This window comes from Zophobas morio, unplaced genomic scaffold, assembly GCF_036711695.1.
Source record: "Zophobas morio isolate AGI-343-1 ecotype UQ-CSIRO unplaced genomic scaffold, CSIRO_AGI_Zmor_V1 ptg000013l, whole genome shotgun sequence".
In the NCBI taxonomy this organism is placed as follows: Eukaryota; Metazoa; Arthropoda; class Insecta; order Coleoptera; family Tenebrionidae; genus Zophobas; species Zophobas morio.
Genome location: NW_026972118.1, coordinates 32285 through 95318, shown reverse-complemented (window position 1 = coordinate 95318; position 63034 = coordinate 32285). Strand labels below are relative to the sequence as shown.

General features: G+C 22.7%; 4 protein-coding genes and 1 long non-coding RNA gene across 5 annotated transcripts; 1 reads left to right on the top strand and 4 right to left on the bottom strand.

Moving 5' to 3' along the window:
- Window positions 1-10621: 10621 nt before the first annotated feature.
- Window positions 10622-15292, top strand: LOC135128532 (uncharacterized). The gene is made up of 8 exons (XM_064055390.1): window positions 10622-10707; window positions 10758-10784; window positions 10842-10957; window positions 11020-11179; window positions 14249-14373; window positions 14796-14858; window positions 15017-15118; window positions 15179-15292. Exons 1-8 carry the CDS (start codon window positions 10647-10649, stop codon window positions 15290-15292), a joined length of 768 nt encoding a protein of 255 aa, XP_063911460.1. The 5' UTR covers window positions 10622-10646.
- A 4042-nt stretch (window positions 15293-19334) lies between these two features.
- Window positions 19335-24065, bottom strand: LOC135128531 (uncharacterized). The gene is made up of 28 exons (XM_064055389.1): window positions 23973-24065; window positions 23809-23916; window positions 23626-23746; window positions 23501-23548; window positions 23366-23443; window positions 23177-23301; window positions 22902-23119; window positions 22640-22759; window positions 22428-22545; window positions 22261-22370; window positions 22071-22202; window positions 21810-21943; window positions 21675-21750; window positions 21557-21616; window positions 21428-21507; window positions 21294-21365; window positions 21060-21228; window positions 20916-21007; window positions 20809-20854; window positions 20679-20753; window positions 20554-20619; window positions 20315-20490; window positions 20039-20252; window positions 19909-19972; window positions 19788-19841; window positions 19667-19732; window positions 19504-19553; window positions 19335-19443 (listed from the first exon to the last, which is right to left on the bottom strand). The coding sequence occupies exons 1-28, from the start codon at window positions 24063-24065 to the stop codon at window positions 19335-19337; spliced, it is 2874 nt and encodes a 957-aa protein (XP_063911459.1).
- Window positions 24066-27921: 3856 nt separating this feature from the next.
- On the bottom strand, window positions 27922-44272 carry LOC135128519 (protein phosphatase 1 regulatory subunit 7-like). The gene is made up of 11 exons (XM_064055379.1): window positions 44184-44272; window positions 44021-44118; window positions 43700-43837; window positions 42171-42263; window positions 41237-41311; window positions 40410-40451; window positions 37417-37521; window positions 36707-36793; window positions 35314-35412; window positions 34894-34958; window positions 27922-28009 (listed from the first exon to the last, which is right to left on the bottom strand). Exons 1-11 carry the CDS (start codon window positions 44239-44241, stop codon window positions 27922-27924), a joined length of 948 nt encoding a protein of 315 aa, XP_063911449.1. The 5' UTR covers window positions 44242-44272.
- Window positions 44273-49506: 5234 nt separating this feature from the next.
- LOC135128518 (uncharacterized) lies at window positions 49507-50543 on the bottom strand. The gene is made up of 3 exons (XR_010280426.1): window positions 50460-50543; window positions 50267-50403; window positions 49507-49583 (listed from the first exon to the last, which is right to left on the bottom strand). It is a non-coding gene; the product is annotated as an uncharacterized LOC135128518 (long non-coding RNA).
- A 1171-nt stretch (window positions 50544-51714) lies between these two features.
- Window positions 51715-55406, bottom strand: LOC135128541 (homologous-pairing protein 2 homolog). Its single transcript, XM_064055400.1, has 9 exons — window positions 55299-55406; window positions 55151-55204; window positions 54950-55080; window positions 54642-54747; window positions 54515-54585; window positions 54091-54130; window positions 53946-54034; window positions 51849-51908; window positions 51715-51791 (listed from the first exon to the last, which is right to left on the bottom strand). The coding sequence occupies exons 1-9, from the start codon at window positions 55336-55338 to the stop codon at window positions 51732-51734; spliced, it is 651 nt and encodes a 216-aa protein (XP_063911470.1). The 5' UTR covers window positions 55339-55406; the 3' UTR covers window positions 51715-51731.
- Between the last annotated feature and the right edge of the window lie 7628 nt (window positions 55407-63034).

The following is a 63034-nucleotide window of genomic DNA, read 5'->3' as shown; positions in this document are numbered from 1 at the left end:
TATTAAAGCTTTTTCCCTTATAAATACTCTAAGTTCAAAGAAAATAGAGAAATACTTTTTATACAAAAAATAAATTATAGTATTAAAAGTTTCATAAATTATTGTATTAAAGCTAAAAAAACCAATTATGTAAGTTTTTTATTATTATTTAACTTATTCTAACAATGATTTAAAAAATATATTTTTGGCCATTTCATAATTTTTACTTTTTTTATTAATTTTTTCATCAAATTAAAAATATAATATATAATTGTATTTTTCAAATAAACTTTTTAAAATTCCTTTTTATTTAGATTTTCTTAACATAATTTGTCATAAATTTCATTTTTTTACTTTAAAGTATTTATAAATGAAAAAAAAATTATTTTTCTTCAATATTTTAAAAAGTAATTAAGTAATATTTATGATTGTATTTTTATTAATAACTTTTTATAATATTTCAAGCACATATTTATATTTCATATTTATTTCTTATTTTTAGTACAATTTATAAATCTTATAAATGAGCAAATAATATTTATGCGCACCTTCAAGTAAAATTTTTTTCATAGATCAGTTATTTAATATTTATTTATTAATTACATATTTTTTTGACTTTCAAGTTATTTTTAACAAATATTTCTTCTACATAAAAACTATTATATTATTATATTTCTTTATTACTTTCTTTACTATTATTTTAAAATAATATTTTTATGAAAGTTTTTTTGAATATCACAATTAAGTTTTATAATTTATTATCTAAATTTATCTTTTTATTTATATTTTTTACTTTTTGGCCAAACTTATGGTAACCTTTTACTTGTTTATAATAATATCTTTATAAAAGTTTTTAGATAATAATAATGAAGTTTTATATTTTATAAATCATTTTATATATCTGTTGCTTTTAATTATTACTGTTAATATATTATTTTTTTTCGTACTTTTTAACGAAACTTATCATAACTTTCTACTTTTTACTATTATTTTTATATAAAAATATTTTTATTTTAGAAGTAGCTTTTTACTTACTATTATTATCATAACTAAATCTATATTTGCTATAATTATTTTATTAATGTTACTTTCATGTTTAAAAAATTTTAAAGCTCTAAATAAAAAAAGTTATTCACTAAAAATATTGTTCTTACTCACAAAATTTGCGGTACTTTTTTACTATACTTTGAAAACTATTATATTTTTAATAATTTTTATGAATAATATTTTAAAAAACATCTTTAATACTTTATTTATTTATATTCTTTTTTTAAAATTATTTTATTGCTTTTATATTATTTTTAGTAAAAAATAAATATAAAAATTAATTTTAACTTGAATAATTTTAGTATAATTTTTTATTGGTTAACATTATTTCCATGCTCTAAACTTATTGACTGCTAAAATCATTAAAAAAAATATATATTTTTTTATTGGTCTTTAATTTTGCCTTTTTAGTTTTAATAAATTTTTTTTCAAAAGAATATCTTTAACTATTGGAAGGCGCACGTGTTCTTTGTTGGGGTTTCCTTCGCATAAAAAAAGTTGGTTTAGTTTTTATAAATCAATTTTTTTTCCATTATTATTATTTTTTATATTTATTTTTATATAAAATTTATCTTCTTTTTCCTGTTTTTATTATTTACATCAATAAAATTTTATATATAAAAAATTAATTTTTTTATTTAAATACCAATAATATTGTTTTCTTATATTTTACTTAAAAATATTTTTATAAATTTTTAATATTGTTTTGTAAATATAAATAAATTTAATTATTATTAATATTTATTTATATATTTATCTTTTAGTGTTATTATTTTGATATATTTGAACTACAGAAAAAAGAGTTTTCTTATTATATATAAATAATTTAATACTTTTAACTTTTCACTACCGTTATAAAGTTTTTTGACTTTTATAATATAAATTTAAATTTTTTGTGAATTCAACTTTTTATCATTTTTATAATTTATTAATAACAATAAACTTTTATAATTTATTTCTTCTTATGAGGTTTTTTCAAAAATATATTTTAAATATATATTATCTAAAGTTCTATGGTTTTATTATTTATTATTTATTATAACTTTTTATATATTTTTTTAACTTAATAAAAAAAATAGTTTTTGAATGATTATTTAATATAATAATCGTTTTTTAATATTTATTATATTTAATTATTTATTGTACTCTAATAATTTTTATATTATTAGAAATTTAATTTTTTTAATATTTTATTTTATATATATAAAAATTTATATATTTATTTTTATTCCTTATATTAATTGCTATAATTTTATAATAATTATATGTTTTTACCTTTTATATACTTAAGTTTTATTGGTTTAATAAATATTAATAAAAGTTTTTTAATTAATTATTATAAACTTTAAAAAATATATTTTGTGTTATTACATTATTTATATTTTTATATTTATTTATTTTATAACTTTTTAATTTAATATTTTGTTAGTTTATATTATAATTTTTTTATTTTTATTTAGTTTTAACTCTAGATAATAAAAAATTTTTTTAAACAATAATAAACTTAAAAAAACATGTTTCTTCTTTCTTATGCTAAATTTTTTCTTAAATTTTTTTATATATTTTAACTTTTTTTTATTTTTTATTTTTAATTTAAATATATAGTAATAAACTTTAAACTTTTTATATAAAAATATTGTCATTTATATTTCTATAGTAATAAATATTTATTTTTCATATCAATAGATTTTATTTATTTATTATATATTATAACTTGTCTATATTTTGTTTCAATTTTTTTTTATTTATAACATTTTTTTACTTTTTAAAAATTTTTTTTATTAAAAAGTTTTTTAAATAATTATTTAATATTAATATAATTTAAAAAAGTTTTATTTTTATTGATTTATATTTTTTTAATTATATTTATAATTTTAATTATATATTTCAACTTTATTTTTTATTTCTAATAGTAAATAATTATTTATATTTTTATATTTATTATATACATTTTCGTTTTTCTTTAGAATTTGTCGTATTCATATTATTAATTTAATATCTGGATTTTTTTATTTAACTTTATTATTGAATAAAAAAATATATTTTCTTTCTTTGAATATTTTTATACTTTTTTTTGTTATCATTATTATTTTTTATTTTTTTAAAAATATTCTTTTTTTTATTTAATATTTTCTAATGTATTCTTCTTTACTTTTTTAATTTTTGTATATTATGAAACTTCTAATTATAATTATTTTTTTATAATCATTAAAGGTAATTTTTAATTATAAATTATTTTAATATTTTTGGTTTTAGTTTTACTTATTACTATTTATTTTTCTAATAATACACTTTTTTATCATTAAATATATTTTTTAATTTACTTTTCTTCACTTTGTATTATTGTTTTATAAGATTAAACTTTTTTTATATTCATTTTTATATTAGTTTTGTAGAAATTTTTTTTTTGTATTTAATAATAAAACGCTTAATTTTATTTATTTTATTAATATTTTTAATAAATTTTATTTTTATTATTATATATTAATTTTTTTTAATAGTTAAAAACTTTTTGTTGCTTATTTTATATTATAAAATACTAAATATTTTTTTTATTATATTCCCTATTATTATTGTTTTTTGTAAATGAAATATTGCAACTATTTATTTATTATTTATTCTTTATAGTATTTATAATAGTAATATTTATTTATTTGCTTATGACTTTTTTTAAACTTTTCCATAATTCTATTTATATATAAATATATTTCATTTTTAATATAAATCTTTATAGTAATGAACTTTATTAGTAGTAATATTTTATTAACTTTAAATACTTTTTATAGCAAACCTTTTATTTTAAATATAATTTTTTACTTATTACTATTATAAATTTTTTATAGTAATGCACTTTATGTATATTATCGTTATTAACTTTTTAAGGTATTTCTTTTTATATAGCAAACTTTTTTCTTTCTAATATTTTTTTAAATAATTTATTAGTACTCATGTATTTTTTATATAATAATATTTATTTATATTGTTAATTTTTTATTTATATAAATAAACTTTTTATGCTTTTTTATGGTAATTGTAAACTTCTATATTTATTTAAAAAAATCTTGCTTACTATTATTTTAAATTAATTTTTTATATATAAATATAGGGAAGTATTAAATTTTATTAGATTTTTTTTACTATATTTTTTGTATTTTTTATATATTTACTTAATATTATGAGCTTTTTATAAATAAATATACTATAGTAATTAATTTGATTAATATTGTCTGTATATATTTCGTATTTCTATTACTTATAATTAAGAACTTCTTATAAGAATGTTTACTGTAGTAGTGAACTTTATTGTGTATATATAAACTTCTAATGCTAATTATTTTCTAGCACGCCTTTATTTATTTAATATTTATTTAACAACTTTTTTTTTACTTTTTTGATGAACTTTTAAAATATGAATTTATTATACTAAAGATATTTATATGTACTTACAGTTTTTTTTATTATTATTTTACGAACTTCTCAATATAAAGGTATCATAGTAGTTTGTATCAACTTTTTATATGCTTTTTTTTTCTTGTCAAAACTTTTTTCATTATATAACTTTATTTTGCTTATATTCTCTAAACATTTTATATATAAATTTATTTTAGTAATGAACTTTATTTATATATTTAATGACTTTTAACGCTTTTATTTTTATTATAACAAACTATTATATAAATATTTTTTTTGCTTATTACTTTTTATGAATTTATACTATTTCTCTTTACGTTCTTTTACAATTTTTTTGTAATTTTATTAACTTTTTTTTTAAACAAACTTTTATTTTGGTATAATTTTTATTTATAATTTTTATCATTTTAAAATATTATTACTTTTTTTTCTATGTACCTTTTATATCTATATTTATTATAGTAATGAACTTTTTCTAATATTTTTTAAATTTTAATATTTATATTAACTTCTTATGCTTTTTGAATAGTAAAACATTAACATTCATTTAAGTATTACTTTCAGGCTTATTATAATATTATTATAAACTTTTCTATGTATAAATTAGTTTTTTATACGGTTCTTATATTTTGCTTGTTATATTATTTTTATGATTTTTTAAATATAAATAATAGTGTAGTAAACTTTTATTATTTTTTTTATTTTTAATAATTATTTTGCTTTTCTATTCTTACTTTTATCAAAGTTCATTTTCGTCAAAAAAAAAGTATATTTTTTAAATAAGAAGACTTATTTTTTTTTATATTTCTTTTAAAATTTTTTTGTAGTTATTATATTTTTTATTGTTGTTTGAATAAAATTTAGTTCTTTTTAGTCTTAATAAACTTTACACATTTTTTCTTTTCTATTTTTATACAACTTTTTACGTACTACTTCGTTATTATAATTCTTTAATTTTATTATTTTATTAAAAAATATATTTTTTACCTAAACTTAGCTCTCTTTATAATTTAAATATTTCTGTACATTCACATATTATTATGATATTTATTAAGTTTTATTATTTTTATTTATAATAAAATAAATTTATAAGAAAACTTGTTTCTTTCCTACTTTTTGTTATACTTTTTGGATTTTGTTTATTTATATTATTATATTAACGTAAGGTTTTACTTATATGAACTATATAAAATTTTGATCATATATATTTTATAACAAATACTTTATTCTTTTCTTTTTTTTGTCATTTTTTTTATTTTCTTTATCATTTTTGTTATTTTTAAAATACTATTATTTAAATATATTTATTTTTATATAAATTCAAGCAGACTTTTGTGCGTTTTGTTCGTTTTATAACGAACTTTTCAAGTATATAAACTTTTTTCTTCGCGAAGCGGTGGACCCTCAAACTTTTAGATATTTATATAGTTTGTATATATCCTTTGTTATGCCGTGGAGGTTCACTTTATTATTGTTTATTATATTTTTTATATATTTATATTTCATTATTTTATTAATAGACTTTACTAAGTATAGATTATTATTATATTTTCTTAAGTATAATTATTATTATTGTACATACTTTTTCTTTACTTATGTATTTTAATACTTCTACTATACATGTTATTATTTTGTTTTTATATATTTAAGTATAAATATTTCTATTATTATTTATCAATAGATTTATAAATATTTTTTTTAAAGTTGTAATGTTTAAGTAATTTTTTTCATTTAATATACTAGTTATTATTTTTTATAATATTTATGAATAAAATATATTATTTAAAATCAAATTTTCGTATATTCAAGACTACAGGAATTACAGTTTACTTATTATTGTTCAAATATAATTTTTTTCCTTTACTTATTATTATATCTTTTTGCTTTTATTGTGACTTATTTTTCTTCTTATGAAATAGTAACAGACTTATATTTATATATATTATGAATTTTTCATGTTTAAGTATAGTTGTTTTTACTTTTATGTTTTTTTACTCATTATAGTTTAACTTTTATTTAACTTTTTATTATATTTATTATTATACATTTGTAATCAATTAATAATCTTTATATATATTTAATATTCTAAACTTTTTGAAAATAGAGTGGTTATAATTTTCTTTATTATATATTAATAGACTTATTTATTTATATTTTTTTGGTACATAAACTTTTTTTATATTCGGGGATACTTATTTTTTTTAATTATATTATTATTATATAATAGTTATTTTACTTTCATTTATTTATTAATTAACTCTTTTATAGTTAAGTATACTTGTTATTTCACTTTATTATTTTTTACTTGCTATAGTTTTTTACTTACGGCTAAACTTTTTTTATCTTTCACTATATTTTAAATGTATTAATATTTTTTATTTTTTATTATCATACTTATTTCATATCATTATTATTTTTTTATAATAGTTTGTTAACGAATTTATAAATATTATTGTTTGATTGTTTATATATACAATTATGTATTTTTTGCTTTATTATCATTTTTGTAAACATTTAGGATTTTATTTTACTTAATATTACTTTTATATTAATTTATTAATAAACTGGTTTTAATTTATATCCTATATATATCTTTAAACCTTTTTTATATTTAGGTATATATAACGTCATTTTACTTATTATTATAAATCATCTATTTTTACTTTTAATATACTAGTTATAGTTCCGTCTACCATTATTTTTATATATACTTTTTTTATTCATTTTTTTCAGTAGACTATAAACTTTGGTATTTATAATTGTTATTATTGATATTTACAAACCTTTATTATTTATTATTATTGTTAAAGTAATATCATACTTAATATGTTTATAATAATTATTGTTATATTTATAATAATATTATTATTGTTTTTTAAAAGCGATATTTTTCCATTAATATTGTATTTTTTTGTATTTTCTTTTTAGTTATTAATACATTTTTTAATAATTGTAATATTATACTTATTTTTTTAATAGTTTTGTTTATTTTATTATAATTTTTATTGTTAATAGTATCTATTTTTAAGCAAAAGTTATTATTATTATTATTATTGTAATTTTAAACATATAAACAAATTTACTTTTTCATATAAAACATGTTATTATTTTACTTTTCTTTATATTTTTCTAATAAATATAATATTTCATTATATTTTCTTACTATAATAATTTATATTATATTAAATACTTTTTATAAAAAAATTTATATAAACTTCATCATTATAACTTTTATTATTTTTACATTTTCATTGATATGACAGCTTAATAGAACTTTTTTTTATTAATTATTTTATTATCCTTATTAATTTCTTGATGCACATTAGGACAAAATTTTTATCAGACAATGGAGTTGTCAAGGAAGACACTTTTATTTATTTAAAAGGTTTTTACTATAATTATTTTTATGGGCTAACAGAAAAATACATTAAAGGTTTTTATCAAAACTTATAGCCATTTTTGATCGGTTTATTAGAAACTTTAAGGGAAGAAATTATTTGTATCATTAAAAATTTGTAGAAACACGTAAAATTATTTTTATTGCTTTTTTAAAATATTATTGATAGAATATATTTATTAATAAAATTAGTGTTGGTTAGTTTTTTTATATTCATTATTATATAATACCTTCTACTTGCTTATTAAGGAATGTGCAGGGAAAAGTATATATGTATTATTATCCTAATTGGGTTATATTTTAGAAAAATAATAATTACTTATATTAGTCTGTTAATTTTCACTTGTTTGCTTAATAGAAGTTTTTATTGGATGATCAATTGATTTTATTTAATTTCCACTAATAATTTTTATTACTTTGCTTTCTATTTTATAGGTTTACTAGTAATTTTTATTCAGTATTTATTTATTTATTTGTATTTTTAGCGAATATAAAATTACTTTATAATTAGATTTAAACTTTTTATTAATTTTTTTTTTATATTAAATATATTTATAGAAAAAGATTTATTATATTTTTGTCTATTTATTTTTTTATTTCTGTTAACAATTTTGTTTTTAACTTTTATTACAAAATTAATTTTTTTTCTGATCTTAATGTTAAAATAGTATTTAAAATTTTGTGAGGCATGTTTATTATTTCGGTTAAAAATGTCTTTTTTAGTATTTCATTTTCCATTGTTTTTTGTTCTTATCATTCATAATTATTATATAAACTTGAAAGTTTTATTCAAAATTTTCTTTCTATTTCATTATATTTTATTATTAATTAATAAATTTTTATTAATAAAAAAATTATTTGGTTTAACTTCTTAAAATTTCTCTTTGGATTTTATTCTTATTTTTATTAGTTTATTAGATATTTATTTTTTTACAGCTATTATTGGTTAATATTTTTTTACGCTCAAAAAGAAGATTCATTATTTTTGATGGATTGGAATATCGAATTAGCGGAGAATATTTTTCGCGCTACTTTCACTGTTGATTTTCTGCCGGGCTACTCCTATTTGCTCCAAAAGTTTTTAGTAAAAAATTATTGGTTCGTGTTACTTAATGAAATATTTTCTCCCAATAAACCTAATAAATATAAATGCTTTTTAATATTTTTATAAAGTAAATAAAAGTTTTTATGTATTCAAAGACGATTTGTTTGAAATTGTTATAAATAATATTAAAAATATAATAATAATTATAAATATATTCGATATAAATTGGGAAAAAAATTTGTTTTATTAAAAGTTTTTTTTATTTATATTTAAATTGTAGAAATAATAATAAATGCATATACCAATCTTAGAAATATTATTATAAAAGTTTATAAGCTTGTAATTATAATAATAGTACCAGTGACAATGGTGATGTATATAAATTTTTTTTAAAAAAAATATTTAATATTTTTATGTAATATCTATAAAACTGTTACATTTTTTAATTTTTAAAATATTAAATTTTTATAAAATAATATTTTATATTAAATGTTTATGGTTAAAATTTATTTTTCAATAATATAAAAAAAAATATTAAAAAGAAAAAGTAGATAACTTTTAATAAAATTGTATACTATTATGAAATAATAATAATTGACTATTGTTAAATATATATTTAAATATTATTATAAATATTATTATTTTTATTAGTAATATTTTATATTTATAAAGTATTACTGTTTTGTTTAAGATTTATTATTATATATAATATAATTTAGTTTCAACTTCTATTAAGCGTTTTCTATTATAGTAAATATTTCTTTAACTTCTATTATTAAACTTGCGAATTTGATTTTTTATTTATTATTAATTAATTACTTATTTATAAAACGTTGTAAAAAATATTACCGAACTATTTATTATTATTTTAAATACGTTTAGAGTTTTTGAGTGCATTATTTATTTATCGTATACAATTATTTTATTATTTTCTTTGAATTCATCTTAATTTTTTAATTTCTTTAACTTTTATGAAGTATTTTTTTTCTTATTTTTGAATACTTAAAAAGTTTATTACTTTTTTTTAGAAATTATCATTCACTTATTATTTTTATAGTTTAAAAGTTTAATGTATCTATTATTAACATTTATTATACAAGTATATATTTTGTTTATTATCACTTTTATTAGTCATTATAACATTTATTTTTTCTATTTAGGTGAAGTTATATATTGTTTTTTTATTATTACCGTTTTTCTTTTTTAAAGAAATTATGAAGGGAACTGTTGAAGAAATTATTTAAATAAAAAAGTTTTATATTTTTATATTATATATTTTTTCTATATATTCTTTTTATACTGATAACGTTATTTAATAATACGTTTTTACTAAAGTATATCTACTTAAGAAATATAATTATTATTTATTATAATTTTTTCAACTTGAAAAAGTTTTAAAGTAAAACTTTATTTTTATTTTTAATTTCTATTGGTTAGAAGTTTTATCTTGAATATTTTTATAGAAAAATGAAATTTTAAATTCTATACAGTTTATAGTAAAATTTTTATTTTTAATATATATATTGACTATTTTTCGTAGAAAATAATTTATAAGTTTATAGTAAAACTTTTGTATCTTACTCTAATATTTAATTGGTTAATTATCTTTTATATTAACATTTTTAAGAGTAAAATTATTTTTATTATAAATTTTATTCTTTTAATAACAAAAAACTTTTATAATTTTAATTGGTTAATTATTTATGAATTTTTTATATAAAAAAAGTTTTGTTAAGGGACTATAATTTTTCGTCGTTGGGATTCGCCATGCTTGCAGATATTATACTGCTTTTTAAAGAAAAGTCTTATTATATTTTACTCGAAAAAGGTTCTCGAATGTTATTATTATTTTATCCATGTAATTTATAACCGCTTTAGTGGAAAGCCAACTCTTTCAGGAAAATGGTTTGTTATATACCTATTTTTAAATATATATATTATCATTAATTTATTAATTGTTAGGGCTAATAAAACCGGAGTTCTTTCAAAACTATCGAAGTAGATTTGGTTTGAGTCAAGACTTTTCACCATTTTATACGGGTAGTAGAGCACCTGACGTCATTGAAGAGATTATTGAGGTATTAATAATGATAACAAATAGTATAATAAACTTTTATTTTTATATCTATACGTATTAAAGACTCTGCAACTTTTTTGCGAGAGTGAACGCGTAAATCATATATTTTCAAGTTCGTTAAAATCTCGCTCACGTGACTTTTGCCACCTGTCGGAGGAAGTTTTTAATGAGGAGAACGACCACGTGCGGTTGTGGAAAGTTACAACCGATGCATGGCACTTTGGTAAGTCCCGTTTTTTTTCATTAATTGTATTTATTTTTATTTTTCTTTATATTTTTTACTTTTCTATTATTGTTTTCAGATTTATACTATTTTTTTCTTGTTTACTATTTGTAAATTTCTTATATCTTAAACATATTATAATTTTCAAATTCATTCCTTTTAGTTTTTTACTATATTTTTATTGTTCTTCTTTTCGTTTATTGGTCTATAAACTTTTTTTTATTAATATATTATATTTGTAGTAAACTTTTATCAGTTTTATGGTTTACTTTTTATTGTTTACTATATATATTTTTTATAAATATATTTTTACTTTTTTGGTTTTATTAATCGTTCCAGTTTTATATATTTTTTTGCTAGTTATTATTTTTTACTTTTTACCAATTATTAGGTTTTTTATTTTTTGTTATAATTTTTACTTTTTTATTTTATAATTTTTTTTTGTTTATCGTTTATTCAACTTTTATATTACTATCATATTTTTTTATATTCTTTATTTTTTATCTTTTCAACTTTTTCGTTTTTATTATTATTAATAACTAGCAGTTTGATAATTTTTTTTTCTTGTAGAATACTATTATATATACATTTGTTTTAACTTTTAAATGATTTTTTTTCAACATTTTTTATTTTCATTATAAAATTGCTTTCAGTTTTTAAATATTTTTCTTTTTATTGTTTTACTTTTTGTTTTTTTTTAACTTTTATATTATAGCAAATATATTTTTACTTTTCTTTATAAACTCTGTTTTAGTTTTCTTTATATTTTTTGCTTTTTTTCTAAATTATTATTTTAAAGTTTTTTTGTACTGTTTTTATATTTAATGTTTCATTTAAATTTTAAGAAATAAGGTTTTACTATAAAATCTTAATTTTATATTTATAATATACTATGAAAAAAAACTTTTAATAGAAATATATCGTACGCTTTTTATTATTATTTTTTTAATAATCATATTTTTTTATATTTTTTATAATATTTATTTACTTTCTTGCTTTTGTTTTTTTTATTTTTATTTATTAGTAGTAATTTTGTTATATGAACTTTTGAAATTTATTACTATTTATTTTTTCATATATCAATATTTTCTATTTATATTTTAATGTGTATATTATAATTTTTCTATACATTTTATTTATTTTTACTGCATTTTCTTTTTATTTTATATTTTTTTTTAATATATATAATTATTTTATTGTATTTTTTAATTTTTATTCCATTTTTATTTAAATTATAAATTTAGTTTTACTAATTTTTTAATTTTAGTGTTATTAACTTTTATTATTATTATTTTTAAATAAATTTTCTTTCAATTACTTTTTTATTATTATTTTTCCTAAACTTGTTAGTTTTAATTAATTAATAAATTATTTTAAAAATTATTATTTTTTTAATAAATATATTCCATATATTTTATGTTTTCCTTTCTAACTTTTTATTACTTTTTAGATATTTATTATAAATTGACTCTTAATAATATTTATATTTCGTTTATTTTTTTTGTAATTATTTATTTTCTAACTAAATTTTATTATATTTATTTTTATTTTTATTTTTTATTTTTTTTTTAATTTATTTTATTATTATTTATATAATTATAATTTCTATTTATTTTTGGTTTTTTTGTTAATGATTTTTATTTTTATTTTATTTTTATTTCATTTTATTTTATTATTTATAGTAATCTTATTATTATTAGGTTTCATTATCTTTCTTTTCATTTAATGCTTTATATTTGTATTATTTTTAAAATAAAATTGAAGAATATTATATAAATTATAAATCTTTTTCCGAAATACTTTATACTTACATACTTTTTTTTTATTTTTTTATATACTTCTTATTATAATTTTATTATTAAAAAAATTTATATTTTACTTATTTTACCTTTTTATTATTTTATATACTTTTTTATGATAATTTTTTTATTACTATCTAAATTCAGTTTTCTTTAAGTATTTAGTTTTTTTATTGTTTTTAAAAAAATTAATTTATATTATTAAACAAAATTGAACTCATTATATTTATTATTTTTATAAATAAAAGTTTTTCTATAAATTTTTATTATTATTTACTTTTAAATATGTAGTTTTTATGAATTGTAAGTTATTAATATTTTATATAATTTTTTTATAATTATTCTTTTCATATATTTCAACTCTTGTTTAATAATATTTTTCCTATAGTATTTATTTTTTATATATTATTCATGTCTTATACTATTTTTATACATTTATTAAATATTATGAAAGTTTTATATTATAATATTTTTTACTATATAAATTTAAAAGTAAAAATATAATTTAACTTAATTTTTTATTAAACGGATTTATATATTATTATTATAAAAATTAATATAAACTTTTGCTATGAAAACTTTTTTTTTCCATATTACTATTAATATTACAAAAGAAAACTTTCTAAATATTGATAAATTTATTATATTAAAAATAAAAAGGGAAAAGTTTTTTTATAAATTGTTTTTCCGTTTTTTATTATATTATTAATTTTACTATATTATTATTAACTTTTTATAATTATTATATTATACCTTCGAAAATTTTTTAATATTAACTTTTCTTACATTTTTGTTTATACTTATAAAACTTTTTTAAATTAACTTTTATTATTTTATTATTTTTTAAAATTTTCTTTATAATATTTTCATATTTTAACTTGTAATTAATTTTTTTTAACTAGAAGAGTTTTTTTATAGCAAACCTTTAAGTTATTTGATAATTTTTATAAGTTTTTTTTATAAAATTTTATAAATTACTTTAGCTTTCATTATTTTTTGCTATAGAATTTGTACGGGAAACTTTAAGTTTTGTTTTGAATAATTTTAAAGTATATTTACATACATATTATTATAATATTTTTATACAAAATTTTTTTTTTTTCACTTTTTTATGCTTTTTAGAGAGTTTTACTATAAAATACATTTTTTACTACTTTTTTATTTATTATTGTTAATAATAATTATATTTTTACTATTTATTTTTTTATTACATATATATTGTATTCAATACTTTTAAACGTTATATTTGCTTTATAACCTCTATAAAAAGTTTATTCGCTGAAAACTTTTACGTACTTGAAAAAGTTTATTGATGGCTGGAACGCTCGAATTTCGCTTGCGAGACGCAAAAAAGTTATTACGGAAGTTGTGGAGTTCTTGGTTTCTCTTTTCAAAGTAAAGAAAAGTTTGTTGTTTTTGTTTAATAATATAAAGGTTTTACTTATTTTTTTTCTTATTTGTAATTTTTTAAATTATCCTTACGAAAATAGTAAATGTACTTGTAAATTTAGTAAAAAAAGTTTTGTAATAGTAAAAGTCCTTGAAAAGATTTTTGAAAAAAAGTTTATATTATTAAGTTATTATCAAGCTTTTTTAAAGTAAAAGTACTTAAAAGTTTTATTTATGTATTATCAACAAAATTTTATTATTACTAAAATAGTAAATGTTCTCCAAAAGTTTATTCTAAAAAGTTTTTTATTATTTGTAAGGATAAAAAGTTTTATTTTTCTTTTTATTAAAGTTTATATATATATTTTTTTTAATAATTTAATTCTTAATAGAAAAATATCTTTTTTATTTAATAATCTTTTGTTAAGAAATGTAACGAATCGCAAACCTACCAATCCACGGCGTACGAACCGCCGACCCAAAAGTGCAAGGTAAGTTTACTATTATTATTATTATTATTATTATTATTATAATTATTATTATTATTATTATTATTATTATTATTATTATTATTATTATTATTATTATTATTATTATTATTATTATTATTATTATTATTATTACTATTATTACTATTATTATTATTCAGCTTATAAACTCTTCGCGAATCATAAAACAACAAGAACTTTTGAATAATAAAAATAACGAACCTTTTGTAAGAACAATCAACGCCTCTAAAAAGTTTGTAATGGTTTTTACTTTCGATATACATCCAATATATTTTTATTTATATATATTTTTCACGTTACAGAAATCGCAAAGAAAATATTATTATATCAAGAAAACTTATGAAAATACTTTTTTAGTACGGCTGCTCTACAGTTTTTCCAAGTATTTTGATAAAAAAGTAAAACGTTTACAATAAAAATATTGCTAACTTTATTATTATTTTATTGGCTAAAAAACCCTTAAAATTATCCTATTAGCCAATTATATTTTTTAATAACATTTAAAAACTTTTTTATATTATTTATTAATTTTGATTATTTTCTATTATTATTATGTTATAAGCATTATTATAAATATATATAGTTTTCTTTTTTTATAAATTATTTATATTTTATTATTTTTTTATTATATTTACTTTATAATAATTTATTATATTGTATATTTTTTTATTCTAAATATATATATATAATTTCTTTATTATCGTATATATAATTAAATATATTATAACTTTTTCGTATGTATTATTTATTAATGATTGTTATTATTTTATTTTAGCTTATATTTTAATTTTTTAATATTATTATATAGAATTATTGTTTAAATAGTTTTTTAGATATAATATTAATCTTATAAATATTATTATAGTTGCATTTATAATTTGTTAAAGTTATTATTATTATTTATGTTTATTATTAAAATTATATAGTCTGATCACTATTATTATATAAAAGCTCATAACTTTTTCTTTACGCATATATTTTTTTTATTAATTTATATTACTTCTTTGAAAATTTAGATTATTTATTCTAATAATACTTTATAATTAATATTATCTTAAGTTTTTTTTATTAAAAATTATTTATTTTATAATAATAATATTTATAATTTTTTCTTTTTTAAAATTCCTGTATTTAATATATTTTCTTCTAAATTTTTTTTTATAATTAAACTACTTAATATACTTTTATTTTCTTTTTTATAATACAATTATTTATAGTATTATTTAATTATAATTATTTTGTAATTACAATTATATAATATTAATTTTATTTTGCTGATACTTTTTTATATCTTTTTACTATCAAATTTATTATATAAAAAACAGTTATTTATATTTTTATTATTATTTTATAACTATATTAATAATAGTAACATTATATGCACTTGTTATAATATTTATTTATATTTTAATAATAATAGTTTATTTTATATTTATATACATAATATATTTTTTTATTTTTTTAATATTTTGTTCAAGAAAATATTAATAATTATAATTTTATAATAATTATTGTATTATTATTCTTAATGCTTTTATTTTAGTACTATTATTACTTATTGTTTCATTTTTTTAACGATAATAATACTTTATTATATTTTATTTTTTATTATTTTTATTATTTATAATAATTATACTATTTTTAATTAAATATATTATAATTTCTTTGTTTTCTATTCCTCTATAGAATAATATTCTCATTTATTTCATTTTTTATAAAATAATATTTATTTTTATTTTTGACAATTATGTTATAAGTATTTGTTCTCTCTTCAAATTGTTTATTGTTTTATTTACTATAAATTTTTAAATTTGTCTTATATTTTTTACTATTAAAAAAGATAATATCGTTTTCTAGTTATTATCAATTGTTATAAAAGTATATATTATTTTTATTTTATTATTGTTTGTCTATCCAGATTTTTTTTTAAAAATGTTATTTTCCCATTTTTATATAAAATCATATGTATAAATATATACTTTTAAGTAATTTTTTTCATAATTATTTTATGATTCCTTTATTTTTTTTAAAAAAAAATTGTTTTTATAATAAAAATTCTTTATTATTATTAATAATAAATATATATTTACTACCTTAAAAAAAGGTTCTCAAAAAGTTCGGATCTGAAAGTTCGAATAATATTAAATCTTTTAGCTTTTTCCGGATTTTTGCCATCAATTATGTTTGGACTCTTTTGTTTTTATTGTGCGTTTATATATAATCGTATTATAATAATAACTTTTTAATTTTTTGGTATAAACTCTTTATATAAGCTGAATAGGATTTATTATTATTACTTATCCAAATAGAATAAAAAATATCTATTATATTTCTTATTTTAGACTGCTTATAGAGTAAATAAAACTCTAAAAAACTTTTTATATAATAGTTTATATAAACAAAACTAAAAAAGTTATACTATGGTAATATAAAAATGCATCTCCATAAATAAAATTCATCGCTTTTAGAATTTTAAAATAAAGGTTTTATAGTATTCTTCATTACTGTTTTGGTTATCAATAAAAAACATAATATAAAAAACAATAACTGGTTATAACAGTTTAAGAAAAATTATAATTGGTTAAATATAGGATATTAAAAGGTTTAAAAAAATCCGTGTTTCTTATACACGTGTTTTTGCAAGATGCACTACGATTCGCTAGTATCTATTTTGCTCTATTTGTTTCTCAATAATTTCATTTGTAAATACTGCAGGTTTATTGGCTTATTTTTTATTTCCGTCAAATTTGAGGTACTTCATGCCTCCACTTTAATTTTTGGACATCTCACGAATATTTTATTAATTATAATGCTTCTGATTGGCATGTTATGCTTAAGCTTCATTTTTTCCTATATCAAGTAACCAATAAAGTTTAAAACCCTTTTTACATTTATCTTTCTCTCATTTTCACAAATTTGAATGCACCCAAGGTTTTTATATTATAAACAGTAACGAATAATTATGAAAGTTTAAAAAGTTTAAAAAAAAAAAAAACAATTTTTTTTAAGGTTCATATTTTTTCCAATAAACATAGATAAGTAACATAGGGAAAAGAAAATAAGTTAAAAAGTAGATGATTAGGAAGAGGTATACAAAATTTTATTGTGCGCATTTTTTTAAAACCCCTTTAGCCCATATTAAAGATTTTTAAATTTTATATATTATTGTTATATTCTTACATAATTAGCTAAAAGTTTTCTTTTTATAAGAAAGCTAACACGCTACTAACTAGTTGCAGTAGGCAAAGACTGTCGCTCGTATGTATCTTATTTTTTATTGAACTTTTGCCAGACAACTTCCAGGTTTTAAGCTAGAAAAAGGCAACTTTTTATCTAACCTTTATAAACAAAATAAGTCTTTAAATTCTATGAAGTTCTTCACTTCAATTATTAAAGTATTAGTGCATAAACATATTTTATGGGTAGCTTTAGGCGTGCTTCTCTACCCGAATGCGCTTTTCTCTTAAAGTAAAAAAAAAAAAGATTTCCAATTAAATTATTTCACATATTAAACAGAATTAGAAAGTTTAACAAATAACTAAATGAACAGTCGCATTGGATTAAAAAAAAATTATAACAAAACTTTCAATCGCTTAACAAACTATGTAATTATTCACTTTGAGTTTTTATTTATAGTGTTATTTGGTCACAAGGCGATCGAAACCCTTTTTATTAAGTTTAAATATTTATATAATAAATATTATTTTAACTTCTTTCAAATTCAGTTATAATTATTCTAATATTTATAAAATAAATATTAATAGTATTTTACACTTTTTCTATATTATAAACTTAATTACAAACTTAACAAACTTTTAGAAATATATATAGTTAGTATTAGTAATATATTTTTACTTAAGCCAAAAAGAAGCATAATCAGGTTTAGGAACTAAACTTAATTTTTTTTCAAAAATTACTAAGTATAAACCTGTGCGCCCTTGGTATTCGCAATAGTTCAGTAAATAACCTTTTTAAAATTAAATAGTTAAGGGTAAACCTTAATTTTTTTTTCTGAAAGGATAATGCTTTTTAAAGTGTTTCAAACAACTTTAGAAAGTTTTTTTTACCAGAAAACTTCTTTATATCGTTCAATTGTAAAAAGATTAACAGAGTTCATCATTTTTTGTCCTAAATCTAAAACCTAAAAATACAAGGCTTATATTAGTGTGCCGTATAGCCGATAGCAACACCTGCTTCAAGCGTACTGGTTAAACTGATACGCTTAAGGGTGACAGGTATCGCTAGTTGTAATGGTGGCCTTATTTACTACGGATCTCTCAAAAGTTCTCGTTAAAAATTGACAGGAAATGACCATTAGAGGCTTTTGAAATGCAATTAACAAATTCTATGACATACTACCGTTTTATCAAAATTAGTTTCATTCTGACCAAAAAAGAGCACTATGTTTTATTTAAAGCTCACTTTAGTAACAAAATAATAGATTTTCAATAAAAATTATTAAATATTCAATTTTTCCAGTGCTTTTTGCGTAAAGCGAAGTTTTCTCAAGTTCATTTCAATAAGCAAATCATTCTGATCAATAAGTCTGCTAACTTTTTCCTTTTGTCTTACAAAATATAATGATAATAGCACATAAATTGAATTAAACGAGAAATAAATAACGCACTGAGAATCCAAAAGTGAATTCTTCATGAAGCCCTTTAAAATGTTTCCTTTCTGGTAAATGTAAGATGATGAGTAACTCAGATGTGCAGAAAAAACAAGGGAAGCCACGAAACCAAAATATATATATAAAAAAGGAAACAAAAGAAGTAAGGCCACGTGCTTACCTGTAAAGTCTGCAATCCGAATTTTAGATCCTTCTCTCCGTCGTGTTTAAGTAACTCACCTTTATACTAATAATACTTGTTCTAGTAGAAAAAAAAGAATAGCGTTGAAAAGCGCATAGACTTTTTTTTTAAGAAGGCTCTGAAGCTGCGTGGCTCCCTGCTGGCAGGCGCTGATCTGCTTCGACATTCAGGCGATAAAGGTAAAAAGTGGTAGGCAACCGGTAACAGAAAGAAATACTAACTTTTATTTGAAATTTATTAAACATTTCTTCCAGTTCCTGCACTTTAGCGGCGCAGGTGTTGCGTCTTAAGCATAATAATAAAAAGGCAGAATTAATTTAAGCCGTAAAGAAGATAAGCGGGAGTGAGAACAGCTCTTGAACTTCAAGTGAAAAGTTAAGAATCAAGGAAGACGCAGAATTTATAAGCGTCATCAAACGGAGTAGGTAGTCGTAAAAGTCCAATGGCTTATGATCAGGTGCTCTTGGGAGACCGCGTGACCAATATAATTTCTGTCTAGGGAAAATGTTGTGCACAAATCCCTTTCGGCTCTCCGCAGAAACGTACGGAAATACACAAAACTCTCCTTGTTTTAATTTAAGTAGAGCAAGATTCGATGATTTTCATCTATATAAAAAAAAGCGGCACCCCCTGAAGTCAAGGCCAAGACCAGCAAACAACGCCGAACATTAAGATCCGAACTTTGGATCAGACGAAAAAATGCGACTCCTAACAAAAAAACATCGCCGATGTCGTTACTGTTGAGTACAGAAAGCAATTTCGTCGCAATTAACGGTTCAGCATTAACCAAATTCTGCCGGTAACTGCTTTCGCAAAAAATGAAAACCAGCATAATTTAAATTAACTGTATTAATCGAAATGCCTACTCGTCGTAGTCTATAGAAAGTGGTAACTCGACCACGTAAATGGATTCCGCACGGATAATAAGAAACCTTTAAGGCATTATTAGTATTGCAGAAAATGTTGAATTTGCTATAAGTTTAAAAGTTACGCTTGAGTATTCGCGTCACTAACAGGAATAACATCAAAAAATTCTAAACTTTTCGAATGCTCTCCACCAACATCCCTAAGATCTAATCAGATCGATCCTGAAAAAATATTCACCAAAAATTCGTGAATACCACTCAGAGGGATCTTTTAAAAGAGGCGAAATTTTAAGATTATTTTCTAAAAAAATATTAAGCACGTGTGAATTGGCAAAGCTATAAAAAAAATTGAAACTTGCAACCTTCTTGTGAAAAATTAAGCTTTTCACCCTGAATTTCCCTGTACATAAAAACTAGAGGACATGCGAGACTGGTGTAGTACGAAGAAGAGGCCCTTTAGTAACATTTTTTAAAAGATTATTAAAAACAACAGCAGAGCAAAAGACCTCCATTTCGGCAGTAGCGGCGGCCCCAGAGCGTTACAGTAAAGAACTACACCGTTTTTAAAGGCGAGGATTACAGCATCTGGTTGCGTATTTACGCAGCGCAAGAGGACGGGCCGAGTAGCAATATTAAATCGGTCGCTCAAAGAAAGGGAACAGTTCTGACTATATTCTACAGGCGCAAAAAGGGATTTTAAAGAATTTAAAGTTTAAGCAAAATTGAAAACTGTTATGTACGAGTTGGCTTGACTAAGTGAAGAGGTCCTTGAAGAACAGGTTTGTAGCTTTCAAACCATCTTTTCTTCAAGGCTGATAGTAAGAATAGTACAGCTATAAATAAACGTATATGCAGATATAAAAATATTAACAACTATCTTCTTGACCCCCCAAAGGGCCAATAATTTCCAGCAATGAGTTTAACCATTTGCGTATAACTAAGGAATCTAAACCACTATATAAAAAATTTTAGCAAATTTTCAGAGTTGCATTAAAGACAATACTTCTCTTGCTGGAGTTTTACCTCCTCTGCTATAGAATCCCAGCCGCTTTTTGTAAGAGCACTTCCATTAAAAATCTCAGCTTAGGGTAAAGGAAACAAATATTAATAAGGGCAAATACGAGAAAGGGACGACCGGGCACAAGACGTAAACGCGACCCTCCAGAGTCAATACGTACACGGCCAGCCTGCTCCACCCTACCATATGCTCTTTAGCTAGGAGGATTGTAAAGGGTTTATTGAGGCGCAACGCCCACCTTTTCCTTCTGGAGGGATATCAAAGGAAACTACTCGATTTCGAGAGAGAGTGGGTGTAGATTCTAGGCTTAAAGAGATTTCTGATTCCATATAAAGTTCGTCACCGCCGTTGAAATATTCAGAGTTGTATATACTTTTTGCAGGTAAAAAGTGTTTTAGAAAATTAGATATGGACGACGTACTCGTGTATTGTGCTTGTTAATGAAACACATAAAGCACTTTAAAGGATGTAATAAAAATTTTGTAGGAGGGTGTCTAACCGAAGGTAGTTATCACTCCACAAAATTAATAAATGAGTTAGAAAGAGGGTTGATGGATGCCACTTATAATCCACAGGGGCAGCACTGTTGCAAGTCGCTTCCCTTTGGAGAGTAACTGTGGTGACTTGGTTCCTTTATAGTATGTAGCACTTCTCAGTCGGACGCAAAAGTCACAAAAAAAACACTTCACTTCAGAGGCGGAACGTCCATCACACTTACAGAACTGCGATTAACAAGAGCAAGCTTCGTCCCACTTTTATTCAAAAGCGCAACTTGAACTTCCCTCTTGGACTCTAAAAACTTTTACGAGAGATACCATGAACTAATCAACCCAAAAAAGTAAATTAATTATAGAACCTCGTAAATATGTTTTCCCATTAGTAGCATTTTTAAATCGAAGAATAGAAATTGCGATGGGCCGTACTGAATGCACGCAATATTTTCACTAACTATAAATCTACTGGACGTTGATGGACTAGCAAATTATTGAAAAATTACAATTGCTACATTAGCTTCTGCTACGAAAATGCAAGGAAGCATAATTAAACTGTTAAGTGCCAAAAGAATACCGCAAAAGGCAGGACAGTTTAGTTTGGAAATTAATTGCAGAAAAAAGTGATCCGACGCCGTACTGGAGTTTTATAAACTCGCTATCAAAATTGCTCAGTTTTTTTTCAAAGCTGGATACCCTTTAACCGGAAATATTAACAGTCAACAGGCAATTATTTAATTTGTTTCCAAAATTTAGTCGCGTGTAATACAAACATTGCACATAATTTTGAGAGCTTTATACTTAAAACTCCCTAAATACGCAAAGGAGCAAGTAAAAACCAAGATGGGAGCGACTCAAATACATCTAAGCGGAGTGGAAATTCAGTATCTGCTGGCCTCTCTTGAGAATTTTTACTAAAAGGTGTCTCTGCTGCACCGACGCTGCTTTTCGTTAAGGTTCTTAAAGGTGTGTGCTCTACAGGTTTTGAGATGCTTTTAGTGATCCATTGCTCAGTAGGACGTATAGTGAGAGGCAATTTTTGTATATATTTCGTCACCTAAGCCACACTAATTAGTAAATTTAGTGAAGATGAAAAGTAACAGATGACTCCAACATTTTGTTTTTGAGCAGAAACTGGTAAAAATCCGAAAGTATCGGGTAGAGGTACGGTGATTCTAAACTCTTTAAAGAAGGGCAGCTTTAAATTTTCTATAAGCACTGAAGTATTTTTATTTTGTTCTTCAATGGCCGCATTGAGATGTTAAAAAAAAATTGAACAAAAAAATTTTTTTTATAAAACTACCCTGTAAATCGGGAGAGACTTTTAAGTTAATATTAGCTAAATTTTTCTTATCTTGTTTTTCGCAGAGAGAAGAAAATTCTTTCCAAGAATATTAGGAGAAAGAAGAAGTAAAACATCAAAAAAAATGTCAATAACCTTTTGGAGCTATATTATCTCGAAGGACAGAAGGAAGATTTCCAGACTCTAAACAAAAAAAAATTCTTTTAAAATATTCTATAGCCAAAAGTAAAGCATAAGGATGTAATAATATATGTATAAACCCTGACAAAGTTTCTCAAAATTCTCTTTAAAACAAGAACTGTCAACTATATTTTTAAATCTAAAGGCAACTGTAACTTTTTTATTTGTTATATGATCGTGTTCTACAGAATAGATCCAACTCTACATTAAAATTGAAAGGAAGTATAAAAATTAATTTATAAAATTAAGAACAGAAAACATACAGTAGAGGAAGACGGATGATTTTTAAGTTTGATGAAAGGGAATAACTCATGCTTCAAAGCTACCTCTTCCTTTGATTTGATAAAGCTCAACCAATTTTTATTACTATCCTACAATAATAATTATTAGTCAAGTGAAAAAAAAAAATTCTTAGTAATCAAATTACCTGAAATAAACATAAGTCGCCAGCTCCTATTTTTTCAAATTCATTAGCATTAAATATATACATAATAGCCCGGAAAGTAATGCTATCCTTCATTTACAATTACAAGCAGGTCATAGAGATTGAATATAGCTCCATGCCTTATCATCCCTCAAGCATCATGCCCAAAGGCCAGGAGGTCTGAATAAGGATCCCACGTTGAAAATTTAGCCCATATTACGCTAACTTTGTAATTTAAAAATATCATTTTTACACAAGTTTGCCGATATCTGGCGGGTAGGTACTTTATTTGAAGTTTAGAAAGCAGTAAAGTTATTAATGTTTTATAAAAAAGTTTTTTGTAACTCTACCACAAGATGTTAAAAGCCCTAAATACAAAGATACTTCAAAGATCCCCTCACCCATATAACGCCTTAAAAGGATTTTTACAGACATTTGGGTTTTCTGCTGCGTCATAGAGTTGTCCCCCAAGTGGTTGTACTAGCATCTGCGCTTTAATAGTTACGACGTCCGCTCAACGCAGAATTTTACATGCGTCCTCACTGTGTACATGACTCAACTCCCCTGCGAACCAACATACGCACATCACACTTTACGCAGACGAGACAGCAGTGTACTACGTTAAAAAACCTAAAGCTAATAAGGCAAAATCTACGGCACTATAACAACAATCGCTATAAATTCGATGTAATGAGTAGTAGGGGGCCCATCCTTCTATTTTCGAGGGGAGTAAAGCACTTTTGAAAACCCATGGGAAAACAGGCTAAGACCATCACTGAGAACAAACAAGGCACAGAGCTTGGGGCGAAGAAGACTCAGGCAGCGACGCAAGCCCATTGAGCAGTACTATTTACACTAGGATCCCAGGAAAGGCTTTAGCCTCTGGGACGACTTGAGCGTAGTAGTCATCTGGTATTTCGTTTCACCAGGTTACTAGTGAGGACAAGTAGTAAGTCATCCACTTTGTTTTCGTTCAACTTTGGTAGAACATTTAACTAGCTAACATGTCTAGACTGTTAGTTAGTTACGTTAGTCTTGATTATAATTGATAAACCTTCTAATCTAGACTCTGTTACATAAGTAATCTAGTGCTAATTTTGTAGCATGAAGGGTTACTCAAGCGTAATAACAAACACGTGCTAAACTCTATGCTTAAATTTTGCAATTTTTAGTTAAATAAGCTAGCTAACGTCAACGAAAAATTAGCCAAAGCTAGCTTAATTTGACAAAAGTTAGCTGAAATAATATCAACAAAAATTAGCTAAAACTAGATAAAGTTAACAATTTATTTTAATGGAAACTTATTTAAGCTAAAGTTGACAATTTAATGTCAATTTAGTTAAGCTACATTATAATTAACACATCTCTAGTACCTTAGTATCTTAAATTTGGATAATATAACTTAAATTAAAATCTTAAAATAAATTTATATTTTAATATCTTAAATAATTTACTTCTTAAATTAAAATAATTTGTTATATTTGAGTGCTTCTCCCTAGACTAAACTCAACTAACTTAAGATTATGTATACTTATTTTACTGGGTAGAAAGCACTTAAGAAACCTAAAATCGGTCATTTCTCTTACTCTTAAGAGGTTAAAAACCTCGTATAAGAGATAGGAAACTATCTCGTTGTTTGTCGCTGGTCCTGTGCGGTCATTTAACTTACACATTTTATCTAACTTTAACATCTTAGCGCGAGACGTGAGAAGCTCGACCCAGAGGCTATAGCCTTTCCTGGGAACACTAGAATTAGAAAAGTGGAAATCTTTAACTTTACTTTTTTTTTTTGTTCTACTTTAGTAGAACTTGCTTAAGTGGTTTAGTGGTAAAATTTTGCTGACAGTAACGTCAATGGTTCGATTCCATTCTTAAGCGTAGCTGCCTAAAGGAAACTAACTTAACCTTTACTTATCCCTTTGGTGGCTAATTTACTTAGCAGCTAAGGTCTCTAAGTTAAGCTTTCTATCTCATTCTAAGCTAATACGCCGAAGCTCTCAGTTTTAAACAAGCCTTGGTAAGCAATATTTCTCTAACCTTATCTTGGTTCCCTGTGTTAGGGTTGAGACACCAAGGTGAAGCAACCTGCTTCACAAATTTAACTCAAAGAGAAGAGGTGGAACCTAGTTAGCATCTTTACCGCTAGGTAGTAATCTTGGTTTTAGTATTTTAACCATAGTTAACATCTAGACTGCAACCGTACGAAGCTAACGTGTAGCAATCTAGTGCTTATTTTTTAGCATTGACGATTGGTTGAGAGATCTGTTAGAGGTAATGAATTAACTTTATATCTTAATATTTTTATAACTAATTATTTAACTTCATATCTAACTATAATTACCTCTAACAATCCCTTTTAGTTTGCATCAAGGTTATCTTCCCAAGCCTTGTTCTTAAGGATGAAACTAACTTAGCTTCCTTTCTCTTAATTAGTGTACTTAGCAAGGATCATGAGCTAACTACACTGATTTTTGCATTTTACATTTTTGCAAAAAACGAGTTTTGTCAAAAGAGTGCCTTTATATAGAGTATTTAAGGAGCTTTTTGACTCGTCCTAAGAGAGCGTGCTGATTAAGTCGTGATCGATCGATACTTTCAATCGTGTGCTTAACTTCATCTCGAACAAGTAAAGATCTGTTGCTTTGCTGCGACACCAGCAGGTCAGTCTTATGTTATTCAATCAATAGATGACTAAAGCAAACTGGTTAGGTCTTTGTCTGAGTCGCGGAGACATAAGGAGTAGTACTCGAATTCCTTGAACTGTTTGCAATATCTTGATGCATTCGCAAAGTAATATACACACTTTAACATGGCTTAAATATTGTGTTATCGTATCACGTACGAAAAAGGTCGTACCCATTCCTACACGACTGATGCGCATGTTATTCTCGATATCTTCCGGTACCTGAGGAAACAGAGAATTTTGACTACGATGGCATTCATGGAAGGATTGTCGCGTCGTGTGTAGACTATATAAAAGCCTGTAGTGTTTAGTAACCCTCTATGAAGACTGGGTCTTGTAAGCTAAAGCGAAGACCGTAGTAATCGAACCTTGCAGGAATGCTCACCAACAATTGTCATGAATATGGTTGCCCTGCCCAATCGAGTCGTGTTGAGGCACGCGTGATACTGTGGAGAGACGAAGGTTTATTGTTAAGTGTGGAAATACATGCTCTTAAGAATGGTAAAAACTGCGTATCAGATAGGTACATTTAAGCAGGTTCTCTCTTATCTGTAGCGAAAGGATTATTACTATTATCTCGAGCCTAATGTAACAGTTAGGTACTACCATCGACGGTATAAGTTTATCCTAATATTGCTGGTTCGTTGACCTATGGAACAAAAGTAGCTTACCTTCTCTCGTGAGGTATACTAGTGGTTGCCCTCCGGACGCTAATCCTCAGTGAAAGGCAAGGGACGGGTTGATGACACTTGAACCAATTTACTATTGGAGACTAGTCCGGTTAACTACTAAGTTGAATGCATGCTCCTGCTTGCAGCGTCACTAACCGCTTGCAAAGACCTTTGTTCAGAAAGGTGTATGCATTGAGTAACCATGAGGCACTAGCTCTAACCACGGAGCCGCGGGACTTAAACAAAAGTTTGTACTTTGTTGGTAGCGTAGTCCCTAGTTCGTAAGAGTCCCACTGAGTGTTATTAGCATATATTAACTAGTACTTGATGCAAGGAAATTGGTTGAGTTGAGGCTCGATCCAAGAGTACTTGTTACTATAGGATATAGACTAGCATATAGCTAGGAGTACTGAAATAAGATAGTGTCTTTAGCTAGTATATAATAGGAATGCCCGCGGCAAGTCCAACCTTTACTTGGCTGTGACTGCAGCAGGTAAGACCTTAGTTGTTTGATAGTTTAACACTTTGGCAACTGCATAGGTTGGCGATCTTAGTGGAATCGTTAGGCGCATTTCCTTTGATTGTTGGGTCTAACCTTTTAATCCTTCTCCTTGTTCTGTACACTCTTTATATCAGTAAGGAGTAGCCGCCAACTGCTGTCCCCAGGTGCTTGTTCGTAAAAGCGGCTGAAAAAGATCAGTCCTATATATAAAATTCGCGCAAGCGATCTGACTTAGTCCTCAAGGGCTACGGATGATTTAGATCTACGTCGCCCGTAAGGTTGTCTTCCTCAGATGGATGGCTTTTTTCGATGTAGATTCATCTTGACTTAGGTCATGTCGCCTTCTACTATCCGATGCTGTTATCAATGACTATCCCTCAAGCCCTCTGCTTAGGCGGATAATGTACATTAACCTAAGACCAACATGGCTAGCTCCCGATTCGAGACTTGGACTTATTGTTTAACTATTTACCAACCTAGAATCGTGATTATGGTACCCTCCTTAGCTAAGCTCTGGATTTAGGGTGAACTAGCACTGAGGAGAGGCGCAGGTTGCTATAGCTAACTAGCTGGGGTTTCAGTTATATTAGAGAAGCACGTGTCGAAAGACACTCTTAAAATTGACAAAAAGCCAGACGTTTGTAAAGTATAAAGGCAGGTGAAATCTTCCCTGTATTCGCGAACGCAAATTTTAGCTAACGTAAGGTTACAGAGAAGTTCGTAGCGAGCGGATGGCTTTATAGTAAAAACATAACAATAACACACAAACTATTTACTTGTTATTACTTCGCCTTGAGTATTAGGGTTGCCTTCCAGAGACGCACCTTATGTGAAAATCGGTGGAAAAGCTGCTATTAGTTACTGTACTATATAAACAGTTAATGAGCACAGCTAAGTTAATAGACTAAGATTCTGTGCTGTTAATACCAAAGACGAACACACACAGGATAACTAGAATATTAATGAGTGATACTTTACTATAGCTTATTCCTTTGTATCCGAAGGATGCATGTTTAATCTTACCTTATTGGTTAAGCGTATAGCATATTACTTATACTGGTATGATATTATCTTACTTGTCTGGCGGCCCTGGTATAGCGTACTGCTTTGTCTTGGCTACGATACATGCTATTGATACTATTGTATTAGTACTACGTAGAAGCTATAGTACTATATATAATAACCCTGCCGCTTCCAATCAAATTTTAATTAATAAAATAAAATAAAATAAATAAAATTATATAGGTAATAACACTAAATAAAAATAAATTATTAAAAAATTGACTTTTTCAAAATAGTGTGTTTACGATATATATTTAAGCACGCGATTGACGCGTATATAGAAGAGAAGGAGCTGTTAATTTCCTCTTTAGTGCGAGCTTGTGTCGCACCCTTTCTAGTGTTGTAATCACAGAAAGTAAGTCCTTTGTGGCTGTATAGTCAGACACATTGGCTGCTGTGTAGGTCGGCTACTTAGCGGGTAGACTAGGTCGGACGATTTGTTCTGCCTCTGGCTATGGGCTCTAACCTTTTGACCCTTCGTACTAGATTGTACGCTCTTTGCCGGAGCAGGGGTTGCTTTCTGTCCCTAGACTGTCATCGTATAGCGACCAAAAAAGATTGATCCTATCTATGCGCGGTTGCTGCGTTTGTTATTCCCGGCGTCTCATGGTACGTGTTTGACATAGAATTAAAACAATGGGGTGCCATCCAAAGATGGATTAGTATGAGGGTGTACACTTAATAAGATATTTGTGGTGTCTAGCAACCCTCTATGATGGTTGGGTCCTGTAAGCTTAGACGAAAAGATAGTACTCGGACCTTGCAGGAATGCTCATCAAACAATCTTTACGAATATGGTTGCCTTGCTTTGTTGATACAGGTAGAGGTCTGCATACTACTTTAGAGGGACGTAGGCTTATTACTACGTGTGGAAACACATGCTCTTAAAATTGGTAAAAACAACGTAGCAAATAGGTTCATTTAGGCAGGTTCTAGCTTACCTGTAGCAGATAAACTATTACTATTACCTCTAACTTGTTTATACTTAATTAGTTTTGGTTAGTTAACCAGATCAAGTACTAGCTTCGACTTATGAGTTTAGCATAATATAGCAAGGCTGCTAACCTATTGGGTGAAAATACTTTATTATCCAACGCGATGTATACTACGGTTGCCGTCCGGAGATAATCCTTTGTGAAAGTCGATGGATACGAGCTGTGGAAACCTCTAGGTTTATTATAAAACCTTTTGACGGAAACAGCTAAGTGACATCCGTGCTACTACTTATAAGTCACTAACTGCGGGCGAAGGCTTTTGTTTAGAAAGGCGTATGTAATGAGTAACACAATAGCACTAGCCCTCATCCAAAGGCTGCGGTCTGGTCAAATGATTAACTTGTTTGACTATAGATTAGATTTTAGAGCTTTTTCATACTTTGATGATCTTCAGATTGTCTCTTGTATAGTATTGGCACTTATTTTAGTCTTGGCTCGCTTCGGGCTGGGAGTACTCTCTGCTTGGGTTACTCTTCGGTTGCGTCTAGCTCCGCCGCTTTTTGATAGTGCTAGTAACTATAGTAGACTCGTTCTATTATGGTACTGGCACTGTTATTAAATAGTACTATCACCTAATATATACATTAGGTATAGTGCGGCGAGCCCGTCATGAGAGTTGTAGTAGGAAGGCCACTGATATCACGATCAATGCGTTTTTTCTAATATTTAGAGGAAAGAAGCGTCTTCCATCGGGCATAAATAAAGAAACTCATCAAAATTTTTGCAATCTTAAATAGCCTTCTCTGGTAACGGTCATGTGTTCATTAATATTTATTAATTGTAAAAAAACTTTTTTCACCTAAAATTATCTTTTAATGCTGTTTAAGGCACTGAACCTTCGTTTACGAAAAACCATCGTATTTATGCTTTCTTCAAATAGCTACCTATATTTTTCTATCAAACAAACCTCTTATTCAAGCCTTGAAGGTTTGCCGACTCTTATTAAACTTAACATTTCTTGAAAAGGGGCGCCCTTCTTCGCGATGAAGACCGAGCTTCTCTACAGAGACTGGCATATGATTGGAACAAAGTTAGAAACGATTTACAAATAGTGCGTTGTTCCGCTTTTTCCAATTTTTTCAAACAAATGTCACAATCTTAACAAAATAACATTGATCTAACATATTTTGAAGGAGCACTTCATTTCAGGCAACTTTTTATAGAACTTTCTCTATTAAGAAAAAAGTCTTTTTCCGATTGTACCTTACCTAAGAGAAAAGTTTAAAGCAAACATTACCCCCTTTCGGGCTTCTCAGTAGGTTACAACCTTTTCACATTGAGGGCTTCGTCTAGAAATGTTACGAAAAAATATTTTTTTGGGTGCAAATATACTTACTCAAATTCCGAAAAAAAGAAAGCAGTAGTAGTTTCTTAACATTGACTTCATCGGAGGACCTTCTCTTGACGCAACTAAATATTTTTCTTCCCGGAGACATTATATCCCCTTTAGCAACATTTGGTTCCTCTTTAGAAAAATTAAAATTTTATAGACGCACATTTTATCTCGATGTTTGCATTTCTTTCTTTGCTAGCTCACTTAAAGAGTGCGGTTAGAACCTCAGGTTTATGCTAAATTTATTATAGTGGATTATAATTTAAACTAGAAGTTACCATAATGAAATTATACCTCCAAAGATTGGATACATTTGTTTATTTACTAAAAATAATTCATTAAAAATTATAACATTTTTTAATTAGAAAATGTTCAATGGTTGACGGAAAAGTATTACATTATGAACAAGTCTATAAAAATGAGAAACATGCAATTGTAGAAAACAACTATACCAAAAACAATTTAAATACTGGACTACAGGTCATATTTTTTTTGGTGAGTCAACCTAATAGAAGATAGTGAACAAGCAATAGTAAATCTCAATATATGTTCAGCTTGTTTTCCCTTTCTGTTCCCTCGCGTATGTTATTTTATTAAAATCCTTGGTAACACTTTTTTAAAATCCTCTGATTTCTGCAATTTATCCTTAACTAACCTATATACAGTGCACGCTTGGATGGTTACGAGTATTAAAAGGAAAACATGAACGCAATAACGCAATATATAGCAGATGCTGAAACACGATATAATGACCTTTAAGGTTTCTTGGGAACGAGACGCTTATTGGAGGCTTGCAGGAAGTAAGTCGTTCGTTGTTTTATATATACCAAATCAGATATATTGAAGAATAAAATATCTCACCACTTTAAATAATGAAACATTCGTAGTGAGTATGGCAAGATGGTTTTAAAAAGAAAATTATAGTGTACCGTAAAAATAGAGCAAGTCATACTATCTAAAGGCATGCGAAATATTTAATGAGCAAAAGACGGTCACAAAGAAATAAATTTTAATGCGATGTTGAGGCACGTTCAGAGCCTGCTACAAAATTAGATTTTTCTACAAAAGTTTTTGTGTGACTTGTTACCAACACAGCAAGTCTGATAAAGTGTATCAGTCGCCACACATCTACAGATGTTACATCTAAAAGATGTTTTTTTTTTAAAATAATTTTTTTTTAACTTATTAATCAAATACTAGATGTAAAAGTATTTTTTTTTTGGTTATCTCATATGCCATTCCAAATGTTTTTATTTTTTAATACAATAAAAAAACTTAACCAGGAAGAGCTAAGGAAGCTTTTACAAAATATACAAAAAAACTATTATTTACGAGCTAATGAATTGCATAACCACCCGTTCTCTTATTATTAAAGTTTTTAAAACCCTATTTCTAAAATATTGCGTTGTCTAGTCTTTTAACCACCCGTTCGTTTACATTTTAAACTAAGCCTCATGGACTGTATGCGTTAGTACACTTCTAAGCTTGAAGTTGTTTTGTTGTATAAGGGACATAGTTCCGATTTCTAGATTTCTACCATTCATAGATGTGTTAGTATTAATTTTAAAGGCTGAAAACATATACACTATAGCATATTTTTGAGTAGAGGCAGAGGAGAGGATGAAAGTAATACTAAACTTCCATATAAAAAATCCTAACTGCTTAGCCCCCAGTTTGCGCCACTTTTATTTTTGCGTATTTATTGATTGTTTGGTGTGGAACATGATTTTATGCGCAAGCTAAATTGCTATGGGTATTTATACTGTAATAAAGTTAGTTAAATAACTTTACAAAAAGCATTACTTTATAGCTAATTTTATCTTATCAATTTCAGTACATAATCAAGTCTCCATACTTTTAGCTCAGCAGTTTATAAAAAGAGTCTTTTAGGAGACTTCCGCTAGAACCATGAGTGCTTACAAGGTACTGTCCTGTATTTTAAAGGGGCTTGTTCTCAGCTACGTTAGCGGCCCCTTTATTTTTCTTATTTATGTAAACTAAAAATTTCTATACTCAATTTGATATAAAAGCATCCTAATAGATTTTTAATACAAGAGAAAGTTTACATGGGTCAATTTTTGGGTGGGCCTAAGTAGTTTGGGAGTTACCCGCCCGAGTGCACGTTAATTCCCTATACTAAAATAGCTCCTACTCCATGCTTTTTTTACATTTCCTGTTAGGCTTTTTACTGCAGTGCCATCAAGTTTTTCAAAACTCTTTACTGTAAACAATAGTTTTACTTAATCAACTAATGATCGGTCATGTAAATCTATACATTGAGAAATCGGTTGACGCATAATTCAAAGTGGAGGTCAAGACTTAGGTGAGAAGGAGGCTTTTACTTTAACCTTGGACTGGTAAAGAACTAAGAATCCAAATTTTTTAAATAAGGCACGTAGTCTAACAGACTGAAAAATCCACGCTGCTGTTGTATGTACCTACTCATCTACCCATAATATTCGTCTCATCTCTATTTTACTTGATATACATAATGATTACGAAAACCTGAAATGAACTACAAATAACCAAATTTTTTAGCAAAACTTAAGCAGCTCTAATTTTACAGGGCATCTGCACAAATTATTATTACTAATAATGACAAATAACAAACTTTACTGCTCCTCCTTTCAAGATATTAAGATATTCGTTTGACATTAAAGATGCTTTATCAACTAGCATAATCCGGATGTTATAAATAATTACGAACTTTTCTTTTGCTGTAGCGAAGAATAAGAGGGAGATGGCAAGTTATCAGGGTTAACTCGTAACAAGGGCGTGATCAAGAATTTTCGTTTTAATCACATAATTCAAATGAACTTTAGTTCGTAAGTTGATAATTTCTGCAATTGAATGACCATCTTAGATTTCATGTTTGTTATATACTCCATCGCTTTTTTGAACTTCAAATAAATATTTATAAGTACTAACAACAATATATATTTTACCGCTTGATTACTATTTGTTCTCTATAATACCGATTAGGTAAGTGTTATGATCATCCTCACAAGTGATAGTGATAACACAATAAAACGTGAAATAACTTTATTACAGGCGGGACAGCGGTTCACCCGCTAACCCTGAAGAAGAAAGAAATCAAGGAAGTCGTTTTCCTTAAGAAAAACGTATATATAATTTTAGTTATCAATGTCATAATTTAGTAGTGTGCATGCGACTTATTGGTAGCAATTACTATATAATTTGACAAAATATATTAACTCGACACAAAACAAACCAAATTAAGAAATGGCTGATTTAGATAAGAACGGTAAGCAAAACTATTGGTCGAGTAATGTAAATTTTATCAACCCAACAATTTTAGAGCTCATTGGTCAGCTAAAAATGGGTGAACCTCCCTACCCTTCAAAGCCACAGTTTACTATTTACCTTTTATCACGATATAAAATAAGAAATTAAAAATGTACGTCAGGCATTTCTAAAAGTTGCAATAAACTACTTTTAGAAGCACTAATACTTTTATAAAAATAAATTAGTTCCGATTCGTGAATTCTTATATCTATTACGGTATAAAAAAATGTTTCCTAAAATTTATTAAAAAGTTCACAAAAAATTTTTTCTTTTAATATTTATATTACTCTTTTATAGAAACTAAACAAATAAAGAATAAAAATTTACTTTAAATAATTTTATTATGCAATAATATTGAGATTCGTGACGCACAAGGTAGCGTCGATTTGCGTCAAAGATGGAACGTACCTTCGCAGACGTGGCCTATACTGCACATCCTTTTTAGAAATTGTGTATAATAAGAAATATGAATAGAAGTATTACAAAAAAAAATAGTAAGCTAATAGTATATATATATAATTAAAAAAAACGATATACAAAACAATATTAATGTAAATCTTTATTATACAAATAAAAAAGTTAATAAGTATATTATATTATAATAACGATAATTATTTTTAAGGAAAAGATTAATTTGGTTTTCTAATAAACTAAAAAGTAGATATTATAAACTTTTTATCCATAATTCAAACAAGAAACACCGAACAGTATAATAATAATACAAAGACATAAGAATATTATAATAGTAATAATTACAATAATAATAATAATAAATATTAATAATAATAAAACATTCGCAAGCGGATTTCTCTCTAAATAAATTGTCTTTAAACAATTGCAATTTTTAAACTCTTCCAGGTCGTCCCATTGGCTAACATAATTGTCGTTACACTAAATTAATAAGTAATGTAAATTAAAAATTAATCACAACTTTTAATGAATATGAGAAGCAAGAGTTAAACAATAAAAAGGTACAAAAAACAACCAAAAAAGAACAAATTTGAGTCACAGAAATATCCAAAAAAAGTTTATTAGTCAATTTAGAAAATTAATAAAAGTTTACAAAAACTTTTTGTTTATTGGCAAACTTCTGCACTATAATAATTGAAAAAAAGAATTTTATCACTGCTAATAAATAGTGTTTGTGAATAATAAATATTGGTAGGGGTAGTAGTAATTGCGTTATGACTGGAGAAAGACACTGTGAAAGATCGGAAATTTTAATGAAAATTCAAAAACTTTTATTAAAATAATATTATTACTAATAAATTTTCTATATTTATTGAAAAAATAAATTCCACATTTTTATTGAAACGCCTAAAAATTTAACTTTTTTATAAAAAAATATTTTTTAAAAACAAATAAGTTTTAAGACCAAAAAAAATTTTCATTAATAGTAAAACTTCATTAATATTTTAAAGCAATGAAAAATTTATAAATAAACTTTTTTTAGTTTCAAGTTGCTTATCAGAATTATCAAAAATAGTATCAAGAAATCTAATGAAGGTCAAAACTACTATATATTGACTTTATGGAATTTTAAAAAAAAGCAATATTCATTAATTATAATAAAATAATTATCAAACCTTTAACAAGTTTACTTTTATAAGAAACTTTTTTTAAAAAATTTAAGAAATATAAAAGTAATTTTTTAATGGAAGTTTTTAGAATATATTTCTTTAGCTACAAGTTGCTTAAAACAAAACTGTCATGCACTTATTAATATTATTTTTTAAGACGGAAATAGTATTAAGAGAAAGAATGAAAGTCGCACATATAAACTTAAAAACTTTAAAAAAAGGTGGTAAGCAAAAATTTTAGTGAAAAATAAACCTTTTTGTTGCCTTCAGAAAAAATTTAATTTTTACAATTTTAGGCGTTAACTAGCATTTTAATAAAAAATTATAATACTTTTATAATAAACTTTTCGTAGACAGTTTGTATCCTCCACAATGGGCTTTATAAAATTTAATAAATTTAGCATAATGAAATATCTAAAAAGGATTTAGTTGCTTATGCATTGCTGGGGCCGTTCAATAGATAATCAACTCTTTTAATGACAAAATTTTAAACCCAACATATTTTAATAATAATAATAAAGTTTTTGAAAGACTTTAATATCTAATAAAACTTTTATTATTATAAAAATATATAAACAATAATAAAATATTCACAAAAAAGTTACCCAAAACTCTTCTAAATATATAAGATGATGCAAATTTTCAAGGCGGGAAATCTTATTATTGGCTACGTCAAGTACCTTCAAATCCTCCTATTGATTATTATTATTATTCCGTTTGTTTAAATATTTTCTTTCATTAACTATTAATTTTTTCAATAAAACTTTTTCACCTTATATATGAAACTTACAATATAATTTTGCTTTCATTATTATTATTATCATTATTCCGTTTGTTTTTTTAAAGTTCCCTTTATTAATTATTATTTATTTTTTTCAGTAAAACTTTAATATAGTGTTAAGTTCGATATTATAATTATTATTTCTTTTTTTTACTTACTATTATTATTTTAAATAAAACTATTAACTTTTACTTTATTAAAAAAACATACTATAACGTTATACTTAAAAAGCTTATAAGTTTTAATAGTACTTTTAATATTATTATTTCTTTAGTTATTTAATTATATAAAACTTTTAAAGTACTTTTATATTTATAATAATATTTTAATATATTTTTAGTAAAAAAAAAAAATTCCTCAAACGTACAAAGTTTATTATAAATTTTGAATTTATAATAAACTTATTATTATCGTTCATATATTTTTTAAAAAATCTTATATTTATTATTATTTTTATATTTTTCATTATTATTTATAATTAGTGGTAATTTATTTACTTATTACTATTGTTTATATATTTTTTTATTATAGTACGTTAGCCGAAAGGTTCTTAATTTTTTCAATTCTGTTATGGCTTATATAAAGTTCTTCAAGTTCTTTTAAGTTTTCCAAACCTTCAATGTTTGTAATGCGGTTACTCTGAAAATTATATAAAAGAAATAATAAATGTAATAATATGAAATAATAAATATTTTTTTAATATTTGAACAAAAATAAAAACATTAAATAATAATTTTATAAAATTTTAAATTTTTTATTAACAATTTAAAAGTTTTTTAAAAAAAAGTTATTATTAATAGTTAATAAAGCAAATAAATAATTTTACTTTGGAATTCTTTATACATTTTTATAAAATTTATTCTTTTTTATAAATTTTTAAAATATATAAAAATTTATAATAAAAGCCAAAAAATTATTTTATATAAATTAAATTGTTCAAACGTTAAATAAATAATTTTACAAATTTAATATTTTTAAAAAATTTTTATAATTATTAAATATAGCAATTAAATAATTTAAATAAATTTTTTTATACACATTTTAAAAAAAATTAAAATTTATAATAATAAAAGCAAAAAAAAAATTATTATATTTAATTTTATGTTAAAGTTAAATTATTAGATATAAAAACTTTATAAAATTAAATTTTTTATTAATACATTTTTTCTATTAATATTTTTTTCATAAAAAATTGATTTTTAATTTAATAAATAATTATATTTTAGTTTATAAAATTTTCTAAAAACTTTTTTTAAGAATTTACAAATTTAATAAATATTATTAAATATTGAATAAATAATTTAATAAACTCAAATTTTTTTTAATAATTTGAATACTTTTTTAAAAATTATATATTAAAAGTATTATAAAATAAGTAAAATACTATATTTTTTTATTGTTTATTTTTTAAAGCAATAGAAATGATTCTGTTATTGTAAAAATTTATAAAATTTTTATAAAAGATTTTGATAACATAAAAAATAATAAATTTTGAGATAAAATTAAAAACTTTAATAGAAAAAATTTATATAAAATTAATTCTTGTTTAAAAATTTTTTCAAAACACTAAAAATTATTAAATATTGGATAAATAAATTTATAAATTTTTATTATAATAAATAAACTTAGTAAGTTTAATAATTCTTTTTTTTTTTAATGTTTAAAAGGCCTATTAACAATAAAAATAAATATTTATTTAACAAAAAAAATAAAAATTTTATAAAACACTTAAAATTATAAACTTCAAGAGAAAATATTAATATTTATTTCTGTATAATTTAAAATTAGTAAACATTTTGTTAATAAATATAAAAGGTTACAATGAATTTTTTTTAAAAAATTTAAAAACTTTATCGATATAATTAATTTGTAAAGAAAAATTTTTTTATTAAGTACTTAAAAATTATAAACTTTAATATTGAAAAATATATTTTGTTAATTCTTGTAGAAAATTTTTCTATAATAAAAAGTCTTACAAATATATATTTATTTACAGAAGAAAACGGATATTTATTAATACTATTAATAATATCCTATTTGCTACATAATCCTAAGTTGCCTATAAGGCACAAATATATATAAAATTGACTGTTTGCGAAATTTGAAAATAGTTAGATATAAAAATAGTGAAGCAAAAAGCACTGATTTAAGTAATTTTCATTAAATTTTTAGTTTAAATGAAGCGCCGTCAAGGAATTTCTGTATAAGAAAAGGATTCAAAAAAATTAGGTACAAAACTGCATGTTACGCCTAAACGATTTGTTGAGAGTGAATTTACTAAAGTAATAACTTTTTTATAATAAATTTTTGATAAAATAACTTGATTAATATTTAATTTTTATTTTTAACTGAAAAAGTAAAAAAAAGAAATTAATTTTTTTATTTAAGAAATCATAAAAAGTTAGTATATAAAAATATAAATACTAAAAAAATAAGTAATAAAAAAATAAAAATAAAAAATAAAAAACAAAATATAAATAATTAATAAATATACTATGAGCAATTAATGAGCTCTAATAAAAAGTTACAGATAAATGCGCACCCAATCAAAAGTTTAATTTTAAAATTACGTACATTTAACGTGCGAAAGCCAATTTAACAATAATTTGGTAGCTTTTCCAAATGAAGAAGCACAAGCGCAAACAGAACTTCTTGTAGTTTAACCAAAAAAAGAAACCAAAAATTAGACAACCCCATTGGGCGAAAAATTCAAACTGATAGGCACGGATTAATTCCAAATTATCCAGGATATTACTATATAAGGAAAAACGCTGTTTATTAGAGCGTGGTTTTAATTTGCTACAAATTAATAAAGTTTAAGATGGTTTTGTTCAGATTTTGGTACAAGTAAATTAATATTCAGCATATTAATATGCATGCATGTGAGCAGCACACAACCTAAAACTACGCGCTCGCTCGAGAGATAATCTGTTGAATCGACATTTTTTCCTTTTTTAGTAATAACTCAGGCGTTATAGTGAAACCCAAAAAAACTACGCGATAAGAATATTTTGAACTAATAAATAATAAAAATTATTAAACATAAATTTATAACAATTAAAAAATGTTATGATTAAAAGTTTAAAAGTTGTTGTTTTTAATTTTCTTTTTATTACTTTTTTAATAAATAAATTTATTAAATTAAAAATTTTTTATATTTAAAGTTTAAATTTTTTAAAGTTATTAACTTTTTTGATTATATTATTTTTATTATACTATTTTTAGTTATATTTTATCATTTTTATTTATAATAGATATTATTATACTTTACATATTACAAAGATTTTAATTATTACTAAAAATGTAATACAAATAAAAAATTACTAAAAAAAGTAAAATTAAAAAAAAAATTAATTTTTTATAAATCCGAAAGCAAAAAAGTAGTTTCTTTTGTAAAAATTTATATAAATTTAAGCATTTCTTATAATAAATATATATATATATATTTAAAATAAAAATAGTTTTAAAAAATTATATAATTTTTTATTTAGAAATAATAAATGATAATAGTAAAGTGAAAAAAAAACCTGCAAGCTCAAAACTTTCAACTTTTTAAGAGACGAAAGTCCCTAAAAAATGTTGTAATAATAATAATTGCAATAAAAAATGTAGAGAAAGAAAAATAAATATATAAAAAATATCAAAAAATAATAGTAAGTAAAACTTTTTATAATAAAAATAAAAATATATAAAATCCAGTAATAATAAAAGTTATAGAAAGTAAACTTTTCATACCAAAAAAAAAAATTAATCAATAATAATAGAAATAATAAGTAAACTTTTATTAAAAATAAAAAAATATATATTTCAGTAATAATAAAAAAGTAACAAGTAAACTTTTATATCAAAAATAAAAATTTATAATTTTAAAAATAATAATCTAATAAGTAAATTATTTTTATTAATAACAAAAATATATAAAATTCTTCACTAAATAATAATAAGTATTTCATTATAGTAAGAATAATTATAATAATAATAACATGTAAGTTTTCATATTAAAAAATAAATAAAATTCAATAAATAATAAAAATAATAGGTAAACTTTTAATATTAAAAACAAAGTATATAAAAATCAATGAGTAATAATAATGATAAGTAAACTTTTTATATTAAAACAAAAGTATATAAAAGTCAGTAATAATATAAATTATTGATAAATAAACCTTTCATAAATAATAATAACAAGCAAACTTTTTTAGATTCAGAATAAAAAATATATATAGTAATATAAATATTAAGTAAACTTGATATATTTAACATTAAAAAAAATATATAATAATAGTATTAAGTAAACTATATATTTTCAATAAAACATAAAAAAGCAAAAATTAATAATAATAGTAAAATTTACTTCAATTTTGGATATTTTATTTTTTCCGAGAAACAAACTCGTTAAATTTTCAAGACTTTCCAGATTTTCAATTTTCTTATAAAAAAATAATAATAAAATATTATCTTCAAAATATTTATTAATAATAACATAATAACAATATTTTTACATATATAAATTTCTAAATCTTTTATTAAAAATTATAAAAAAAACATAAAAAATCTTCAAAAGTCTTTTTTGGAATAAGAAATAATATTAATAAAACATTCAAAACTTTTATTATAATAAAATTTATAAAAAAAAAAAAAGTAAATAAAATTTTTTCTATAAAATAGGAAACTTCTCATAAAAAATAAAATATTTTTAAAATAATAACTTTTTATAATAAATATTTCAAATATTTATTTCGTTTATGTTAATAATATTATTAATAAAATAATATTTTATATTATTTTTTTAAATAAAAAAGGCAAAATATGTATATATAATAAAATTTATAAAAATATTTTTTATAAACTTCATACAATAAAAAATAGATTTTAAAATAATTTAATATATTATTATTATAACAAAAAACTTTCATTATTATTTTATAACCAACAAATATTTTTTTATAAACAATTTTTAATATAAAAATTTAAAAATAATAGTTTTATTATAAAAAAATATTATTTCGTAAAAAAAATTTCTTTTTATAAAAAAATTTTTAATATAAAAATTATTAAAATAATAATTTTATTATAGATAAAAACAAAACTTTTATTATTATTTTATACTAAAAAATTAATTTTTCATATAAAAATTTTAGATATAAAAAAAATTTTAATTTTTTTTTTGTAATTTTGTTATTTAGTAAAAATATAAATAAATGAAACTTAACGTAAAACAATTAGTTGAATCCCAATTTTAACTTTACTATTTTGAAAAAAAAAAATTAAAATATTATAACGAAAACTTTAATTTTATTCGAGCCGAGTTCAAGAACTTTTAAATTTGTTAGCTTTTCAAGATTTTCAATCTTCGAAATTTTATTGCTTACTAAATAGAGCTGAAGGAGAAATAAATTATTAAAAAAGCAATAATTTATTTATTATTAGAAAAAGTTAAATTTTTTTTATATATAAAAATAATTTATAACAAAGAAATATTAAAAAAAAATAAATCTAAAAGTTTTTTGGTTTTAAATAAAACTTAAGTAAAAATTACATTAATTATTATTAATTTTGAAGATATAAAAAAAATTTAAAACAAACTTTTAGTTGAAAAAACTTTTATAATTAATAATATATACAATTAAAAATAAATAAAAATATAAATTTGTCTGAAATTTTTAAAATAAAAGAAACTTTAATAAAAGTTAATAAACTTAATAATCAGTTAATATAAAATTATTACAATTTTATAAGATAAAAATTTTAAACCAAAAATAAAAAATAATGAATTTAAGAATTTAACTTAAATAATTCAAAAAACTAACAAAATTTAATACTTAATAAAAATTCTTATATAAATAAAATTAAATAACAAATAACAAGTTTTGGTTAATAAATTTAAAACAATAAAATTAAAAAAAAATTACTTAAAAAAATTTATAAAATAATTTTAAAAAAGGGTCCAAATGTTTTGATTAAAAAAAGTTCAAAAATTTATGAAATTTCATAACATAAAAAAAAATTAAAAAATAAATGAGAAAACTTATATAAAAATTTAATTTCAGTTAAAATAATTAAAGTAAAATCAAATAGTTTTTTAAAAAGAAAAAATAAAAGACAACGAAATAATAAATTAAGAAAAATTTTATAAGAAAAATTTTATAATATTTACTTAATACATAATAAAACTTAATTACAATAATTTTATAAATTAGTGTTTTCGTTAAAAATTATAAAAAAAAATTAAAGAAAAATTAAAAAATTATGAAAATTAAATTAAAAAAATTAAAAAAGTTGAAATAATTAAAATTGTTTAATAATAAAAATTTTAAATTTTTTAAAAAAACAAGTTATAAAATTTTTATTATATCTTAAAATATAAAATCTACTTGAGTCAAAGATGATAAGCCGAACATATTTTGTACACTTTGAATAGCATTAAAAGAGAGATCCAATTTCCTAGTTAATACAATTTAATTTATTTAAATTAGTTTAAAAAAAATTATTTTAATTAAAATTAAGTAAATTTTAATTATAAAAAAAATTGCTATAGATTTATAAAAATGTTAATTAAGTAATAAATATATATAATTTTTATAGATTTTTAAAATAAAAACTCAAAATTTTTTTCGTTATAAATTTATAAAAAAACTTAAAATAAATAACAAATTATTGAAATAAAAACAATTGTAATTAAATTTTTAAAAATTTTACGGTAAGAACTCAAAATTTATTTTATTATAATTTTATAATAAAGTTAAAAAAAAATAATCAATTACTGAAACAAAGTTAATTAATTTTTATAAAAATAACAAAAATTTAGTTAAAAAACTAAAGACTCTAAAAATATATGAGAATCCAATCCTTTTATTTCCGTTAAGATATTATCGTAGAGGTCAAGTTCTTTTAGATTTGGGTGATGTTCAAGATTTTCTAAAACTGCAATTCGATTTCTTCGAAGACATAATTTCTTATAAATTTAAAGTAAATATTAAAATAAACTTTTTATAATATTTAATAATATATTATAAGAAAATAAAAAAAATATAAAATCGCAAGAATTATTATTGCCCTTTTTAATTATGATAAATAATATAATTAAATTTATAACTTTCTGTACATAAAAAAAGTATAGAAAAGATTTTTAAAAGACCTCCAACTTTTTCATACTTTCAAAGCCTTCTATCTTTTCCAATTTAGCGTGAGTGAGATCGAGTTCGAGATCTTCGGGATCAATAAAAATTGATTCTTCTATTTAAAAAATAATAATAAAAATGAATCTGCTTTTTAAAATTAAAAAAAAACTACTATCCAACCTTCACTTTCCTTTTCCATTAAGTTTTTTCCTGTTTCATTGATATTTTGAACACTCATTAATTTTTATTATCTTAAAGCAACGGGGAGTATTATTTTTTTTCAATAAAAAGTTTGACGAAAAACTGTAAATGCAAAATATATAAAACCCTCGTAGAAAGTTGGATGTTTTTTTTGTAATTAGTTAATTATTGTACAGATGCTCGGTAAAATCGAGCGCAGACTGCTTAATATTGTTAATGACTTAAATTATTTTGTATAGTTCGTTTCCAGTTTTCGCAATCATCGATATTATATATATATATATGCGAAGAAGTTTACAAAACATTGTGTATACTGGAAGGGCATCACGGGGGAGTTTCGGAAGCGTGTACAATATTTACATAATTAATTTATTAAAAATTCAATATATTTTATTAGAACAAGAACTTATATTAATATCTAACTATCTAGATTTTAGATTAAATAATATATTCAACTTGAAAAAAAACTGCTTTGGTTTATCTAATTAAGTTTTCTCATGATTTTTATTTCATTTAATTTTATTAGTATTTTGTAGTTATATATATATAAGTTTCTATTATGCTCCAGTTTAATAACTTGCGCTCATGCAGGGCTCGTGCGTAATGCCTAAGTTTCTAAGCCCACCTGGTGATTTAGATGTCCTCTAACATGTTTAAAACAGTAATTGTTTTGTTGCGTTTGCAGGCAATTATCGATGGTTTTTCGTATGTTTATGCAACAAATGCGTAGGTCTTAATAAGGCGCACGAACACTTTACAGAGATGTAGTTTATTGCTCAGAGACGCTGTGCTTTTTGCACTTAGAAGCAGGCAGATTACGTGGATTACCGCTTTGAGCTTGACCATACAAATTTTACATGTTACCCCCCAATGATGACGCCCAAGTTTTTGCTCGAGATTTTAACAGCCTCGAAGGTTAGAGCCGGAGGTTGAGCGTTTCCTTTTTTTTTTTTAATGAGGATTGATCTACTTTTTTCTGCATTAATATTTACTCCTAACCGACAACAACCGGTTGACCTGTAAAAGGTTAAATACGTAAAACCGTTATATCGCTACTGAGAGTTGTCGGCAGATCTCAGCGGTAAATCCTATTGACGCGCAAAACGCAAGGCCGTGGGTCCGAGCCCCACCAAGGCCGCCCACTTTTTCGGTCTTTGATAGTCGCGTATTTAACCTTGCCTTAAAATTCTATTAGCCTGCGTTTCAATATAGGGCCGGTTTTTTAGGCCACTTAATTATAGTGACAGGAAGTTGGCGCCTGTTACCTTCTGAAAGTTTAAGACGTAATTCCATTCTGTCAGGCAGAGAAGCAGCTAACCGGTTAAGCACCCTTAACGAAATCCAATCAGGAACTCCAACAAGGGCGTCAACGACCACACAAAACGGTGCGCGGACAGGCGGCCTTTGACAGGTATCTGCTGGTCACTGGACGCAGTCGCCGTCTCCCATAGTGTTGAAAAGGTGCCAAAGGTCGTCGTTATAAATGGCATTTTCTCCAGCATCTCATTAATGCCATCGGAGCCAAATGCCTTTCGTTCGGGAAGCTTTTGCGGACATATGCTTAAAACACGGATTCTCTAAACCAACCAAAATAGATAGCTGTCAATTAGATTTATAAAAATTGCTTTTAATAGTAATTTTTCTGTTTGTGTAGTGGGTTTAGCATCGGTTTGTCGTTAAAGCTCACGTAACCGCGGCCAGGTGTTTACGAATAATATTTTTTAAAATATTCGTAGACGACCAGGGCAGTAGGGCTGATTGTCACGACAGAATGGGTAGCCGTCAGTGTGCCCTCAAACTATTAATTGCTTCATCTAATATAAAAAAAGTTGGTGAGAAGGAGGGTCATACGATAACGACTTCAACCATAACTGTAAATTTTGGCCAATCCGTAAATGACCATGTCCGGATTTTTTGCTAGCTTTTTTTTTTTGTTTACGCCTGACACAGTAAAGACGGGCAGACGTGAGAGTGAGGTTTTGTGTCACCTTTTTACACTTTATATATTTTTAACTAGCTTTACTATTTTTAGAGTTTAGTATTACTGTGGATACTCTTGGCTCCTCCGGTTGGGAAATTTCATTTGTGAGGTTATACTATCCTATTTACCTTCCACTCCTACCAATTTATTATGCGTATTAACCTAATTTTTTTAAAAGTACTATAAATACACACCAAATGTAGCCTATTAAATAACCATTTCCTTTCCCTTGCGTTCCTCTCGGTTTATCCTCCTGGCCGTTTTTGGTGCGCATTAGTTTTTGTAGAATATGTACATATAAAAGTATTTTATAACCCTCCTATATAGCAAGCATGACAACACTATTATAAGGAAGTTTGCCAAACTAGACGATGATAAAGGGTTTAATAGTTCACCATTTAAACTAAAGAATGTATACATAACAGTCACTCTCAAAACGCTGATTGACCTCTCCTCTGACCACAAACCCCGCTCTTAAGAAGATGGGAGATACTACGGCCCCGCGTACTTGTATTAAAAAGTTAACTGGTCGGTTAACATTTTAGGAGAATCTAAATATATAGACCATGGTGCACTCCCTCTAGAAAAATTTTTGACTTAGACCTGGCTCTTGCTCAATATTGGAATCTACCAGACTATGTAAACTTGCTTATTTAAAGAAGGCAGAATTCCAAAGCAAATTCCCAGTTTGGAGGAGAATAGAAACTTAATTTAACCAAAGTTGGCTGACAAAAATAGAAAATCTTTTTAGTCCAAAAACAATTTCCTAAGGGAATTAACAAGGTTATCAGACCTACTAAGGTTAGGGCATTAAACATTGCCCACCCATTTTTTCTGGAGGCCCAAAGTCTACGGCTTTTAAATTTTTAGAGACGATTGCTGGCTCACTGGAAGTTCGTTCATTTAAATAAAAGCCTAACGATAATAAACACCGTCTCAGCAGGTGTTCATATTAGTTGCAGCTTACCTTAAAAAATCTATCACAATGCAACAAAAGCCAATTGCGGATGCAAAACTCCCAACCCCAAATAAAGAAAAACTACGAGTTTCGATGGTATACTGCTTAAAAAAGCTAACTTTAAAGAGCTATATAATGTCAAGGTTAACTAACTAAAAACTTAACACCGCTTACTATTCACATGGGGTAAATTTGCAGAAGTTGTGAGAAAAAAACAAAATTTAACTGTCTGACGGTACGCAAACTTTAAAACCGACTGAGGGTATCTGCAAACGCAGACGCAAGGGACAAGAGGCCAACAACTGAAGAGCAAAAGTTTACCAATTTATTATAAGAGATTTGCCTTTAAATATATAAACATGTTAATACTCTTAAGGATGATCAGATTTAGCGATGATGCATTTGTTTTAAATAACAAAAAATAAGCAAACAAACAAACTAGTATTAGAAATCTATGATAAGTATTAAAATATAAAGTAAAATGTATCAAGAAAACAGGAGAGATTGTAAGAGGTCCTTGTCCATGGTATTTATAATATGTTTTATTGATTAATTATTAAAAAAAATAACGTTCATATCCTCTTGTAACAAATACAACTGCGTGGTTTATTTTTACAAGAGATTTAAAAATTGTATGATAATATATTGTATATAAATACATTTAGTATTGATAATTATAATAAAATAATAAAAGAAATAGTACTCTATATATGAAGTAATTATATATACATCTCAAATATAAAAATTAAATATTTCTTACAAGGAGACGGTTTTTGTTCCGGTTTGCAATCTGTATTAATATCTTTTATAAATTAAAATAAATTTCGTATATGTATAGGTAACTTACTCCTGGCATATTACAAAAGATAATTTGGTTTATATAAAATATATATCCATTTAATGTGTAAAAATATTTCGTTTGGTTTTTTGTGCAATTCTTAATTATGTTTTAGTTAACTTTCATATATGTGTCCTATTTTGCTGAGATTATAAAGTAGTTCCTTTTACGTTGAAAGCGCATTGGCTCAGTAAGAATCGCTTAATGTAATAGTAAATAATGTAACAAGCCAACTTTTAAAATAATACAATACTACTTTTACCCTTTTGGCAAAACTTAGGATTCTTTTCATTTATAACGTAATAGATAATATAAGAAAACTAATTTTTAGTTGCATACGTAGAATACACGAAAGAATTTTGGTACAACTACAAGAATGCATTTAATTAGAACGGTTTTTTAAAATTGTAAGTTAAGAAGTTCAATATATTTGTTAATCGCGGTAGAAGAAGTAAATAACTTGAGGAAATAAGCAGAATATTTTTAAGGGAGGTTGTAATACAATGCAATTCTAAAATACAAATTATTCTGTTACCTACAAATTATAACATAATGTTCATATATATAAGTAATAAAATTCTTAATAGTAAACGTAAGGATGACTTTAAAAAGTAGTTGGATTTAACCTTTATGGTTTATTAATTAAATATATACGGAAAGATTATTGATGACGAAAAGTGACTTTTATTCCCCATCATTTCTGTTTTATTTTTTGCATTCCTTATAAAAATGCGCCGCCCAAAGACGAAAGGAGTCAAAAAAGTAAACTGGAATGAAAATAATAATTGCAGCACTCATCTAATTTTTATTCTTCTCTTGTGTAGATCTTACAGTCGTAAAAAATTTAAGAGCCAATATATTATAGAAAAAGGGAGTGATAAAGGATATATTATCTTAAAAAAATTTTAATATAGAATTAATGTCATAAAGAGCTGCAATAATTTACATTATTGCGCTCGAGTTGCCTGAGTAGCTCGCTTGCCACTGGGCAAACAGTAACAACTACCACGACAGAACAAAAGAGCGCAACGCGCACACCATATAGCACGTGTAACAAAATTTAAAAAGATTGTGTACGCGAATCTAAATATGTTTTAAAAACATTTATTAATCATAATTAAGATTAACAAGTAATATCTATTTAATATGAATATATTTTTTATTTTATCTTATTAGTAATAATAATTATAGAAGAAATATGCTAATATACTATTTTTTAAAAAAAATATAATAAGCAATTCATAATAAAAATGGTAAATATAGAAAAAATGTCTATATTGTAATAACTATCTATAAAAATAATAATGAATAAATATATTTATGAATTACATTTATTATTAGAAAAATAATTTATTTTAATAATAATTTATGTATATATTGAATGAACTATTTTTTAATTTAAACTTTTTACAGTGTTGATTTTTTAGGGTCAGATTCACAAGAACTAGTAATATATGGATAATAAAATTTAACTAATATAATTTAGTATATAAAAAACATTTTTACCCTCCTGGGAAGCAAAAATAACAAAATTGTGAGCTTGCCTTAGTGTCGCTGTGTTCTCCACAAGTTTAAAAGTAATATATATTGTCGAATAATTGCCTTATTATTTAAAAAATTTTTTTTTTAAAAAAAAATAGAAAAAAATAATAAGGTATATATATTTTTAAATTTTTCTAACTTGAGAAATATGCAAAATGCTAAAACCAAATATCTGTGGCAGATTTCAGTATTACAGCTTTAATCTTATGTAATACTAGAAATTGCACTGTAGTATAAGTTTATCAAAAAATATATATCCTTTTTAATTGTAAAAAAAGTTTATGTTTATTCGTTGTCGGCTAAATTTATATGGGGTTTTGTTAAAAAAACAGCTTTTTTAAGCAATTTACTTTGGCTATTAAAAATTATACACCACTTTTACGTGTATATTCCTTTTATTAGTATCACAGCGATTTATTAAGTAGACTGATTCCAGTGTATCGAGAGTGATATATATAAAGATAATTTTAACTTATTTTATAAATAGCTTTCACCCTCAAAACTATTTTTCGAGAATGCTAAGCAATTTGATAAACCTTTTCTCTTTTATCGCACAATGGTATTTATTACAGGAGTTGTAGCTAAGCTTAAAAACTACTTGCAACAAGAAAAAAAAATAAATTAATGAAAGCTTTTTTTAAGTTTCGCGTTCGCTAACAGAAACTTTTCTTTTGTAGAGGTTGATGGCAAAAGCCATTGCGCTCAAAAGTGTTTTATTTAAATCTTTGACTTTTAAACTTAACTGTAAGCCACGTGTGTTCATTAATTAGCATGCCACGGATGAGATAGTGCGCCCCCGTAGGAAGGAATTTGATTTTTTCTGCCCTTGGTTTCCTGCGTGGAACGTGTTGTGCTATAGAGGGGCGGCCTAGTTATCGTGCTAAATAATAAATTTATTTTTACATTTATTCCTGCCTTGGGTATGAATATATCTACGTTTTTATAGCCAGTACCCCCGATGCTGCCATTTTAGAAATAACAAACAGACAAATCTATCGCTGATAGTTATTTTTTTCAAACCAAAATCTGCTTATGGATTAAAGTAATTTACTTTAAAAAATTAAAGAGAAATTAAGTTACAGTTAAGGTTTCATTACTTGGAATGAAAGAAAATTTTTCTTCTATTTTTAATTAAAAAAAATAATAAATTACAATATTTGAAATCGTTATTTTTAAGATGTTTTTTAACAAAAAGGTTTATATAGCAAAATTTATAACTTGAATTTTACTAAAACTACATTCGCTAATATTTTACCAATTTTAGAGTTACTTTTAAAAATAGAAGTTTATTTTATTATAGTTTTTAAAAAATAGTAAAATTTTCACTATTTTTATTACCGTAAGAGCTTTAAAAACGGTCTAAACTTATTTTTATCTAGTTTAGTATATTGATTTAAACTCATTTATTAGTAAATTAATTTCCTTTCTCTATAATTTCCAAATAAGACCATCTATGATTGTCAACGGCAACCCAATAAAAACTGTCTGCAATTTTTGTATAAATTCTCTAAGAAAATTTTACAAATTTTCTAGGAATTTCAAACTAAAACTTAAATATATACTTTTACACTATTTTTTTTAAATAAATTTAGCACGTATAAACTTGAAAAAGATTTTTTTAAGCTTTTAAATAGTAATATATTATAGTTTAATAAATTGTAATAATAATTATTGGAAAATTTAAGAAAAAGCTTAAGATTTTTTACTGTGTAATAATATTTTATTAAAACAAACCTTTTGCTTCCGTAAATTTGTCTGCATAATATCTTTTCTTATATATAAATATTTTTTCTATATTCAGGAGCTTTTATATATCTCTTTGTGAGAAAAAGGTACATATATATTTAAAAAAAATTAAATTCGTTGGGTTGACTTAATTTTAAAAAGTAAATTAAGAATTTAAATCTACCAGAAATACTTTTCAACTTTGTAAACAGTAATATAACTTTTATTTATGAATAAGATTTTTTAATTGAAAATTAAAGCAAGGGCTTAACATAAATGTTAAAATAATATAAAATTCGAAAGTTGAAGAAAGTAAGTTATAATTAAGAGATCATATAATTTAAAGAGGTAATCTGAAACTCCCATATTTCTGATTCAGTCATAAAGCGAAATGTATAGTTATATATAAATCTGAACTAGAGCATTATTATGTTTTTATTTAATGTAATAAACTTATATATATTAAATAGTAAAAAAAATAAATTAAGCGCCATTAGCTATATCAACTCCAGCAAGTTCGTCAGTTTCAACGCCAGTTTCTTCCTTTAATTTTTTTTATTAAAAAAAATTAAAATTTTTTTCTATAATAATGGAACTCACTAGAAGATCAGATTTCTTTTTAGGATAGTTTTCCATAATAGTGTTAATAATATCGTTGCACTTTTATATAATATATATTAAAAAAAATAAATAATATTATAAATTATAGAAAAAAAAAAAGGCAAATTCTAAATAAAAGGAAGTTTATTTTTTTATTTTTATAAGGAAATGGGATAATTGCATAATAATATTATAATAAAAATTAGTAATAATAATAAAAATATATATTACTCTTAATTAATATTAAAAGTGATTTATAAAATTTTATGAAGAAAGTATTAAATAATATTTATTTAAAAAAAAATTATATAAATATTACAGTAAAAAATAGTAATTATAACAAATATATTATTTATAATAAATATTTATATATAAAATCTATAATTATTATAAAAAGTTATTAATTAATATAAATAATAAAAAGAATAATCATATAAATACTTAGAAAAGTGTATAATAAATAAATTTAATAAATTTTTAATATATGGTTTTTACTGTATAACGTAATTGATGAAGTTCACTCTGAAAAATCACGTGCTCATGGCACGTGGTGCATGCAACATGAGTTATTAAACCACATAATTGTACCACGTGTCTGTCTTCAAATATATATTATAATATTCACAATACATTTATAATAATTGTTAAAAAAAAAGTATTATAAAATAATAAAAATAATAATAATTTGAAATAAATCTACAATAAATATAAAAATTATAAAATAATTTATTTTTAATATATTTATAATAATAATAATAGTAATAATAGTAATAATAATAATGATAATAATAATGATAATAATAATAAAAATAAAAAGTCCTGATCGCAAAAGTTTGCTTGGGTCAGTAAAAATTAGTAAATTTTTAAATTTTTTATAGCGTTTGCGTATAATTATGGTTTTTTTTAATCAAAAAAAGTATAAATTTGGAACTGCTATTAAACTAATTAGAGAAGTCGTTATTAATTTACATCATTTTTTTTTCCTGATGCAAATTAATTAGTTTTCAATATAAATTAAATTTTTTCCACAGTTGCATACAAACCAGTTTATAAAAAAATTAAAACTTTATTATAATAAAAAACTCCATTTACGATTGTAATTGCCTAAATTCATTAAATTTGGCGATTTTATAATAAGAAAACCTGCTATTAGTAAATAATTCTGACCTGATTTCTAATTTAAAAATTTACAATTACTTTGAAAAATGTGTTGTTCTACGCAAAAGTATTATTGTATAAATTAATTTTGATTCGTAATTTTTAATCTTATGAACTCAAGATGTAAGCAGTTTAGCAAATTTTAAACTTCTAATAATAATTAATTCTGATTTTTTTATTTTAGAAGATCCAAATTTATATTAAAGGAATAAAATTAATTCCGGAAATTAAAAATGTATTTTTTTAAACTTCATTATAAATTTAAAGTGGTGTATGCAGTTTAGTAGTATATAATTTCTTTTTTTAAGATGAATTCTGACTTTCAATTTTTTTTTAAAAAATTAAAATTTTAAGCTAGACTCAGTCAAAGGTTAAGCAGAAAGTAAAGTTTTGCGATAAAGTAATTTATAATCAAAAATTTCATAATACGAATTCAAACCGAAAAAAAACTTTTACGTTTTTTTAAAATGTGCCGAGCTCCAATATAAGTTTAAAATTAGTATAAAAATAAGTTTTAAAAGAAAGCAACTATAGTATTATTATTATATCAAATTTATAAATTAAATGCTTTGGCCTTTACGTTTTTTTTTTCCTTGGCGGTAGCAAAAAACAAAATTAAATTACAAAAGCTTATAATACCGAACAATTTTAATTTTAAAATTTAGATGCAATAAAATTTTTATAAACAAAAATAAATTATCTAAAAAAATCAAATTATTATTATTTTTTATATCATAATTATATAAATTAAATTTAAATTGTTTTTCTTTGGTGGTAGCAAGCAGCTCAAAAAATAAATTACAAAAAATTAAAATGGCAAACAAATATATTTTTTAAGAGATCAGTTTATATTATTATTATACGTTAAAACATTTAAAATTTAAAATCTTTAATCTTAAAAAAAAATCTAATTTGTAATTCGGAGTTATTTCTGCTTACCTTTCTTTTTCTCGATTTCCATTCAGCTGTATAAGTGAAAAGAGCTTTTTCTACGAGACTTCTTTCTTCCTCGCTAATAGTAAATTTCTCTTTTTAAAATTTTGCAATAAATTTAATTTTCTTATTCAATTAATAAGTTGTATACTTTTTCTTAAAGGTTCCAACGAAGATTCAAGATCTTCAACCTTAAAAAAGTATTATTAAAAATTCTACATGTTTTAATTTTTATTTAAAAAAATAATTTATATGCTAAACTTACGCGTGATAGTAAAAATTATAAAAAGAATACATAAGATATAACTAAAAGTAAACAAAAGTTTGATTGCAAGACAAAGAAATTTTTTCATAGTACAAACTATGAAATTTGAGAAAAATAAGAGATTATTATAAATCAAGTATTATTTTTATTAAATATATAAAAATTTCAAAGTATTATTATAAAGATTTATAAAATTTATAATTAAAAATTATTGACTAATTATTTCTGTACCGATAGTTATTACTTTTTAATTCAAATAAAATTACATTAAAATTTTTTTAATAAATATATTTTAAGTTGAACTTTTTACTTGTTTAGTGAGTTCTTCACAGTAAGCTGAAAGCTCTTCTGTGCTTTTTATATCGTTGATATTGTTTAGCTCTTAAACAAAAAAAATAAAATTAAATTTTTTTTTTTAATAATAATAATAAATTTACCAACAGTAAGAGTTTTCAACTCCGATTCAAGATTATTATGTTCTTCGCGAATTTTATCAAAATTTAGATTGACTTCATCAACTTCTTCTTGGGAAGCGCATTCTCCCTTTCGTAGGAGATTTTAATAGAAAAATTATAATTTAACTCTGAAAATTCAAATTTAAATTTAATAAATCTTATCAATTTAATGCTATTATTATTTTTATTGGTGTGAATTAAATGTAATTGTGTTAACAGTGAGCATAAAAAAAAAATTTATAATTATAAATTTCCCTTTCCACGAAAATTTATTTATAAATAATGCACACCTGAAACGCAAAGTATATTTTTTGTTTTCCGTATTCCTTTTCAACCAATTCTTTAGAAGATGCAAGTGAAGCTAAAATCTTAACGCACTGCGTTTTTCCTACTTCTCCATGAAGATTTAAAAAAACATCTCCTTTAAAGTAGTTTTTATTATGAAAATTGGTTTCATACTTCAAATTTAGTTTTAATTATAAAGAAGTCACCAGCACTATATGGTCGGTTTTGTCGAAGCATATAACTTCTTATAATGTTCGTTGCTTAATTAAACAAAAAGTATTAATTCTCAATAACACAAAAAAGTAAAAGTGGTGAGGCACGTTAATTTTAACATTTCAATTTATAGCAAAAAACCTTGTTCTTCACTTTTCTTAATATTTTCCTTTTTAGCCATGTTAATAGTTAACTTTCACAAAAACTTTATATATATATATTGCAATTTTTGCAAGAAAGTTGAAATTATAGTACGCACATAACTCTTTGCAACACCAGAAATATAAAGAAACGCAAGAATAACAAAAGTACTCGCGCTGGTACATGAAAGACGCCACCAACTTCAACTTTTATTTTATAACCAAATGATACAACTTTTGTCCCCAGAAAAAAGGAATATTTTTACTTTATACCTTTTAGTGCTATTTTTTTAAAAAAGTAAGTTAAAAATATTTCTTATAACTAAAGATTTAGAAAAATAATAAGTTTTGTAAAGCATATTATAAATTTATAGAAAATATATATCAGTAAGTTAATTATAGTAAAGTTAGTAATCTTTTTGTTTCAATGATGCTTTTTTTTAAACTTTGTTATTTTTATTCTCTTTAAACTCAGCTCTCCTTATAAAAAGCATATCTCCGAATTATTTCGCAATTCTTAAATTTAAGTTATTTTCAATTCCGAGTAATTTGGAGTACTTCGTACCTTTAATGTTGCACCAAAGTTTGGATCATTAATACAATTTTTTATATTTTTAATTACCGTTAAAGCTATTATACCAGTAGAAGTTATAAAGGAGTTTAAAGAAGCTTTAATTATTAATATTATTTATTTTATATTAATCAAGTAAACTTATTTATTATGGTTTGCACTGTAGAACAGTGTTAATTTTTTTTTCATGCTCAAGAATTATAAGATTTCTTTGTTCTTATAAAACAGAGCTAATCTATTTCCATATTATAATATAACTCTTTCATCCAGTAAATACTTTTTCTTTTTTTTAGTTTAAAAAGATCCATTTCAACAAAAGCGCTATACTTTAATCATTTTAAACGGAGTAAAAAATGATTTACTTTTCATATTATAAAAGGGTTATAAAGTGGTATCTTTTTATAAATCTTAAAAGGATATATTTTTCAGTGATAGTACCTAATTTATGAGGAATAGTTGTTCACCATCTTGGAGTTTACGTAAACATTTACCATTGCTTAACCTTTAGTTTGTAGTTTTAATATATATAACGTCACAAATATAGTTTTCTTTTAGAATTTTAAGGTCCTTCATCAGTATACTTCTTTTAAGGCATGAAATTTAGGTGTACAGTTACACGTAGGTGCGGTGATTTTCTAATTAGTATAGCTACTTGCCAGAAACGACATATTTTATCAAAAATGTTTGGTTTCTCGAAGCAGTATAGTTACTTACTAAAACCATAAATTAGATAATTCTAAAATTTCAGTATTATTTATTCACCTTTCAAATTGCTTAAAATTAGAATGAGAAGTTATCTTTCATTCGGGCCGTCTAATTTTTTTTTTACAACTTTTAAGTCTGCACTAGTAACTATTACTGGCTTTCTACATTTGCTTATAGCTCACAGTAATAAGTAACTGTACTGTACACCAGTTGGACACTTTACAAAATTTTATTTATTCAAGTTTTTGTAATTAAAGATTTGTTGATTGCATTTGAAATAGATTATTGCTATAGTAATTAAAAAAACTTTTTAAAAAAGGAGTTTTTCTAGCGATGCTATAATCAATTATTCATAATCTAACAAATTTTAGATAGCACTCTTAAAGTAAAGAAATAGAGCAAAACATTGAGAAAAAGCACGACTTCTACCGTTGAAATTTGAATTTGTTTTTTCAAACAAGTTTTTAAAATTATTTAATGTTTGTAGATCGCACATTTAAAATATGTTATTACTAAAGAATTCTAGTAAGATAAAGCATCAATTGTTTTTCTACCAATGCAATATTAAATTAGTTATTAATATTTTTTTAACAATTGTAAAATCGAACTTAGTTTAAACTTTGCTAAAGAAATTTTAAAAAAAACTTAAAAAAAATATAAACTAATGTTTTTTCGAGAAAGTGTATATATTTTTTTAGCAATGCAGTGAAAAATTAAATTATTCTATATCTGGTTTTTATTATTATTCAATTAACTTCTTTATTCACGCTAAAAAGATAGAAGGTGTATAGCCCAAGAGAAACGGCAATCTGTAAAAGATGTAATTGCCAAAAATTCCAAACAGTTTCAGGAAAAAGAACTTCTATTAATACGATATGTAAAAGAATATATAATTAAATAGTTAAAAAGCTTTTATATTATATATATACTAATCTGAAAATAAAATTTAAAATTAACTAGAATTATCAAAGTTTGCTTATATTTTTATAAAGCAACAAGTGCTTTTTAAACAATTTTGTGACTCTAAATTGTTACTTACAATTTTTTTTGTTAGAGAGGAAAAGATATTTTTTAAAGTAAAAAGTATTTGCTGTTATTTTACTTACTATGTTAATATTTTTAATTATGAATATATTTAAAATATTTTTAATGCTGACCTTCCCAGTAATATTTTACATATCATAACTTAAATAATTGAAATAATGCAAAGGAAATAATTAAAACAATTAATTATTAAACTTAAAAACTTTTATAGTCAAACAAAAATATTGAAGTATTAATATAAAATCTCTAATTATAAATTCCTAAAGATTTTCGAAACGCCCTTTATTTAATAGTACTTAATTTGGATACTTACTAGAATAATAATTCTTTTACACATTTTTATATAATTTTTTTAACTTATTTATTTTTATATGCTCAAAAGTAGTAGTAGTTTTACATTTTATTAAAATATTCACTATAAATTTTTTTCTTTTTTTTGCAGGATTCCGCTAATGACAATTTTTTAAGTATAATTAAGATTAGAATCTTTTCATAAGGAATCTAGAAAAGTCGCTTTCAATTTTTTTATTTCCACTTAAACTTTTAATATATTTAAAAGGTAACTTTTTGTAAGAAAACTTTATAAAGTAGCTACGGAAATGGTTAGAGAAATTTCGTTTGAAACATTTAATTTTATTATAAATAATTATAATTTCAACATTTAAAAATTAAAATTTTTTTTTAAATTTTTATCCGCTTTAATCTTATTACTTAATCCCATATATAAATATTTATAAATTAACTTTTCTAAAAAAAAACCTTTATATTCTTTTATAAATATTTATAAATTTTTCGTAAAAAAGCTTTTTATAAAGAATAGATAAAAAGGATCAAGATTATTTTTCCTAATTTAAACTTTTTAATTAATTTTTTAGAAATTTCCATAATTCATCTTTTCGTAAAGAAGCACAGAAAAAAAGATTTTATAGGAAATGCCTAAAAAATTTTCCTTTTATAAACTTTTTATATTTATTATATAAGAAATAATAATAATTTAACTTTTATAAAAAAAGCATGAATCTTTGCCTCGATTTAAACTTTTTTACTTAATCATTTATATAGAAATATAATTTTGAAAAAAATTTAAAAAAAATCTATAAATAATGCTCGAAAAACTTCTTAATCTTTTGAATTTGATTAAAAATTAATTTTTTGTAGATACATTTTTGAAAGAAACGAAAGTAAATACTTTAAAAGTTTTTCCTCTCTAGAAACTTTTTCTTTTAATAAATTTTTTATTAATAATTAACTTCTTGTAAGAAATCTTTTATAAAAAATTTATAAGGAAAGCTAAAAAGATTTTTTCCTTAAAAGTGTATATATTTATTTTAATTTTCAAATAAATATAATTTATAAAACCAATAAAAAATCCTCGAAAATATTTTTCGCATAAAAACTTTATAAATTTAAATTATTTTATAAATAATTTCAATTTAACTTTTTAAAAAAATCTAAATAAATGCTTAGTAGTTTCTTGCTTCATTCTTTTCACTATCTTTTAAATTAATAAGTAAATCTTTTGTAAAAAGTTTATATAAGGAATTTAAAGTGCTTGAAAGTTATTTTTCGATTTCACAGTTTTTTTACTCAATAATCAATAATTAGAAAAGTTTTCGTATAGAAAACTTTTTATAAGGAAGTTTAGAAAATGCTAAATATTTTCCCTTCCTTTGGACTTTTTATTATAAATCTTTAATTAAAAATCGCCACCCTCAACCTTTCATAAATAAAATTATTTTTTTTAAAATTCTACAGAAAATTTTTTCAAAGTAAATTCACTTCCAACTCTCACAATAAAATTTTTAATTGTGCTTTACAAATTATAAAATTGTTTAAGTTACTAAGAAAAAAATTAACGAAAGTTTTTCTCACAAATTTTTTTAATTTCTATCTTTTATTAAGTTTTTAACTAATCTCAATCCTTTATAAATTTATATAAACTTATTAAAAATTTAATACATTTATAAAATTTAAGAAAAACAGGTAATAATAAAGCATTCATAAAAAAACTGCAAAAATGATTTTATTGTATATTCAATTTTTTTTTCAACCTTTTTTCTCTTTTTAAAAGCTAAATAAATTCCAATATATTCTACAAAAACTACAAAACCGCTACAAGTTTCGCCCCAATCCTTATATAACTAAAACCTCTAATTTTTCGTAGGAAAAAAGTTACAATAACTAAATTTTGATTGAATTTTATTTGGTAAAGTAATTAAATTAAAACTGAATCTCATTTTTAATTATGAAAATTTTTAAGCTAAAATTATCTTTTTTTTACTGTTTAAAGTTTTTAATAAACTACAAAACTAGTAAGCAGGAAAAGTAAAATTCGTGCATCTAAATACAATAAATTTAAAATTTAGTATGGAAACTTCTTAAATCCTTAATAAAATATTATAAAGAAATTATAAATTTAAATTTTCTAATTTAGTAAATTTTTTTTTTTCTGAATGTGGCATAATTATTTCACAAAATAATTAGGATTAAATTAAATTATAATTTCAACTTTTTGCTTAAATTATTATAAATATTAAAAATCTAAAAAATAATTAGAAAATCTGATTAATTTGTTATTAATAAACTAAAATGTTGTAAAAAGAAATGGAAAAATTCAAATGTCTAAAAATTCTCATTAAGTTTTTTAATTTGGCAAATTTAAATTAATTACAATAAAATTAAAAATATAAACTTCTATAATAAAAATTATGCGTTATTATATGAAAATCTAGAAAAGTATTAAAATTTTGTCGAGTGATCGTTATTACGTAAAAAGTTTATCTTATAAATTTCGGGAAGTTTGTTAAAACGTGTAAAGAAATTAAAATTATAAATGGTCTAAAATTTTCTAAAATTATAATAAATTATAATTTTTACTTATTTATGTAGAAAAAATGAAAAAAATTACAATTAACTAACATAAATCTTTAGGAATCAATAATAAAAATTGTCTAAAAATAAATTTTTCAGAATATTGCAAATTTTAAAAATTATTAAATTATTAATTTTTAAAAAAAATTAATACTTTTTACTTTATTATGTAGAAAAAGTAATAAAAATTTACAAACCATTATTATAAATTTATAAAAATTAAACACGAAAACTGTTTACAACAAATTTTTCAAAATGTTGCGAATTTTTAGAAATTATAATTCAATTTTAAAATATATTGAAACTTTTTACTTTATTATGTAGAAAAAAATAATAACTACTACAATTAATTAATATAAATTTATAGAAATTTTTAATAATTTGGTAAATTTTTATAAATTATAATATAAAAATAAATCTTTTAAACAATTATAACTTTTTACTTTATTATGTAGAAAAAATAATAAAAAATAGAAACAAATGATAATATTTCATACCATAAATAAACTGAGCATAGAAAATAATGGCGAAAAAACTACTCGCACTGTTTAACTTAAAATCGCTTTCATAATCTTCAGTTTCTTAATAAATTATTATTATTTATAAAAAATTAATAAAATAATAAAAAGTGTTTCAAACGGGAATTTAAGTTTTAATAAAAAAAAATATAATAAAAAAAATCATATTTTATTTAATTTAAAAAAAAATATAGCAAAAAAAAATAGTCGAAAAAATTAACCATAAGCTGAAATGTGTTAAATTTATTAATATTTCAAGAACGTTCATCATTATTTACTTTATTTCTCTTGAAATTTTTAAGTATTACATTAAAAATATAATATTTATAAATAATTTTTCTTTTAAAAAAAATTAATTTCTAATAAATTAAAATTCTGTGGTCACAAATTTATTGTTTAAAAATATTAAAGTTATATAAAAAATGAATGTTATAAAATAATTTATAACGATTTTAAAAATATAAAAAATTTCAAAGCTGTTTATAGTAGATAATATTAATTATATAAATTTATAACTATTCTTTAAAACAATAAATTTACTATAAATATTAGATTCTGCAGTAACAAAATTATGTATAATAAAATTAAATTTATATAACAAGTGAATTTTATAAATCAATTTATGAAGATATTAAACTATAAAATTAAAAATCAGTCAATATAATAAATAATAATGAGTTATATAATTTTATAATATCCTTATAAAAAATAAATTCACTATAAACTTCAAATTTTGCAGGAACAAAATTGTTTAATAAAAATAATTTTAAAGTAAAAGTGGATTTTAGAAAATAAATTTATAACAAGTATAAAACTAGGAAAATAGAAATTTTATAAAAATATAATAGTTTATTATAATTTGTATAATATTTACTTGTTAAAAGAAATTTATTCAATTTTGAAATTTATGTTTAAAAAAATTGAATTAATAAAAAATAGTTAAAACTATTAAATTAGAACTCAATTTAAAAGAATATAATAATAATCAATTTAATTTTAGAATATTCATAAAAAATATAAATTCACTACAAACATTAAATCTGTAGTAACAATTCTTGTCTAAAAAAATATAAGTTTACATAAATGTGAATATTATAAAGATTTTAAAACTATAAAATTTGAAATCAATTAATAAAAATATAATAATTTATATAATTTTAGAAATATTTTTTAGTAAATAAATTTACTATACATATTAAATTCTGCAGTAAAAAATTCATATTTATTAAAACTTAAATTTATATAAAAAATGAATATTATAAATTAATTTATAAAGATTTTAAAAATATAAAATTAGGATTGCAATTTATAAAAATATATTAATTCATATAATTTTATTTATACTCAAAATAAATTTTCAATAAATTCTGCAGTACAAAATTAATGTCTACTTAAATTAAATTTATATAAAAAGTGAATTTCATAAAATTCAAAGTTTTTAAGAATCTTTAACTTTATCTATAAAAATTTTAAACCTTTATTTAGAAAATATGTAAAATAATATAATTATGATGACTAAAGATATTTTCTAAAAAAACAAATTTGCTATAATTATTAAATAACAAAATTTATAATTATAAAAATTAAATTTAAATTAAGATAAATTAAAGTTAACGTTATTATTTCTAATTTTGATTTATAAAATATTAAAACATTAAAATTAACAATCAATTCAAAAAAAAATATTATTTTATTAATATTTCTGGAAAGATAAAGTCATTATAAATATTAAATTCTGCAGTTACAAAATTTATATGTAGAAAATAATTAAATTTGGATTAAAAGTGAAAATTATAAAATCAATTTATAAAGATTTTAAAACTAAAAATTTTAAAAACAATTTATAAAAAAATATTATTAATTTAATTTAAAAAATTCTTCAAGAAAAATAATTATAAATACTATGAAACTCATGCCTAAAAAAAATTTAAATCAAAGGAAATTAAAGCTATAATTGATATTAAATATTGATTTATTAAAATTCTAAAAAATGAAAATTTTAAATCAAATAATAAAAAAAATAATTTG

Coding starts and splice junctions, on each gene's coding strand:
- LOC135128519 (XM_064055379.1), bottom strand. CDS start 44,241: ATGAGTGTTCAAAATATCAATGAAACAGGAAAAAACTTAATGGAAAAG. Junction 44,119..44,183: donor AATGGAAAAGGAAAGTGAAG/GTTGGATAGTAG, acceptor TTTTTTAAATAG/AAGAATCAATTTTTATTGAT. Junction 34,959..35,313: donor AGAGAAATCCGCTTGCGAAT/GTTTTATTATTA, acceptor ATTTCTAAAAAG/GATGTGCAGTATAGGCCACG.
- LOC135128532 (XM_064055390.1), top strand. CDS start 10,647: ATGCTTGCAGATATTATACTGCTTTTTAAAGAAAAGTCTTATTATATT. Junction 10,785..10,841: donor CCAACTCTTTCAGGAAAATG/GTTTGTTATATA, acceptor ATTAATTGTTAG/GGCTAATAAAACCGGAGTTC. Junction 14,859..15,016: donor CGCCGACCCAAAAGTGCAAG/GTAAGTTTACTA, acceptor ATTATTATTCAG/CTTATAAACTCTTCGCGAAT.
- LOC135128541 (XM_064055400.1), bottom strand. CDS start 55,338: ATGGCTAAAAAGGAAAATATTAAGAAAAGTGAAGAACAAG. Junction 55,205..55,298: donor TAAGAAAAGTGAAGAACAAG/GTTTTTTGCTAT, acceptor TGTTTAATTAAG/CAACGAACATTATAAGAAGT. Junction 51,909..53,945: donor GGAAATCGAGAAAAAGAAAG/GTAAGCAGAAAT, acceptor ATTATATAAAAG/TGCAACGATATTATTAACAC.
- LOC135128531 (XM_064055389.1), bottom strand. CDS start 24,065: ATGAAGGATAGCATTACTTTCCGGGCTATTATGTATATATTTAATGCT. Junction 22,760..22,901: donor TTTGAGTCGCTCCCATCTTG/GTTTTTACTTGC, acceptor TTCCGGTTAAAG/GGTATCCAGCTTTGAAAAAA. Junction 19,973..20,038: donor TCACTTGAAGTTCAAGAGCT/GTTCTCACTCCC, acceptor ATTATGCTTAAG/ACGCAACACCTGCGCCGCTA.